Raw genomic sequence first — 72,089 nt, forward strand, 5'->3', positions numbered from 1 at the left:
TCTTGCTTGTTGAATTCATTTCAAGGTGATTGGGAGGCTTGGCCATTGCCTTGGTTGGGTTTTTTTAGGCTTTATAATCCATGACTTTACATACTTAATTTCAAAATTCTAGAATATACTCCAAATATAAAGCTGTGCAGGAGTAACAACCCCCAGTTGTGTAGTTCATTATTGCAGTATGAATTGTAAGGATTTGTAGCATTGCAGAATATCATACTAGAAATCATGAGGAATTACAAGAAGTTACCTGAGCACTGCTACTTCCAAATATATTTTTTACTCGTAAGAAGTGCACAGTTCAGGCTCTTGGGAAGCTCCAGCTAGATCAGATATCATAGATCACTCTGTCAAACAGAATGTCTTAGAAATTATAAAATGTATTCATATATGACATTTTATTTACACATTACAGAAGTATAGAAACAATTATTTACTTTACCTCTTGCCCCTTTAAAGAGATGGAAGTGTCTGGAGGTTCTTTTAGACAGGAATAACTTAAGAATTTTCCTTTTCTTTTTCAGTCCTAGTGGAGGGTGGTAGTCAAGGAAAGCCTCATTGCATGAGTTCTCAGGGAAGAAAACCTGAGAACTCTTGGAAAATAAAAGTAAGTTTCTGGTAAAAAAAGCCAGAAACACTCTTTAAAGACAATAAAATTATATTTTTTAGCAATTCAGCCACTTATCACTAAGCTCTGATGCTGTAAATACTTATGACTGCTCATTATTGCAAGCATGTAAGTAAAGTTGAGTTCAGATTCTAAGAGGACAAAGTTATACATGTGATGTATATACTAAGTGACCTTTAAAGGTTCCTTCCATCCCCAACAACTCTATGATTCTACATGAATAAGCATTTCAAGCACAAAAAGTGTCATTTCAAAAATATATGAAAGATCAAACATTTTTTGTCTGGAATAAATAACAAAACTTTTCCAAACAGTGCTAAGACAATAATATAAAAGCAAATCTTAAATTGAAAGCCTTCAAAGCCCGCAGTATGATGGTATGCACACATGATGCAGTATTTCTACAATTTTTATAAGGTTAGTTGATTAGTATATCTATCAAATATTGTCCAGTTAGATGAGCAGCTGGTTAGGTAATTTTCTCCCACATACTGCCCCACTGGAATTGCTCTAGGGGCTTCTTTGTCCCATTTCTTTTTGCGTCTTCTCAGATTCTGGCTGGAAAACAAAACACCCCTGAAGTAGGTTCTCTTCTTGAAAACAAAATTAAGCAACATTTCAGGAATGTATTAGAAGGTTAGTACATAGCTCTAAAATGTAGGGAAAAAACGGTAGGAAAAGTACTAGAAGCTACAGCCATGTATTAGCTGTCTACAAGGCTACAAACATATATATATATATATATATATATATATATATATATATATATATATATATATATATATAATATATATATATATATATAAAAACCTAAAAATCTTTGTTCATCCTGTTCTTTATAATTGTATTTATTCTTCAATTGAGAGGTTTTTTTTGCTACATAAATCTCTAGAAATGGGAAAGATTGACATTTTATAAAATACTGCAAATATGCAAAGTTTCCTAAGAAAGAGAACAGTAGCACAGGTTAGGTTCAGGCAACACTGCAAAATAGACAGGAGCACCACAACATGACTGGGAAAAAGTCTGCAATAAATACGATGTACCAAATCAAAACACCCATCCAAAAAGTAAAAGACTGAACAAATTGTACTTGGAGGACATTTTTTCTTCAGTAAAGAGGTTATCTGTTTGTTTTCCCTGTCTAATTTAATGTAAGGATATCATGAATGACCTTTCTTTCTTTCCTTTTTTGCTCCCCTGAAATGCTTTCTCTGAAATATAATATCAAAACATCTGGTTTACACTATAGCCTTTTTTATGTTTACTTTCTGCTCTAGGGAGATCTTTGTTATGTAATACAATCTTAATGTAGTAACCAATTCTTTTCATGTTAGCCCAACAACATAATACCATTCGTGACATTCAATAGATTTACCTTGGTAGTGATGGGAGTCAGATAAAGCAATAAAAACTCTAAATGCAATTGTAAATTTATTGTTTTACATATCGCCCATTTATTTTTGCAATTACATTGAAGTAACTAAGTGTAATCTTCTCTCATAAAAAGTCTTCTCAGCTGGTCTACATGTCAATGTAGAGATTTAGAATACCATTCTCTTTCTGCATGCTTTTGGAAAAGCTAAACATTAGCTAAATATTTTTCAATTCTTGAAATGTGATTTTCTGGGAGGATATCAAAATAAATATGCAGAGGAGTTAAATTCTCATATTTAAAGGTGCTATCTTTTGTTCTTTTGTGATTTTGAACTTCTCCCCTCAATACTGTTCAGTCTAAATCCCTGGAACCAAACTTTTATTGCTTTTAGCTTAAAAAAATTCTCTTATATTTGAGATTGTGACTTTTTCTTTAAAGACACTCAATTGCCTCAGCTTAACAAATCTGCAAAAAGTGACTCAGAGGCAGAGAGGAATACAATGGCTGACACCTTAAAACTGTTTTGGGAGCTCACCCTTGACACTGGGTTTTCTGTCCACAAGGCTGAGTATTATCAGTCTCAATGAGTGCCAGGAACTTATGTTAGATCTTAGTTTTCCTCTTATGAACATACAGCAGTAAGTACATATTGAAAACAAAGCAAGAAGAACAAGAACCTTACCAAACCAGAATATCACACCAAATGCCTTTCTTTGTCATGGCAAGGGAACAACAGGGAGAGTGACACTCACAGGCAGTACTGCCCTGGAATGCAATTCCTGCAAAGTGATAAAGCACTGTAATCACAGAATATTCTGAGTTGGATGGTGACACTCACAAGGATCATTGAATCCAACTCTGAAGTGAATGGCCCATACAGGGATTGAAGCCATAACTTCGGTGCTATTACCACCATGCTCTGACCAGCTGAGCTTATCTCAGCGCTATAATATTAAAACACACATGGAAAAAAGTGATTTCACTGAGTTTTTCATTGTAGCCATCATTTGGTCAACCACTACCTTAGGTGGTACAACTGAAACAAGCTGATAGACTTCACTGAGCATTGTTCTTATTCCAAGAGAGACATTAATTTCCTGAAAAATATTCCAGTATCTTCTGCTTTTAGCAGCCAAATGTGACAAACATTTTGTAATAACAGATTTTGCACAAAATCTATCATGTTTTTACAAACCACATAGATAATTTATGCATTATATAGCATAGTAGCATGTCACAAACATACCCTGCATGGTCTTCAGGAGGATTATAAGCATTGATAAATATTTATCTGCTACTACTTACTTTGAAGAAAACATCATAGGAAATTTCTTGCACAAACTTCTTTTCTTTCTTTGGCCTAACAAAACAAAATGCAAGCGGTGCATCTTGTATGTTATTAATATTTTTGGTCCTTCCTTCCTTCCTTCCTTCCTTCCTTCCTTCCTTCCTTCCTTCCTTCCTTCCTTCCTTCCTTCCTTCCTTTTCTTGATTTTTAAAACTGTAACCCAATTATCATGTTTTCTACTTATGGTACCAAAAAAGTAGCAAAACAAAAAGTGTCTCTTCAATGAAAATTTGTTTCTCTACCAACTTCTGCTATGAAGCCTGTAAAATTTTTTAAACCCATAAGCTGTTCCCATTTTTTTAAGAAAATGTTAAAGTGACATTTAATCAGTAATCAGTATGTTATGAAGATTTTGATATTTCAATCTTTTCTTACTCAACCAGAGCAGAATACATTTTTAGGACATTAGGACTGCTGGAGTGGAGTGCTGGTGTTGTCATGTGGCCTGTTAGGGTGACCCAATGACCTCACCTACAGCCTTACAAGCCTTGAAAATTCTCTGCCTTTGAGTTCCAAGGAGTTCTAGTAAGTCTGAGGGTCAAGCTCTATATTCTTTCCTAACAACAGATAGGAAAATGACCATATTTAGTTCTGCTTATTTGGGGATTGAGAAGGTAACAGCAAGATACAACTAACTTGTAGATGGTGTCAAGAAAGAAGGTGGAGAAGAAATTTCACTAGTATTTTGAAAGTAGGAGTATCTTGAATAAGATATTTGGAACAGAAAAAATAAGATTATTTGTAAGTTCCCTCTTGTGGAATAAAAATATTTTTTAAATTCAATCAGGAATCAAGAGACTGCATATTTGCCATGTTGAATTATTTTATTTCAGTAGTGTCAAAGAATTATAATGAAGTGAGAAAACTTAAATTATCTAGTTCAGCAGTCTCACATTGACATTTTTCCCTTCCAGTACTTTGATTTCAATGAAAGTACATTTTCATAGAAAAGGTACAGTTCCTCTCACCTTACTTTGTTCTAAAATAGCCCAGATTCGTACCCTTCCAGGTCATGCTGCGTAGTCTTTTTTTCCCTTGGGTGTTTGAAAATGAGTTGGAACTGAAAGGATAAGAAGTTATTGGAAAGAGAAGGAATTTGATGTATTAAATTGCCTGTGTTATCAGCAGTGGTGGTTATATTGAAATTGCATTTCTATAATTAGGCTTTATTTGTGATACATTTTAACTGAAATGTAATGTGCACAGTCATAGGAATTATGAATCCTTTCCAGTATAAATGTATAAGTATTTCCAAATGTATAACTATAATGTCTAAACTAACAGATAACACTTTTTGGTTGGAGTTACATACCACCTTCTGGATCTCTGTTGCACCATCTCAAAAAAACAGGGGTCAGGTGCTGAATTTCTGCAGCTTTATGCAACCCTGAAGCTGTGGATAGGTGGCCTAACACTTGGGCTGGCAGAAATGCAATTATTTTACCATGGTCCACAATTCCCTATGATTTTCTCTAACTCATTAAGCCAGCTTGTCGTTAGTTGTCAGGAAAGGCCTGGGGTACTTTGTAGCAGCAACAACGCCAGCCCAGATGCAAAACCAGAGCTTGCTCTCCCCAGTAGTAGCATGTGTTTCAAAGGTACGGGCCACATGGAGAGTATTCTTCACTAGGAAATTGTTTGATGGACCCAAGTGTGGTGAAATGAAAGCAGAAAAGCCAGGCCTGTGGTGGCAGCATGTTAAGAGTTGTTGTTGTACCTGTGGAGTGCCAGCTGCTGCTGAGCCAGAGCACTTCTCTGCCTTCTGATCTCATGGCCTGTGGCTCACAAACCACACAGAAGCCTCATGATCTTTACCTGGAAAGGCAGAAGTGTGAAACAGTCTATGTTTCTGTCAAAATATGCTCTGTTAAACATATTGACCGGGCTTGAAAAAAATAATCAAAGCTGTGAGTAATACCTATTAGGTGGTACCAGAATTTGAAGCTTTGCTAGAGCTTTCCAACAGCCAAGAGCATCATTACTAATAAATCACTGGAAGCACTTAAAGAGAAAATCAAAAAGATGAAAGCTCATTACAGAAAATGAAAAGTCATTTTCTACTGTTTCTGCAGCAGAACCTTGTTATCTATTTACATACTTTTCTAATATTAATATCACTGTGGTAAGATAAATCACTCTCCACACTTTTACATTTTTAATTACATTTTACTGCACTTGTTCTTTTGTTTACAGTTAGCCAATAAAATATTTATTTTATCTTATATATCGGATGAGGTTTTTGTATTTTAATCAGATTTTCCACATAATCTTCCCCCCCACATTTCTTTACTGTCTTTTTTATGACCCTAAACACCACAGGATGTTTTTTTGTAGAAAATCTCATTATTTTTTAATGCATGGCTATTTATTAATGTATTGTGTATATAACACACTATGCATTTCTTTGCATTGATGAATACATTTACATTCACTTGAGAATAAGAATTCCCTTAAGGGCCAATCTCACCATTTTCTGAGTGTGCTGCCAAAATATTGTGCGTCTGATGTTTTTCTGGTTTTTTTGTGGTTTTATTGTAGTTTTTTTTAAGAGACACAAAGGGGTCTGTTCTGATTTGCTGAGAAGATCTTTCTACCAGTAGACAACGATCATTATTCATTTTCTGAATGTTGACCTGCGTGTGCTGTGGCAAAGATTACCAAAAAAGGCGGTCATATCTCAGCTGTGTTCTAATAAAAAAGCTCTGACCTGTTCTTTCTTACTGTGAAAGGGGTAAACTGCTCCCACATCACTCTGATGCCAACAGTGTTGTTTTGCAGTGGCAAGTAAGCATAGTTTTTTGCTAATAGCTAACAAAATATTAAAGAAAATATTTGTCTGAAGGCACACCTTAATAGCAAAAGGCCTTAAAAAAATCCTACCAAAACCAACATGAAATCATATGAATTCATCATGTGGGAACCAAGTGGAAGACATCCGTTTGCTGGAATACAAAGAATTCAGTCATTTTCTGCATTTAAGATAACGTGCATTGGGTACAGTTGCTGGTGGGATTTTTTTGTACCTCAGTGACTTTAATCATATTTGGGAAAATTAATCTTGATTTTTTATTTTCATATTTGGACTTAGTTTTTTTTATTGAATTTCATTCTTCATCTTTGCTAAAAAAAATGATCTAACTACAATTTTTACAGCACTTATTTGTGCCAAAATATTATTTTAAAATAATATTTAAAATTTATTTTACAGTATTATTTACCAAACTCTGCAGACAATTCCTACTTCTTTTAATTTTCAGAAAGTGGTTTGGTGTGAATAGTTAATAGCTGAAATATATTAAGTCAGCTCCCTTAACAGTTAGCTGCAGGAATTTTTCACCCCAAGAGAGTCAAGCACAGACAGACCTGCATCTCATGGAACCTTTTGAACAGTACCTAATGAATCATCAGGTTTTCAACACTCACTGCAAAGTCTACAGAAATTCATACTTAAAGCTGGTGAGCAATAGCAGGTGCCAAAAGAAAGATAGTAGTTCTGGAGATTTTGTGTCTCTATGACTCAAAATGGTCTTTTATGTTTGGGGTATAAGTCTACAGTGTAAATGAAGAATAACATTTTCTCCACACTACATGTAGAACTCCCTTATGCATAAGGGAGTGGTGGGATAATTTAGCACAGTCTGTTCTGTTGTTTTGAGGTAGCTGTGAAGGGTAAGGAAAATGGTTCCCGTACTGCTGTTTAAAAACCAAACCAATGTGCGTGTGTAAATATTTTCTTTAATCATGTAATGCACTCAGATGACTCCAAACTAGATTTATCCAAGACATTATTATGTCCTGAATCTCTGTAACTGCTCTGCATGGAGCCTTTATGGTCTATTGGGTAAATAATACACATTTTTTAAATGATGCAAATACTTACATACTTGAGAAATCCTAATGTTTCCAATGGAGTAGTTATGTTGTGTAAATAACATGCAAACTTAAAATTGTCCTATTACAAATTTATGCATAGTGTATCATATGTTTTACAGTCCTGTAAAATGTAAGGCCATTAGTAACTTACCTAAACAATAACATTTTCTCAATTCCCCTTCGATATTCTTCATTCCCACTGCCAGTCCATTAGCTCTTTTTTGAGTTGTTTCCTTCGTTCATAATGTTATCTCATTGTCATTTGAGGTCTATTATCCTCTCTTGAATCTTTACTGCTCTAAATAAAGGTCATCAAATTCTTCCAGCTCTGGCAGCATTTTCTGTCATTGAAATCAAACAGGTTTGGTGAAGATGTGGGTCAAGTGAAGCCAAAATCCTTTATATGAAAGTATAGACTGTAATCCAACAAAAGAGGGATGGTAGCATCCCACCAGTCCAAAGTGAGTTTGTAAGATTGATTTAGCTCCCCCCTTACAGGTCTTTCTCTCTTTAAAGCTGTAACAGGAGAACAAGATGGTACAATATATGGGCATCACAGATCCATGAGTCTGCTCCCTTTTTTTTTCTTTCCCTTTTTTAAAATAAAAATAATGTGGGGGTTTTACAATTTGTTAATATGGTGGAGCTTTCCATTTATTATCAGGATGTCTCCTTTTAAGCCAGTATTTACTGCAGCTAATAACTCATTTATTAGAGCTTCTGTGAGCTAGATATTTTATCAGGATGATTAAATAACAAATAAGAAATTACACACCAGTAACACCCACCTTTTAAAGATTTGTAGAGATAATTGTTGGGTAAATAAACATTAACAACGACCACATCAATGTCTCCAAAGCATTTGGGGAAAGTTTATCTGAGATAAAAATACATTGTGACATAAACTATCTTCTTAGGAAGATTGCTTAGACTGTGATCTGAAAATTATTTTTATATTCAGGGCACTAAGCAGCAACAGACAGAAGAAAGAGACTAGGGAAGATGAACACATACATGAGTTTTCAAAATGAATGATCTGGAACCAACATTCTTCTTCCTGTCAACAGCACAGTTACTTCAGGAAATACAACTCACACATGTGTTTCTGTAATTAAATTTCTAATTTTTGCAGATTATTTTTTAATTATATGCTTATTCTGATTTCACAATTATTCTGCATGAACATTTCCTATTGAGTTCAATCAGAGTGTGTATGATGGGTCAATAAGAATATAGGGATTATTAGTCACTATTACACATACACATGGACACATTTGCCCATGCAAATAATTGGATATATCCAAATAACTAGTGAGGTTGAAAATTATTGCCATTTGCTTAGTCTGAATGTCATGACATTAGTGTGCATTGTTCCAAACTATATGTGAATTCTGCCAAATGAGTAGCAAAACCTTGCTCCAAGACAAATTGAAAGGCACAAGCAGGTAACTATAAAGTACGCTACAGAACAAAATAGCATGCAGAGAAAGAGAACTTTGCATACTTTAACCAAAAACCTGGTACATATATTCATACACATAATATTAATGAAGTAAGAGTTCTTCCAGAAAACTCTCATGATCATGGATGCAAGTTGAACAGAATAAAAACATTTCCTTAAAGATGTAACATCATCCCTTCTCCAAGGCAGCCTCACAAAGTTATAACAGCATTCTAACCATTATGGCCATGGTTACAGCACAGTCTTTAAACTGGAAGATGGATTGGATGTAACGAAGTAGACATAGCAAAAATATTGACATTTCATAAGCTGGCTGATCTAAAGTTATGCCTCTTGATGTGTATAGAGCCCAGTAAGACTTGACCGTTAGCATAAAAATTCACAGTCTAAGCAAAGCTGATTTAGAAAGACATAGTAACTGCAATTTATTACTTGAGATTCCATAATCCAGAGGTCCTCACTGGATTTGAATAGGATTCCATCTTGGCAACTCACTAGTGCCACATGGAAACTTATGGACCCAGAATATCTTCATAGGTGAAAGACAAAATAGTTTAAGGCATGGTTGCTTTCATCTACACAGAATGCCGAATTGAAGATTAAATAAATTACTCTGTAGATGAGCCCATTTTTCTACATTGTTGACAAAAGGAATCTGAAATGTCTGGAGTTATCCATGTCTATAGTTATGCCTTCATTTGGTCAGATAAATCCAGTCCTAAGTATTTTTTCTCATGATCCAGATGACTTATTTAGCCATTATTATTTCATCTAATTTACCCAGTCTTAACCATTTTTTCCTTTTAAAGAGTAGCTTACTCTGATTCATCAGTGGTAAAACAGTAACAGCCAGGGCAGAAGGAGTTGCCATGTTATTCTTGAAGACTTGAACCTACAAATTCTTTAGTGTAGGACAGTAGCAAAACAGTATTTAAGGAAATGAACAGACTTCCTTCTGTTGTTTTCAGTGATAATAAATTATTTAGGAATTTAATCTCAAATTTTTCAAGATTTCTTTCCATCTCCCACTGGAACCATTTAGAACCTGATCCTAAACTCTTCTAAAGTTTATGTTTCTAACGAGTTCAACACAAAGAGCGCTTTGGTTTTGCATACATAATTTCCTTTAAAAATTCAGAGGAATAAAAATGAATATTCCTACATAATGGTGAAAAGAAAAATGGGGATCAGATGACAAACTATGTAGCAACTTTAATTCAGCAAGTACACTTTGATAACTCTGGTCTTTCAACTGATAATTATAAAAGGTTATGGAGTATTCTTTAAGTATCTTAATCCAAATTGTAGATGGATAATTAGAGAAAAATTATTTATTTATATCAGATCTCATCTCTAAAGTCCAAATGTCAACCTTCAATTTTGATATGTGAAGGCAATGTTTATAAACCTAGTTTTTCATATATAAAACATGAGAAAATGTCTAAATTCCTTCCACAGACCAAGAAAAAAGTAAGTTTGCCTGCTTGTCCAGCTAGTAAAAGGATAGTAATTTCTGTCTTAAAAAGGGAGGATTTCATCTTAGCTGCACAAGCTGTAACAAAATACTGGATTATACCAAACTCAAGTAAAATACTAAGCATTACTAAATAAGCAGCAAATGTGTATGACCCACTGTACAAGGTGCACAGTGAAGGTACTGTGAAGTGCTTTGCATACAAAACGAAAAAGAAAGAGGCTTTCAGTTTTCAGGCAAGTGCCCATGTGCTCATGATTCACCATTTTAGGTGGCATTATCCTGCTAAAGATGTACCATGGGATATGTCACATGACTGAAAAATAGTGCCTCTTCCACCACACCATCCATATTTCATAAAACTTGCTATGATGTTACAAATCAACCGATTATCTCAAGGGCAGTTTTTCCCCAGACCCCAACCAAACTGAGGTCTGTCTAACACACTATTTGACACACACAGTATAATTACTTTTTGTGTCCATAATTATGTGTAAGGACTCACAATTATATTGCCACTTGAGCATAGTGACAAACTCTTGTGATCTACTGCATTTTGGCTGTATTGCATTGCTCTGTGTATTACTTCACGTTCTGAAATAGGGAATCTATCCCTACTCAAAGTTAAAAGGGAGAACTGAAAAGTGCTTTGTTATCAATGATATATGCTAAAACAACAGGTGGAGAGATATGAGGAAATTTTATTCTCATTAACTTTATGGTGCAGATGATTTTCTTGACAAAATCTTTTCATTTGATGCAAAATTTAAAATGTATAACCCTGTGAAACTTGTGAAGATTTTTCAGGAATAAAAATACCCACCACCAAACACTGAAGGGTATTTTATGTTACGTATATTTGGTCTTGTTTGTGCAGTTCTAGAAAAACAATAAAAAAAATCCCTTTCTAAAAATTCTTTGACCCTGCTTTTTGCCAACTGAATGCTCATGGTTGATTGGAAAATCAATGAAGTGCTGTGAGAATTGTACCTCACTGTTGCAGAAAAGCCACACAAAAATCCAACTTTTCACATGAGTTGAAGATTGCCTTTGGTTCATTTACTCTCTTAAGACACATTAAAATCAAATCTATCACCCCATTTGGCCATCTGTCAATTCTCACTACACAGTAAATGAGTAGACTTTGTTCCTTGATCACCAGAAATGGAGGATGTTTTGTTGTTGTAATAAATGGTCGTAGGCCTTGGAGACAGAAATAAATCAATGCAATTTATGAAGTTGGGGTGAAAATGTTAGATCCAGTTTTCTAAACTACAGAGAATTATGTATGGATGAATTGCAATAAATAAAGCACAGCTTTAGCAGCTTACAAAAATAAATAATAAAGATGAAAGAAATTAATGTGTAGTCCTTTATTTTGAAACCTTTTAAAGTGTAAAATAAATACAAGAATAAGTTGCACATCAAAGGTGCATCTATATACACATTTCATTTTATCTGGTCAGGCAATAAATAAGAGAGTTCATTTTCTTCTTATCTTAACATAAACTTAGTTTTCAAATTGCAAAATACACTGGTAACTAAAAGAAAGTCTCGTCCCTCTTGCTCAATAATTGTTAACATGCACAATAATTATATCCTAGGACAAAGTGTAAGTTTCACTGTAAATTTAACTTTTGAGGAGTAGTTTCTGTTGAACTGAAGTGCTTCTGGAATTGATGAGCTTTTGGTGTTAGAGGCTGATGCTCCAAGAGTCCAGGTGCTGCATTCACTAAAAGCTTGGTTTCAAGCTCCAATCAGCACAGTATCTTTTGGCATACCGTCATTTGCACTCTATTCTTTGTTGTCAGCAGTCTTGTAAAACTGAACTATCTTGTAAGTAATTAGCTCCAAAACAAAATGTATGAAAATACAGAGACTAAACATCTGGAGACAGCCATTAACAAAGCCATCAATTCCATATCCCAGCAGACTACATTAGTACAACAAAGTTATTTTCAGGAGACTAAACCATCAGTTCTCAAATGATGGTCTGTAACAACAAATGGTCTTCAGTGGTTTGCAGAAGAATACCACCTTTGTGTTGTTCAGAATTAAAAGTATGATGGCAAAAATGTATAGTTCAGAGATTGAGAATCACTGAAACAAACTATCAAAGTCACAGGTCCAAAACAAACTGCTTCAATGGCAGATGCAGAGCTTTTTTCTTTAATATGTGAATTTGCAGAAAAAAAGAAGTATAATTGTTTAATAATACATGTAAATATTTTGATGTATTTTTTTTTTATCTTTTAATATAAACAGAAATTCAGGAATTGGATGGAGCACTCAGTTTTTATTCTGTAACAGTACAGACTTTTGAATGTTGCTAAATATACAGATACTGATGAGTCCAGTGACTTCTTATTCTAAAATTTAATTATATTGCTTATATATACTTATCTTGTAAAATTATATCTGTGAAAGTTCTGACTCAAGATGCTTTCTGCAGAAGTTGCAGCAGTTGAAGTGTAATATAGAAGCTTATCACTTTCAGCTTTGTAGATAATTAACGATATAGCTCCTATCTAGTTGAGATAATCAGTGTTCAGCAGAGGCAGCTTTTCAAAGTATTTAAATCTTCTTGGAAAGATTTTGCACATGATACCAAGTTCCAGGTGGTCAGATTGTGGCTGGCCTGCCACCCATATGCAAGCTAGCAAGTTAAAAGCAAGCTGTGACTTGAGCGTAAGTCTTTACTACACAGTTAATCCAAATTGAATGGGATTTTCAGTCCAGCCCCATTTTACGTACACAGAGGAATGGCTATAGGTACTTAGTGTAGTTTTAAGCATGGTTTTATTTTCACATAGCTGAACTACATTCTAATCATGATTGTGACAATCCTCACAGTAAAAAAATTACTTAGGTGTCAGTAGTCTCCCAAAAATTGTGTTGTGTTTTTCATGGTAGGGGAGCAGCTTTGCAGAGTGAATTTATTATTAGGAATTCTTGAGCATCTCTGGCTAAGGAGCTGAGAAACATGTCCCCAGACACATGAGAAAATGTAAAAAAGACTGTACAACAATGTAGATTGAACTCCTTTGGAGACAATGTTCCTTAGAAAAGCTGCTGATTACTTGAGCTAGGCAGGTGGTCTGTAACTAGCTTTCAATGTGAGATTTAAAAATGAAAGGCAGCACTAGCCCTTGGTAAAAACCATTTTGAAAATCTTTATACCACCCTACTGTTCAGTACATCCACATGTGATAGAAAAGGGTCCTTGTACTGAAGAAGCAGAAATGTGACATCAAAACTAAAGGGCAACAGCTCAGAGCTTGTTTGGGAATTATGAACTTTATACTGTTTGCCAGCCTGCTATTGTATCACTTAAACTGTTTCTTTTATTCTTTTGAGATATCATATTAAAAAAAAAATAGTTTGACAAACATTCTTCAAGAAGTAGCTTTTGTTCAGAGTGCTCAGAGCCTTTTATTGACAATTCAGTCAAAAGGAAGACTGATAAAAGAAATAATAAAGTTCTGGCTTTATTTTATCAAACTATCAGCTCTTTTTCTTCTCTCACTTGAGCTCTCACTCTCACAGATTTTTAACATGGTCAGTCTTCCTATTAGTCTAGTGCAGATGTGGCTACTTTTTTCTATTGCTGCTCTGTCAGCCAGAGTAGGACAGGGCAGAAGCTATGACCTTATCACTGAACCTGCTTTTACTTTCTAGCCAAGCACGGTAAAACCTTCATTCTCTAATTTTTTGGTGCACCAAGGATAGCTAGGAATGGTAACAATTCATTGTGCTACAGATGACTCCCCTCCATTTTATTATAAAACTGGCATTTTTGTTTGTAATGAAGCTTCATTACAACACCAGAATGTAATGTAAACAAGAGTCTCTGATTGCTCCCAGCATTTCCCTTAGGCTTTTATTTTGTTCCTGATTTCTCTTTCTGTTGGTTCTGCTTTCGACATAGAGTCTGAAAATCCATATTGTGACAATACTCCCTGGGAGAAGGCAATGAGTTGCTCATGAGAACTTACTTTTAATGGTGTTAATGTCATGAGAGAGCCAAGCATTACATTTATCAATGCCATCCCCTGATGGTAGTCCAGGAAAACAAGGAAAGAAGCAGAAAATCAAAGCAGCCAGTAAAAGCAACACGGAAAGACACAGAGGAATCCTTTCTACTGAAAACTCTTGTTTAGCTGAAAATTGCAGGATGTTTTTCAAGGCAGCATTAAAAAAAATTTACACTGAAAGCTTAGCAAGAGTGAGCATTATGTGCAGTAAGAAACTCAACTGTGAAGCCAAAACACCCAGTTTTGTATTTCATGGTAGGAAACTCCGCTTGCGTCAGTACTTGTATTAACTTATTCCTATGGTTGCAGACCCACAGATGTGAAGAAGTACAATCCATTGTGAAGAGCTAGCATGGGTACAAATGGATTAAAGCTATCAGAAGAACTAAATAGCTAAAGGCTTGCAACAGCATTAAATAGCACTTTTGTGAAAGCAGCATGCCATTGTGCTCATGAGCACGTGGACTTTTAAAATGGGACTTTACGGACAAACTGATTGTCTTGGAAGAATAAAAATATTCAGTGCAAAGTGAGGTGATGAAGTGCAAGCAGAACAGCAAAGCTTTGATGGTTAATGCCAACACCATCAAACATTAAGAGATAACAGTCATTCATATATGCTTATATGCCCTGACATTCTCAGAGGTTTCCAATGACTCTCATTCATACAGAAGGACTACTGGAAGCCACACAGAGCCTTTATAAATCCTTAGGCCTATTTTAAATTCTTATTCTAACCCATGACAGTGACAATTGCAGGAGACTGTAAAGAAGCCATGCCGTAGTTTTTCCTTTTGTCAGAGTACCTGGAGACTGTTCTTTGTCTGTGCTGTGAACAGACCAGTGTAAACACACACAGGCCCATTGCTGCTATTATAAAAGCAGGAGTCAGAATAAACATTACAGTACCTCTGCTACAATTCTGCTTGCTCAGATTACCTTGGCAATGTTTTCAAAATACAGTTTTTTGCTTTCTTTTTGCATACTGAGGAGGAAAAGTGATGTTAAGGGACCATTTTTACATCACTAACATATTCCACAGGAAATGTGTGGATCCCAGCTGAATACTAAAACACCATTAGATTTACTTTTTCTCTTCTATGTGTTATGGATATGCTATTTCAGACTTATGTTTCTGCGCCACTTCCTCGGTTGGTGTCAAAATCTCCACAAATTAGGTATGGCAATGCATGCATTCAACACAGAAAATCCTCAGTTATGTATTGGTTTCAATATCACAGTGATAGATTTCTCACTTGAAATCTGTTTGTAAAAGGATTGCTTTAACTTTGGCAGAAAATTTCCTTTAGGTGACTGGCTAAGGCTAATCATCAAGTTATTAACTGGATGAGACAGCTTTACAGGGATTATTTGTAATAATCATTGGTGTTTTTCAACCTAAGTTATTATATGATCGTAATTGTGTCACAGAACAATATGGCATAGAGCTGAGACATTGGTGTGCATTTTCCCATAATCCTCTGATAAAAAAAGTTATGTTGGCAGGATACTTCTTCCACAAACCACAGATGGGCTTCATCCAGAACACAGGCATTGAAATCTGCCCTAAATGCTGAGTTGTTCTTCCCAGGGGAATCTGGCAAATTGCTACTATATCAGTATGAACCAATTTTTTTAAAAGAAACTTAGAAATATTGAAAACCAACAATATTAAGTATTAGCTATGATTGTGGTAATGGAACTAACTAAGATTGTTTAATTTGAAAGTCACCAAGGCATGATGTGTTAAACCAACATAGTGAAAACCAGAACTGTCTGTAATAAGTTCTCACTTTAAAATCAAAGCCAAATGATGGAGATGGAAAGTAAAAAAGTAATTGTAGTGGCTACTGAAAAGATGTTTGTGTTTCAATATTATGTCATTACATATAATAAATTGTTGAGCACTATGAGAGAATGGTACAGAAACAGTTGTCATAAAATTGTTATTTTCCACTTGACACAACCGCTTGGTTACATATTGGGCATTTAATCCAACATGGCTTTCCAGAAGAAACACTTTTTCCTCATTTAGCCAAAAGTTTGGGTTAGCTGCCTGGAGTACCAGGTGGCTGAAGTGATAAACAAAAAGAACTGAAATGTTCACAGTACTTATTTCTGGGTTTATGAAGTCATTCTATATCTTTATGCCTTAGTTTTCCTCCATGTGTAATGGAGTAATATAATCACATCTGCCCTTTTCCAAGCATATTAAACCAATTCATATATTTTTGAGCACTGGTGCCCAGCCTTTCACAGACTAAAATCCTCTGAGAATTTCCTTTCAAGCAGCAAATACAAAATATGCTCTTCTTACTGGCCAAATGGCTAAGCAGCGTGGTGATTTGATTCTTTGCAGCTATTAGTACTGATACAGGAAGAGGAGAATGGAGTTTTTGAAAAAGTGTCATTGAGCTCCAGGCCTTGCAAATCTGTGCTGAGCATCAGAATTGAGCACCAAGCATGGAACTCAACACAACTAGAAATCATATAATCATAGAATATCTCGAGTTGGAAGGCACCCATAAATCATGTCGCAGGCATGATATGAACATAACACAGGCTGTGTCTAATTGTCTACACAACAACTTTTAACTGAATATGTGAGCTGCAGTAGTTTCTCTCATTCACTGTGTGATTTGAGAATATATAGTGTTTTAGTGTTTGTACTTGTGTGAAGGTTGATGTTACTTTTCATTCTTACCAGATCTGGACTGACACATTTATATATATATATATGTATGTATGCAATTAGGTATTTTGCATTTAAAAAAGCCTTTTTACTGGAAATTAATAATGGACAAAATCTGGCATTTTGAGTATCCAATTTTAGAAATTTTATTAATTTTTCCAGGTTTCTGGTCACTAAAATCAGGTGAGGAAAAAGCTTCTTCTAACTACTGCAACATAAATTTTAACTAACTATAGGATTGATAGGTGACAGGGTCTTTGACAGGTCTGTTGGAAGGAAGCGCCTTGAATTCCGAAGGAAATATTCCTTAATTTTTTTCATCCACTTTCCTGTAACTTTTATTGGATTATGAGTGTGTCTTCCTGACTTACTTTTATTATTACATCTGACATTCAACATTTTTGTAGGACTACAGGGAAGATCTTTGCCTGGAATTTCCTACATGGCTCAATTACAAGCACATTTAAATGGCAGGGGACACGAACTCACCCTTGGTAAGTAGCCTTATTTGAAAAAGATTATCGGCAGCCAAAATCCCAACAATTAAATAAACAAAAGTATTGTACTTCTGAGCTGGTTACCACAATGTTACTGTGTATGTAGGAACTGTATGTGTCATATTTAAAAACTGCTACAGGGGTGGACAAGCTGACATGGTTTTATTTCTCAAAATTAAAATAAACACAGGACTCTGGTGTCAATTTTTAATTTTTTTTTCATCTTCTTATATTATTATTTTGAGTGTATTGGTAACCCTAAAAAAATTAAAATGTGCTGAAAAATCATTTGCAGGGCTGTCAGCATAAAAATAATTATTGTTTTTGGAATGTGGAAATATTTTCAGTTGATTCAGAGGTAATGCAGCTGCCAGGGTGCTACACAGCAGCTGTGTGACAAAAACTGCCTTCCCCTTTGTTGCGCTGTGGCCTGGGCTCTACCTATAATAAGGGCACCATCAGTACAAGCTGATGGGAGACAGCAGTAACCCTTGAGGGACAGAGTCTTCCCGCAGGAGACAGGTGGGTAAGATACAAGTCACAATTTCCCTGTAAGAAAACACTTCCAGTTTGTTTCACTTTGGGCAAAATACATCTTTTATTGTGGCAAACATTTTTATTGTGGAAATTCCAATTTCCACAGAACACTTTGAGAGAGGATTTCCATCCAGCTTCACCAGGATGAAAGTTTTCACCTGGTGAACCAGTATGTGTGAGGACAACAGTCTGTGTGAGTGGGAACCACTGTAATAACCTGACCATTCATAGAATCACAAAATCATTAAGATGGAAAAGATTTCCAAGATCATTAATTCCAACTGTTAACCCAGCACCACCATGTTAACCACTGCACCATCTCCCCAAGGGCCACATCCACACACCTTTTGGCCACTTCCAGGGGTGGCAATTCCACGGAGGGACACCCAAGCTGCAAATGGGGCCCCAACAAGGCAGTGATGGTGTGTCAGCCAGCTGGTGACTACAGACATAAGTGACAGATATGCAGTGACAGACAGACATAAGAATCTTTATTTTCAAGGTGAGATAAGATTATTAAAAAAGGGAGAGCTAGTTGTTCTCTAAACAGGTCTGGAAAAATCCCACTTTAGGAGCAGCAGAAAGGGATAGTAGAGTTCCTACTGGTGACACCATGGGGCCATTACATTTTTTGAGGTTGGCAGTGCTAAGGAAGTGGCAGCCTTCTTCCCTCTCACACGTTAGTGAGGCTGAAGTAGCAGCTTTCATTCCTCCCTCTGTAACTTGGCAAGCTGGCATTACAGCTGATGAAAAATGAACCAGGTCCTGGGGATGAGATGAGAATTGTCAGTGCTGCACACTTGTTAGTGTTTGTGCTTTGCTGCTTGGATACTTTTATTGATGAAGTGAAGTACTGCATACTATTAAATTATCATTTCATGCTACTTATGATAATAGGCAGAAGAGCATGGCAGATTATTATTACTTTCATTTGTAACTGATTAATGTGTATTGTTGATAGCATGCATTCCTTCCTTAAGGAGGGTGGAGAGGTGTGAGATTTCAATTTGAAAGATTTTGTTATGCTCCTTTATAGAGTCAGATTCTGTAAAAAGAAAAAAGGAGGAAAGCAGAGAATAGAGGACAGAGTGAAAAGACAGGGATAGCTGTGTTAAACAAGCTGAGATGATGTTGTAATAATAACTGTTCTATGTCTCTGTGCATATGGTGCTGAGCAGAATGCATTGATTTCCCTTAACAGTTATGTCTTTATGTGTGCAGTCCCCCTACAGTTAATAATCTATTGTACCTGCTCTTCAAGACACCTTGCTATTGAATGAATTACTAAATAGCACAATGTGTAGCCATTTAATGAGGCTGAGTAATTCTATTATCTCTTCATACTATTTATTCACCAGCTGCATATTTTCCACCTCCACCACAGATAAAGTTAACAAAATTAATTCTGCCATCAGTTTGATAATCCTGTCATCTGTGTGTGTGTGTGTGACATGCATGTGCTGGAGATCCACCATCCTGTGGTTTGTCTGTGTCCTACTGTACTTGAGGTAATCAGAAGACAAAATAATTACTATAGGAGTACTATACATAACAGCCACAGAATGTCATTTTACTTGCCATAATACTGATTTTCACAAAGAGTGAAAGGAGTTTCTCTCCTTTTGAACACATGCCAAAGGAGAAGTTAGGGCCTGTAGTACACAAAGTGAAAGCTGTTGTATCATGGTAGAAAGTGAGAAGCACCAAAGACAGACCAAGTGAATTGCACAGGTGCTGCAGCCATGCCATAGGTCCACACTGAATGAACCTGCTGATTGTTGAAACTAGTGTGTTACACTAAATGAAGCATATAAATCCTCTTTGAACCCTTCCAGTGTCATTGTTCCCCACCAGCCATTGACACTCAAATTCCAAAACTGAATTTATGGGGTTTTTTTGCATTGTGTTGAGTAACTAGGGCAGACATATTCAACTGTCACATGAACAGCATAAACACACACATCACTACACAAACAGTGCCTCAATGTTATCCTCATATATGGACTGAACACACATGATAAAAGAGGAAAGCTGAAGGTCTGTTGAGGATGGAAATGAGAATGGCAGTCTGATAGTCTCTCTAGATTTGGCATGGAGATCTCTGCTATACCAAGGTGTTGCTCAAGGGAATTGAATTTAGTAAACCCACAGCAGGATAAAAAATTAAGATAAAGTATAAATTATTGTTGATATTTTTACGGTGTTACACTGAACTGGCCCTTTGCCATCAGGTCTTCACAGTGGGCACAAAGGATACTGTGAATGGAAAGAAAAGTAGGAAATTATACATAATTTGTGAAAGAGACAGAGAAAAATTTGATGCAAAACCCTGTTGTTTGCTCTGCTAAAATTCAGACTTCTGCTACTGATTTGCCATCCTAGCCATAGCTTTAATACAATTTAAGTTGCTCATCACACAGATATGGTACTGTCCCTTGTCTCCTTCCTCATGTGGATTCAGTTTGGGTGCAAACAAATTGCTGTGTGTAGTCTTAAGATTTACTTAGGGTTTTGCTCAATAGGATGCAACACTGGCATCCTTTGACCTCTGCCACACATTTATGAGCACAGATTGTCCTCCTAAATTCTGTTATAAAATGAGGAACTCAGCTGCTTCAGGCCCACAGAACAGTGCTGATGGACCAGAGTTTAAAACCTATTCCACCCTGCCGCCACACCCCTGCCAAAAAAAAAAGTACACAAACCTACAAGCATCACTCATGACATCAAGATTATTGTCAGTCCCATAGAGATACACTCTGTTGCTCAGTGATAAATAAAAATCAGGGGCACTGAAGCTTTAAAAGTATCATTGAAAAGTATTCTTCCGCTTTAGCTAACTGAAAAGTTACACTGAGGCAGAAAAACAAAAAACCTGCAAATCCAACCTGAGTTCCTTTTTTCTTCTCCACTTCTCAGTCTGTCTTTTGATCTTACAGTTTTAATTTTTCTTGACCAGTCTTTAAATTTAAATTAGATATTCAGCTCAAAAATCATCTGTCTCTATCTCTCCTCTTGCTGTCCCTAAGAGACATGTTCTCCTTTCCGGTATGTGAGAAGCCAAGAGTTGGATTCATTCATAACTCAAAGAGCAGGTCAGTGCTGCCCGTGGAGGAGCTGCCAAGCTTGGCTGCAGCAGAAGGGAAGGAATGGATGGAAACCATCCTTAGAAATGTGCGTTTCTACCAGGGAGCACCTTTCTAACAGCAAAACAATTGCACCAAAGCACTAGGTTCAGCTGGGTGTCAGACCCCAGACCATGGTGGCACGTGGTGCTGTAGACCAAAAGAGATTTCTGTTATAGTGCTATAGATGAATGACAGATCTGTATACTAGAGGGGAAAATGTGAGGACTTGCTCTGTCTTATAAAACCTTAATTAATTAGTACATGTTAATCTAATCCTCCTGATAAAAGAATTGTCAGTTCCCCACAGAAATATTTGGAGAATTTGGTCTTACTTCTCATATGACCATCCCACATTCACACTCAGGTAGAAACCCTCATGATATAATGGCCTTCTGTTTTCTCTGACCTAGCATAAGGGAGGTACAGGCATGGGAAGACATGTGCTCCATGACACCATTTTGGTTGAATTTAATAGGATTCATATATTGTCCTATGAGAAATTTTGGAAGTCAAGAAGTAGATGCTGTTGTTTCCCTCTCCCTACACCCATAGTAATTATTTTATCAAGTCTGCTCATTTGTGACAAGCCTCTAGCTATCCATAAACCATTGCAGCTAAATCCTAATTCAGCTTATTCATGCTCCTTTTACACTACATGTTTTAATGTTTTGGAAATTAAAGTAGGAAATTATATTGTAAAGGCAAGAAATGGAGCATACCAAACCTAATACTGCCCAACAGTTTAATATTATTTATGCAAGTGGCTAACCTCAGTTCCTGTTAGAGGTTTCACCGTTTTGGTTCTCTCACGTAAAACAGCACCACCAGAAAAACAATCTTGGCACCCTGTGAAACAGGGGGCCAAATGTTTCAGTACCACAAATAATGTGAAAGTACACTGAGAAAAAAAAATTCACTTGATCAAATTATGGACATATAGACATAAGCAATCTTAAATTGTTCATTGTGACATCTGTCCAGTTACAACATTTTCAAGGAAATGAGCCCAAATTTACTGAGTTATCTAAATATTAGGCATAATTTTAGGTGCATTTTTAATCATTGTGGTCTTGCTGAGTTGTGAATGAATTTGAATTGAGGAACAAATTAAAGTTAATTTTAAAAACTTGTTTTTTTTTCTTCTCTCAAATGCTACTCATCCAACCATAACTGTCCTTAGAAAGATAAAGCAGCCATTGTAAAGTACTGAAAAAGACTCTTTACTAGTCCTTAACTAGAAAGATGATGGTGTAAAGAAGTTAAAAAGGAACAGCTTCTGGACTGAGTCAGAGATCAGGAGGACTCTGTGAAATAGTGTTTCTCACCATGGTAACTTTGAGAAAATTGCACTAAAAGAAGAGCACATGGTTTTCCTTTAAGCTAAAGAGACAATTATCATGTCTCTCTTGTTTAAATTAAGTGAAAATCTGAGATATGCGCAGCATAAATGAGGAAAGCATATGGCCCTTGCTTGGTAATTTAAAGGGTAATTTGGTTAAGAAATTGAGAGTAGTTCAGACCAGAGTACTATTATGTAATATCAATGCAAAGCAGAAGCCTCCCCAGATAATCAGGTCCTATTTTTCTGACACATTTTTCTACTTCATGATTCATTTCCCTTATTTCTCACACTTCTTATTTGTGGTTTTAAAATATGTTCAACTTTTTTAACATAGGAAACAGTGCTTTATTTAAAAAAAAGAGTTGTTAGAGTTAGCCTACACAAATGAAAGATAGGGAGGATTTTTCTCTTCATTTTCAATCAAGCAAGGAAGAAACAGTCATCCTATTCTGAAAAATATTTTGAGTTTTATTATTTTTAATATACCTACAAGAGAAAAAGCTTTTACAACATAGAATATTTTTCCTGTGAAAAGCTAGAGTTGGAACCCCTCATCATCAGACAATAAGAGTGCACTGGGATATATTTAAAAATCTTTTCCAAAATGGGCAGAGCAAGGACTTTTTGATAGTAAATTAAAATTTGTGCAGGTTAATTCTGCTTTGAGCCAGCCTTCTCTAAGTGTTTAATGAGAAATATATACTTGACTTCCCACTAAAAATTTAGTCAAAATTGGTAAGAATCTTTGTGTTTCCCCATGAGCAATTGTTTAACAACACTTTAACCTCAGAGATAACCATAGTCCACCCATGAAGATATTACCTTCTTGCTTGGGTCGGTATAATTTGTATTTTATTTTTCATTATATGCTTACAACCAGTGTAAGCAAAAGGAAATTCGTGTCTACTGGTATTGTAGACATAAGGATATGCATCTGATTCCACAAAATTTCTAATTACTTCCCTAATTGCAAGATCCCAAGTGTTTCCAAGGGAATCGAGTATACAAATGTTGAATTAAGTCAGGAACCTTGTATCACCTAAAAGTTCTTTGTACTCTGCTAGATAATCCATGATTTAGTAAATTATATGTGTGCCTATAAATATTTCTTTTTGTGCAAATGTACTTAATTTAAGAACATATATTAGTGACTTACTGAATGTAGGCCCAAAATTTGCAGGTTTATGCAGGAACTATTGACTTCTGACAATAAGAAGCAACCTTAAGAGAAAGCCAGAGCTTTATGGAAGCTGAATTTATGCTTCACTTATGTGACTAGGCCCTCCTGGAGAAATCAGTAATTTTACTTCAGTGATATGCTGCCATTAAGTCAGAATCAGCCCAAAAAGATTTTTGAAAGCCATGTATGTATAAGCACATGAACATGCAGAGAAGCAAATACCTGCAGTAGGAACCCCACGAGATATTCCCTTAAGGGGAATATTTCCTGTCCAGAAATAGGAAGAATATTTTTCATATGCAGATATAATGCAAATTCCCTTTCATTTTTTAAAGAAAAACAAAAAAAAAGTCAATTTTATTACTTGAGAAAGAAAACCATCCAGAGTTTTTTCACTGCAAAAATTGTAAGCTAGTTAAGAGTTAAAAGGCATGGATCGTAACCTTTGAAACTTTCCCCAAAGCTGTGCAACTACTGATGGGGTGACATGAAAAGCCATTTCCCTTATAATGAGATACCAAGCAGATCTGTCTTCTTTTAAAACCTGGCATTTAAAAATACATTTACCTCTATTATGTACTGGCCTAACCTGCACAGGCTATTTCTTGTGACATATTACCAGAGCAGATGTTTTAGACAACCTGCTGGCCTAACTGCAAAGAATGAACAATGTTTTTTCTTTTTTGTTTTTTAATTTTGACAAACTCTTGCAAAAGTTTATTTTCCAGTATTTTAACACAGGTTTATCCAAGGATTTCTTATGTAAATTGCCTATTATTTTTCCCCTACTGTGCAACTGAGTAGTGTAATATGAAGAAATGGGAAAAAATGGACACCCTGATGACTTTTTTTCACAGGACATCTGCTCACCTTACCCAGATCTTTTGCAGCCAATTTGTCTAAGACCATATGGATGAGATCAAATTGAAGAGAACTGGGGGGAGGGGAGAATGCAGAGGAAAAACAGGGGCTAGAAAGGAATAAAGGAAAATATAAGAAAGAGATGAGTTTGATAAAATAATATTTTAAAGAAACGACACCCCCCCACACACATTCCCCCACTGAGAAAAACATCTCTGACAGAAAATAGGAAAGAAGACAGTTATGATTTTATGATTTTTAGTTACTGCGTATCAGCTCTAGGTTAAAACTTCATGTTATTATTGAATAACAAGATACTTTGTTCAGAGCAGCTATTGCAGTCTTTCTACTGTCATGACCTTTCCTATAGCTTAACAACAGGATCTCAAACTGAATCTGTTTAATATTTCATTAAATTGTTTAAAATATAAATACAGAGCATTATGCTACAGAATATATTTGTACTTTTTACCAAGAGACAGTATATTTCTGTATTCATGAAGAAATGACCTTCAGGATTTGGAAGAAGGTCTTCTCTGTTTCATAGCTCCCTATTCCATTTTATTAGTTTTTTTTCAGGCTGTACAGAAATATGAAATTCATCTCATCATCTCTAACAAATGTATGATCAATCAGGGAGATGCAAAATCATCTAATGTTTATATTAGGTTCCTGGCACAAGCAATCACCCCTAATGACTTAGTAATGCCACAGTAAGCTGTGCATATGCTCAAGTATTTACATTTGTGTTTCTGATATTTATCTTTACGTGGTTATGGACCCAATCCTTGGGATAGTTATGCAGGTTCCTAAACTGAAACAACTTTGAATTCTGTGGCCAGCTTGCAAACTTAAAGTTAAGTGTGTGCTTCACTGTTTATAGAACAGTAGCATGCCTTTGTTTAAGATGCATAATAGATAGAGCAGCTGTGTAAAAGAAAAAGAATCAAGCAATATTATGACAGAAGATGAAGGGGTTACCAGGCAAGAATAATGAAAAAAATCAATGCAGAGGTTTCAGATTCCCATTGAAATCAGGTTTCAGTTCTTGGTAGGACATGAAAAATTATTTTAACATTATTTTGCAGATAATTAAGGAGTGCAAAGATGTGTTACATCAGTTTGCTTTTTTTTTTTTTTTTTTTTTTTGTTAAAACTGATCAAACAGTTAACTACACTCCGATGCTGCACATTCCTGTGTTCAGCTGCAATAATGTCTTTGTGTGCCTAATGCCTGAAATACCACTCTTGGGTTTTGAAGGAAGTAGAGTTCTCAAAGGAGAAACTACCTAGCAAAGCATTCAGCTTTATTATGTAAGCACACTCTTGCCACTAGCAGTTTTCACCTATTACATCAGTTGGGCTACTGGAAAATGTTGAAAGACTGGCCAAAAGAACTACCCAGTATGCTGTATAATTAAATTAATCCCCTGGAAGATTTCTCATAAGCAAGTGTGATGGTGTCCTGGCCTACTAAGCAAGATGGGTAAGGAGCACTGTTTTCAATTGCATAATTTGCTTATCTCGTATTTTGATTCATGCTACTTAATCAAGAAAAGCAGAAGAATGGACAAAGTGATTTTTCAGGCTTCTAAATTTTGTACTTATTTCAACTGTTTCCCAGCCATTTTCACCAGTTTGTGTTTTCATTTATTAAAACCATCAGAAACTGATAGCTGAGGGAAGTATCTCCAATGCATGTCTGCTTCTTTGCAAAAGTGACTGAAGACATGACTCTGTTGACAAAGAAAAACTCCTTTTCCAGGTTTTGTACTCAGGCTTCTTTTGGCCAATACCTTCTTTTTGTTGGAAGTTCAGTGGTATAACACCATCTATATCGGGGCTGGACAAACTTGCACAGACTTCAGCAGCAGCACCAGCTTAAGCTCTTTCTGTCCACATTTGTCCTCCTTTCTCTCATCGTCTGTTCCTGCACTGCCCCCTCTCTAAGGGGACCATGGCTGGGAGGCCACATAGCGAGATGATCGCATGATGAAAAAGGTGAAAATAACCTGTTAATTTTAACAGACACCAGTTCTCTGGTCTGGTTCACTGTGGAAACTTGAGATGGGGGTCTGTGTCTTCTCCTAAGTACGAGCAATAGGACAAAAGGAAAAGGGTTCAAGTTGGGGACACTTAGATTGCATAGTAGTAAAAATTTCTTCCCCAAAAGGATTTTTAATCATTGTAACAGGCTTCACAGGGAAAGTGTTGAGTCACTGTCCCCAGAAGTATTTAAAGGACACTTAAATGTGGCAATTAGGCACATGTTTTAGTGGTGGACCTGGCAGCATTTGGTTAATGCTTGAACTGTTATCATCTTACAGGTCTTTTCCAACCCAAGTAATTCTATGATTCAATGAACAGAGGAGGCATCTGGGAGGAGAAAAAAACAGCTGAAAGTGGGGAGAGAACCAGGATCCACTGAGCAGGTGTTGATGCTAATAGAAATGACCCTTGAAAAAGGCTTTCTTCTCTCCCTGTCTCTCCACCCTAGTTCTCATAGGCAAAACAGTACTCGGGCAAAAAAACCTTCACAGGGCATTTGCCTTTGTTCTTTAGTAAAAACATCTGCTTAACTGCCTTTTAGAGCTATCTGGAAAGGGCTGTGAAGAAATCTTCTAAATTAATCTTATATGAGAATGCTTCAAGAGAATCAAATAACAATTAGAAATATGTTAGAGCTGTCTTTGAGTTTCTGATTAGCTTAATATCATTCTGTAAAGTAGATGTAGACCAGAAAAGAAAAAAAAGAGAACAGTTTCTTACCTAAGCTCCATAAATGTTCATGATATATATTGCAAACATAGTTTTAGATTACTGTATAATCAATACATTTGAAAGAGAATGATACAAGAAATTGTGTTTTTTCTAATAGCAAATAGGTTTCCTTAGCCAAATACAGTATGTCATATAGACCGTACATGATCAAATAGGAAATATGATCCAAAAAGTGGGATGCCTGGTAGAAAAACAATCAGACATGAGAATAACACAAGGAACCAGTCTATCTGTAGGGAAAATAGGCTAAACAGTGTTTTGGGCAACAGTGACAGCTGAGGGAATTTTTACAGCTCTGTTCAGATTGGAAAAGTGTTATTTATCCCATGATAAATTCACAGAGAGTGTACAAATAAAATGTACTAAACCTTATGGCAGCTTTAACTCCTTTTCATAAATGCACACTAACCATTAAAGGAGAATTTAGGGAACAAAATAGCACATTGGATAATTAGGTGGGGGTCTTTTTCCCATCTTCCACAAGGAGTAATTTCTGAGAGTTGCAAACTTCATTATTGCTTGCTGTATTCACATTCCTAAAAGAGGATGGTAGTGAATGCAAAATACTTATATAGTACAAATAGATTGATAGAAAATCACCTACAGACATTCTGTGCAAAATAAATACACTGGTGGACTGGTGTGTTCAATAGGTCTTTTGAACACAGAATTAATTTCACTGCATAACTGGGTATGATGGTACAAAATAGAAACTCATTTTGTCAGCCCAAATACTTATTTAATAGTCCCAAAATAGCCTAATGAGAAGTTTTTGAGTCAAATATTTCTTTCTTTCGATCTTCAGCACTAAATAATTATACATTTTAGAAATACCAAAGGAAGATAGTAGTAAAAACTTGCTGATGTGAATGGGAGCTCCCCTATTTGTTTGAAAGAACACAAGACAAATGGATACTTAACATTTTCAAAGTGCAAAATGCAGCTCTCAAACACCTTCACTCTTTTGTGGACAGCACGCTTTTGAAGAACATCACCTTCTTTCATCTTACAGATGCCAGTTTTGTCTCCTCCACCCCCTCGACCCCACCTGCCATCTTCAATTTTTTGGACTTGTTTAGACCAATATATTCTGAAATGTGTTTAAAGCTGTCAAAACCAAAATGCCCTAGTTCACTCCATGGCTCACTAGTCATGCTTTTTATACTGTTAAGGTGAATCCACGGATGCAACTCCTGAAAGAGGTTGGAATAGTTCAAAATATCATTATTGGAAAGGCATTTCTGTCAAGAATTCACTTCATCGACCAAAATGTGGACAGAGTTTGATAGATCTGAATAAAATTACTTTGGAAAGTATCTGCCCATTCTGTGCTGGAAGGAACTGCAACTCGAAAAGATGTTAGGGAAAAACACGTCTGCCAACAAAATAGCTGCTGCTGTTGGACACCAAGAAAGCATAAAGCAGAATGACAAGAGCTGTTGATGAAATCCAATTGACTGAAATATTCTGAAATTCAGTATAAATTGTATGTAAATTAAAGACATAATTTGACTGTACAGGGAAGAGAGGAGGTCAAGCACTACTTTCTGAGTATTTGTGAGGGTTTAGATCAGTGTTTTTCCATAATGGTAACTTTTTGCCCTCTCATACCGTTTTAGGAAATAATTCAAACTACAAAATGGCTCTGAAACTGGCATCCAGATTTCATGGCTAGAAATATATAGCCAGCTAACATCTATCAGGTCCTTCCAAGCTTTTTGTCTCTGTTAGTATTGGAATGTTTTTCATTAAATGATTTTTCATAACAGTAGGAATTATTACTGTGTTTATTAGCTGGAAGATAGGTAGGTAGATAGTAATGCTATTAGGTAAGCATATAAGTGTTTGTGTCATCTCTTGGTTCCTCTTCTCTACAGCCAGAAACTAATTATTAATATGGCACAGGGAAAAGCTGCTGAATGTTTAAATCTACCCTATCTGATATGGAGAGACTTTAAAATTGGACTGTTGAAACTCCAACTGAGTAGCAGTAAGCTGCCTTAACTGTACAGTGGTACAACCAGGTAAAAATCAGAAGGCTTAAGCTCTTGTAGTCTTTTCTACACCTGTACCTAAGTATGTATTAGGCTTCCTCAGCTGTTTTGGGTCTTTTTTTTTAGCTTTGAGTTGATTTTTTTGCTTGGTGTTTGCTTGTATTCCTTTTTTTCTGGTTTTTTAGGTGGGTTTTTTTTGTTGGTTTTTTTTTTTTGGTGAATTTTTGTGTGTTTTTTGTTGTTTTTGTTGTGGTTGGTTGGTTGGTTGGTTGGTTGGTTGGTTGGTTGGTTGGTTGGTTGGTTTTTTGGACTTTTTTGGGAGTGGTGTTGGTGGTGGGAGAAATGTCTGGCCTCTGTAGAATTTGTTGAAACAGAAATGGCATGATAAAATTTCCTCTTGTTTTCTGTAGTCAGGAGAGCTGCCAAAATGAGCTGACACAAATACAGCACTGTCTTCTCCCTACATATGTCTTGGGTCATGAGGCATAGCAGCATTTGAGCTTCAGAATGGTGCTTGAAGAGCATGCTTCATGGGGACATGAGCATGTAAGTAGGATGACTCAATTTTAGTGCACATGCATGCGTATCTTTCCTCCCTTGCGAGCAGTTTTTCATTAAAGGAAATGATTAGGTTTTTATTATTTATGCATTGTTTTCCATTGCTTAGGGAGATTTTTCTGTAATCTGCCTCACACTCTGAAGGATTGTAAAATAACTTTCTGTCCATTAAGTAATTGGCTTAATGCAAGAAATAGAGAATGAAAGAAATCATGTGTGCAGGAGGCTCTCTGTTGACTTCTACTCTTTAAATTCAGACAACAATCTCTTCTGGCCTCATTGTTGTTTAAAAGCTTTTGGAGATTTTTGGCTGGAAAACAAAAGAAAAGCAGGAGCAGTAAAAAAAAAGAGCCACGCAGTATGTTTTAAGCTAATGGAGCACCCCAGGGAGCTTGTTCTAGAGAGACTCTCCATAAAGGCAGCAGCAGGGATGGGGAGATTCTCTGTCCATCTCCCCATATCCATGATAGGTGGCTTGATGATAAGCTAAAGAAGGATGCTTCTGACCAATTATGTAATATTAATTCTACATATGACCGTAAGGACTCAGATTTTGTCTAAAGTAAATGGCTGAGCATAGAATTTTTTTTTCAAAATTCATAGCAGACACAATCTTACCACTTAATTTGTGTTCAGTGGCACTCAACTCCTGCAAACCAGCGGAATTTTGTGTTAAGTGAGATAATAGTTGAAAGATTGCAAAATAGGAAACCAGCTCTTACTGAAAGAGGCATTTCTGCCATCACCCTATCCTAATGTATCTCCCTTACTGTCCAAAGTGTAACTGAAGGCTGAGAAAATCCTACACAGGGGAGGTGTTATGCCACAGACAGCTCATGCCTTTGTGCAACTGTCTAGTTTCCACATTACTCGGCATCTGCCTAGTCATGACATGAGTTCAACTCCTCAACAATCACTTGCAGGAACACATATTCAGTGTTTTCAATCAAGTCATTACGTCCAAATTGTATTAGAACCATTGATGCAATAAAATTTCTTGCAGAATTTTACCACAGTATGTTCAATCTGGATGCTATATTTGAAGGCTATTCTATATAATAGTTATTAAAATGCCTGTACTACAGATGAAAAGACATGAAAATATTGGCTCATGAACACTGGGATAGACCTCTTGAGTGTGCAAAATACAGAGTGCAATGTGTTGGTTTTTTAGGTGTTCTAAAATAAAACAGGAAAACAGGATGTATTGACAATAAAAGTCATTTTGGAATCTTCCAATGGAATATTTTTATCTGCAAATGCAGATTTAATGGGGTTGAGGAACATGCCGTTTCAATGATAATTTCATCAAATAGATGCTCTCATTTAGATTTAAAATGAATGTAATGTTAAGAAACAGCAACAAAGATAGTAATTTAGTCTTAGGAGCCTGCTTTCCATAAAATGTCATTAGAAATGGACTTTTAAAAAGGGTAAGTCAGAGCAACAACTCAACACGTGTGCTTTGAAGACCTCAGCATCTTTTTCCCATGTACACAATAGTCAATAAACTAGAGAACAAGGCAAAGATGGAATCATAGTCAGAAGCCTCCAGTCATCCTGTCTTATGGGCTTGGTTCCATTCTGTTAGCTAGTTAGCTATTCAAATTATTACTGGATTAAATTGGTAGACAACCATTTCCAGAACAGTTCAAAAGGTTATGGTTAAGTCAGTTATTTGTGAAATGAAAGGCTAAAGATCAAGACTTTAGTTTCAACAAGGAAAAACCAACTTACTGTGAATCAGTAATTTTGGCTGGTTGTTTGAGCCTTTCACCTCCTGAAATGACTTCTGAAACCCTTTTTTTTTTTTTTCTGCTCAAGAGGAAAATATTGAAATCTGTAGAAAATCCTTTTTTGTTCCCTTTCTCACTTCTCTTCCCTACCCTTAGTTTTCACTAAGAAACAGCACCTTAACACCTCTATGTAGGGATAGAGCAGATTTATGAAAGTTTTGGGTTTTTTTTAGCTTGATAACTGCAAGTACAATGCATGTCTGTGTATTTATGTGTGTGCGTGTATCTGTAGAGCTGAAGCACGTAGGAACTGAAAAGATTATTTTAATGAACAGTTTCTCACATTTACCATTCCTCACAAAACAACCACACAATGCAATACTATGGAAAGAGAGAGTGGACTGAATAAAGCTTCCATTGTGTTCAATAACAAAAAGTTTAGAGTAAGAATAGTTGCAGTAGAAAGTCATGTCAAAGACTACAAGAGACACAATAGGTAAAATAGTGAATTGTGCTGATAAGAAAAGCTGAAATATTATTTTTCTTGTAGTAAGCAGGAAGAGAGACTGAGACCAAAATCTTGCATGTATTAAGACTCTGGAATAGATATTTCCAGCTTTTGGAGACTAATTCTACCATGTACAAGTCTAATTAAATTCTGAAATCCATAAAATACTAGAAAGTTAAAACCGGTAGCAAATTTTGCTCCAGCAAAAGAGCCTGGAAAGTCTTCCAGAAGGGATTTGTGTGCTTTACAATAATAATAATAATAACAAAAAAAAAAAAAAAAAAAAAAAAAAAAAAAAAAAAAAAAGTTACGCAGTGTAACATGTAAATCTTTGATCTCTGGATACAATGAGTGCAAGACACTGCCAGTGGACCATCTAGTCAATACTATGAAACTGCACAATTGTGGTCACAGTGTCTGACTGGCTGTGGGCACTACAAAATTATCTGTGAAATACAGAGACGCTCTCTAAAAGATCTTTCCAGACAAAAATTATTTCGATCCCTTAGATGAAAATTGGTTAATGTGCTGAAAGCTAGCATCTTGTTCAAATTAATATTTTTTTAACGTAGTAACTGTGGATGTTTTCATTATTCAGATAAAATGTCATCTCTTTTTCAAAAGCTCTTAAACTCCTGAGTGCACAGATATTTCATGACAGCCAGTTCCACAGGTTAATTGCAAACGGTGCAAAAGTGTATTACTTTTCTAGTCCATCAGAACTTTTTTTTCTTGTATTGTTAGAGGATGAAAAGAAGCTTCTTATTTACTTTCTGAACAACATTTGTTGTTTTAGCTGAATCAAATATATTTCCTCTGATTTGTTTGTTTGGGTAGTTTTTTTCTGGTTGTTGTTTTTGTTGTTGTTTTTGTTGTTGTTGTGGTGGTGGTTTTTAATTAAGCAGATCAAATATCTTGATTTCTTCAGTTACTTAGAAATTGCATGTAGTCCGTAACCATTTTCATCACCTGCCTTTGAACTATTTATTTCTTCTAGCAACATAACACAATGACCAAGATTCTGATACCATCAAACCAACATAAGTTCTTGATACTTCATTTTTAAGGCCAGATTTTTGCCAGTGGTACCAATAAGGAGACACCATTGATGGTAAAACATCTTCTAGTACTTACTTTTGTCTCATCTCTTATGAACCCATCAGTGAGTACAAATAAGGTAAGGAATTCCTTCCACTAAACATTATTTTGCATTTCTCAGAGTTTGCGTGAGTTAATACTCACTGCCACAATGTTAGTATATTTTTCTGAAGTTTTATGTGTTTATCTGGGCACTGTGATCCCAGCTTTTTTTTTTTCTTTCTCTTTTCACTCAGAAATGTATTTAAAATCTTCCAAATATATTATTTATGCCAACTTTTGTGGTACATCCTTTAGCCAAAGCAAAATTTGCCTAATTAACTAATGGTTGTTTTCATTAAAAACCTAAGTCATGCTTAGAAGTCTACACTTTAACAAGCAGGCATTTTTAAAATAATAATTTAATAATACAATAATCTGTATAGTCAACTTTAAGTGAAAATTCATGATGTTTATTTGCAAATACTGCATGGGTTTGTGCTCAGAAAACCATACAAGTATGTGGGATTTAATTCTTTTTGGATAAATGTACTAGCTTCATCTGTGGTAGAGATAATTTTCTTTATTTTAGCTCCTACCATGAGGAGAAGCTTTGCCAGATTGCTGTTGCTCAGAATGGATGTTCATCTACCAGTAGTGAGCAATAGATTTTTGTGCCCCTTGTTTCTTTCTGTTTTGTTTTGTCTTTTTTGAGTATTAAAACACCTTAACACAACCCATGGGTTTTCTCACTTTTGCCCTTCCTATTCTCCAACATCCCACTGCAGAGGGAGAGAGATAAAAGCTGTGTGGTGTTTGGCTGCCTACAGGGTTAATCCACAGCAGAAAGCATTTCAGAAAACCCTATGATCATCAGACTTGTAAACAATAAGTTACAGGTATAAAATGTGGGTGCACTGCCTGTCACTTGTCATGCAGGGTAGCTTCTTGTTTATGGGATTTTTAGAACCTTCAAGGCATTAAGCAATCTTCAGAATAACCTGATCAAATAAATGCTGGTTTTGTTTTACAGAAGTAAAGGAGAAGACATGTTACAGCCAAGATTTTCAAGGGTGAGCCAAAGCATCAATTATTACTATATCTGAGTGTTTATTCTCTCTGAAATCTACTTTCTCTAAAGGATGGAGCTTAAGATCTGTCCTCAAAGCCTAAGCCATCCAATATTCACTAATAACTGGAAATTTGGGGCAATTGGCTGGCAGACCTGTCACAGGAGTTCTGATCTCCTTGTCCTTGGCTGCGTGATACTGCATGTTATCACAGCGATGTGGCTGCCATTTTATCAAAATATTTCCCAATTTCAAGTGGCTCTTCAGAGAGCTCCTGACTCACTCAGAAAGCAGTGAGTGTTACCCGGCCAGCTCACAACACTTCCTTCATCTTCACACCCACACCTCCTCCCACCCTTTTTTTCCCTTCTCTTTTTGTGTCTTTCCTTCTCTTAGTCTTACTGAATCAAGATGAACAGGTCATCAAAGCACATGCAACAACAGCTGCATGTGATCTATTTAGAAAAGTGTTTAAAAAGCAGGGTCATCCCATGGGTTCTTTCTGTCTGTTTATAATGTATATAGGGGCAAAATGTAAGAGTATTTTGAATAGCATAAGGTATAATTTCATATGAAAGCTAATAGCCAAAACTGAACTGAGCGTACTGTGCTTATTTTTTTCACAAGACAACCAGTTTGCTCAACACCACCAAGCTGCCAATTGCACTTTAAAGATTAAACTGTATAAGACAATCAGATATTTCAGAAAATATCCTCTGAAATCAATAAATGGTTCCTGAAAAGCAAAGGCAGCATATTGCCCTCAGGGTAAATCTTCACCTGATGACAATGGTCCCATTATCACTGGGTGCAGCTCTGCTCAAGAGTGATGGGGTAGCTCCTATGTCAATGAAATGAATTCCACATATTTTCATAACTTTCAGGAAGGTATTTCACATATAACTGAGCCCTCTCCTAGAATTGTAGACAACACATACTGTATTGCAAACGTAACATAGCCTTCACATTCCAGCAGAAAATGTAGTAATGAAGTTTTCAGGAAAAAACTTAATTTATTTTGTGTACTATAATGTATTCTGAGAACAAGAGATTTCCTGAGTAATTCATTATATAAGGAGCAGTCACCCAGAACAATTTGCAGACAATTGGTTATGGATTTCTGGTAGCTGAATTGCAATCTCAAAATTTTAAAAGTGCCTATAACACTAAAGTTATAGATTAGTCTGATCATATAAATTACTTGCATAGTATTTTAACAACATAAACCAAATTCTCAAATGGTTGCAAAGAGCTTACATTATTAAATTTTAAAGAATTGTATGGATTTAATGAAAAAGGAGAAGCTAGAAAAAAAATTTGAGTTACTGCATTTAATTTAAAGCAAAATCACAGGTAGGTTATGCATCTGAAACTTCTATTAGTTGAATATGTTGAATAATAGTACCATAAAGCCTATGCAACTGCAATGCAAACAATAAAATATGAGCAATAGTTTAGTGTTCACTGTTCTGTAGTTAAAATTATTGTTAGCCAAATACACACACGGTGGAAGGAGAGGAGTTCACTCTTCCAAAAATGCCTTTTGCTTGTTCTCTAAAGCTGCTCATACTTCATAATGTCAAAGTTTATATATATTGCACAGTTAGAACAGAGGATTGAGGGCAAAATGGCCCCAGCTCAGCTTTGCGATTGGTATACTTCTCCAAATCAAGTAAAGGTTTCTACAACCTGTAAGTGACAATGATTTTTGGTGGCAAATATACTAGACAGAGGGGTGGAAAAAATTTTTAAAAGGGCAACTTGAATTCTAGGGTCATTTGTTAAGTTTTGAACTTGTTTTTGTAACTCAGCAAGAAACACTTAAATACTGTGAAAGGCAAGAGGGCTTATGTTGCACTCTTGCCACTACAGTTTAAATATCTGAATTTGAACATATTTCAGGACTACAAAAGAAGGCAGATGGCTTAACGTGTGGCTTGATATGTACATCTTGATCATTCAGGAGCTGGACTTGTAGGATCATCTAGACTGAGAATTTGACTGGACTGTATCAAAACACTTCTACTGCCTGCATACCCATCTTCCCTATACAGACAATCAGAGCTCAGGGAAAGGGTGATGTATGGGACTCCACCACAAAATGGAGAGGGATTTGAGCTGAAGCTCAAATATGTAGAGACCCAAAAGACGGTAAGCAGTTCTGGGTCCTTCAGCTAACGTGTGTGCATTATGTATTTAAATGTGGCAAGTAAAAAAAGAACGGATTTCAGTTATTGGACCATCCTCTTCAGTAGGTGATGAAGAAATAGGATGGTCATATTCCCATGTTGTCCCATATAAAATATATGTGAAGAAACCAGTCCTCTTCTGTGGGTTGTATGTCTCTCTTATGACCATGGCAATTTTATTTAGGGAGTTCCAACTAGACCTTAGGCTGATGAAAAAAATCTGGAGAAAAAAGTATGTCTTCAGAAAATGACTCATCTGATCCTTGACAGTCATACAACAGAGACATACCATGTGCAGTGATGGAGAACAATACAAAATCAGATATGCTGATGTTCTTACAATTTCCTTGAAGAGGGTTAAGATAATTATCTGTGAAGCCAAGAAGTGACTGTGAGGTTGAGTCATCGGTGCCAGCTCCTGAATAGAAAGTGTGCCAAGACAGAATTCACCAGAATTATGTTATGCCATATTTACTTGAAAGCAGATCAGACAGGCTTATTGCCTTTGAGGGTGATGATGAATCTACTGTATCTAGAAAAGGTATGCTCCTGAGGACCATTCTCAGAACTATTGAAGTAGAAATGGAAAGACAAGAGTTAAAACAGACTTGATTATTTTTTGAATAATTCTTATCATAAGGCTGAAAAACAGAATAATATGATTAAGACAACTAATTTGGTATATAAGTTTTTTAGGGAAACTACAGTGTGTTCGAGCAAGATGGTAAACAGCGCCTACTATTCCTAAACAACTGTCATTCTCTGAATCTTTGTGAAGCAGATTCAGCCGAAAATGGTACCAAAGCTGTTGCTTGTGCTGGCATAGTGAAGACTGTTTACAGTTTGCTTTGTAGCATTCCAAAAAGCCAAGACACCCTGCAGCGTCACACTGGAAATTCCCTGCAAGGGCTCTCTGGTGCAGGATAGACAGATTGTGTTAATGGTGACTGATCCTTCACAGCTTGTTTACCAGGCATCAACACAAATTTAGAAAAGCATTTAGAAAAATCTAAAATTAAAAATGACTAGGACATGGAAGGAAGTAAATGAAGCTATAACACAATACTCTTGTGTGTACATCACACTGGTAGCCATTAACTGAAGGAACTGAATGATTCAAGAAATACTCATGATGCAGAAGTGGAAAGTCTGCAAAACTTGATATTTGAACTGGAAATCATATGCAACAGTCCTGTGGGGGTATTCTGTGCAACGATCAACCAAAAAAAAAGAGGAAATAAGTTTCAGATTAACATTATAGCTAACAGAGGAATCACAGTTTATTTCATTCACACATTAATTACACAGTATATTAATTAATACACAGTTTATTTCAGTCCTTCTTAGACTGTCAGCCAACTTTTCAGCTGTTTGTGGAAACATTTTGGGGTTTTCAGACTATATATTTATGGCCTGTATAGAAATTTTACTTCTCCAGAACAATTTCTATATGTTTGAGCTGAGTCAGGAAATTTTTTGCCTTAAGACAAACAAAGTAAATTTTGGAGTGTACTATCATGTCTTTTCACATAGTTAGACCGTGTGGGATTTTAAAAAATAATTTATACAGATATCAGTTATTTTTTCATACATTGACAGCCACAGCTGCATCTCCTTACTGCCACTGAGCAAATTCATCATCAAAAGCTCTTACACTTCCAAGTTAGTTCAGGACAGAATGCATTATACTAATAAAACATTTTTCCTCAAGAGTGACATGAGACTGAAGTAAAAGATCAAATAGAGGGCCTGAACATTTCCCTTTCTCAGGCAGCCATGGAGACCAAAAAAGTGATGGTGATAGTAGAGCACAAAGGCAGATGGGATCATTTGGGTTTTATCATGCTAAATATGCTATTATTAGTTGAACTTAGGGTGTGCAATGTTGAAACTTTGAGACAAATTACAAACATAGATGGGCCCAAACATGACCCTGTCCTCAAAAATCTACTAAAGATTGTCATAAAGAAAAGAGACGAAGTTGGTTCACACAGGAAATAAATAATTTTTGGTGGTTTTTGTTAGTGGGGAGCCAGAATGTAGAGAAGGCAGAGAAGGGAAGTTTTTTGTGCATATACAATGGTGAAAATTCATGAGGACGGCTCTGCCATGCCAGAAAAGCTAAAGAGCTTGGAAATATAACCAAGACATTTGTCTACTCTTTTTTTTTTTTTTTTAGTTCCTTAAATTAGGATTCTAAGTACTTTTTGATTCCTTCTTTGTTACACTATTTCTTTTTACCTCCCATCATGCGTTTTTCAATAATTTTACTTTTTAACTGGCTTATTTCAATACTTTGGTCTCTGGACTAGGTTCAAGTCTTCTGGACATTTCATTTGACCTGAACCTACTTCCATCTGTGGAATACTTGAACTTGTCTTGGCCAACCTGCGTGCACACAGTGTAAAACCTGTGCATCTCTGTGGGCATCCCAGATCTGGGGCTGGGAGGTATCAGGCATGCTCTTCCTCTTGCAATGCTTGCAAATTGTTGTTTCCATGGCTCACATCCCTCATGTATCATTTAAAAAACCCAATTGGCTGATTTGCTTGTAATATTCAGCAGCAGTGGCCTAACTTCCTTCTTGATTCTGTCTGTAGGTTTCGGTGTTTGCCTGGTTATTTTTCCCATTTCTACTTTTTTTTTTTTTTCTTTCCTCAAAACTTCAAATAAATGCAATCTCCATGCTTTTTGATTGAGAAATACATGACTTATATGTCTTTTCATCCAACAAGATGTTACTGCTATGATGACCAATAGCACCCACAAGCCCACTTGCATTGTATTTGGGACAGAAAAAAACTTTTATTTGTCTTTTTTATAAGTAGATGCATCTTTGACACATGAGTTCATTCTAATTATAGCTTCCTAGTCTTTGTGATATTTTCATTACTCCTAGTTTCTTTGTAATAAGGATATATCAGAAAAAAACATACTTGTCCTCCAGGAAACATATTTCTGATTGACTGAGCTACAACAGTAAGGTCTTTCATTTGGTGAGCATTTTGATCTGCACACTTCCCATTCCACTTGAGTAGAGATAGCCTTGAAGGTAAACAAAGATTCCCCTAGTAGATGGTGGCAGATGCAATTTCCAACTGGCTTTCAAAGACACTTTACACTCTGGATCCTATTTAAACATCAACCAGTGAATCTTCTGTGGCAAAATCTGGGGTTCAGTCTTTTCCTCTACTAGTAAAGATACTCATAATAAGTAAGGTAAAGACCGCTGTCCTTTAGCTTGGTCTACTGCCTCATTCAAAGGCTTCCCTCAATTATCTCAGCCATGACCCGGCTTCCTGCTCGGAAGTCAGAAAACCACATCCTCACTGCAGGCTCTACTAGTTCTGCACCGAAATATTGTGTAACACAGAATAGATTACAGTAAGGACTCATAGTCCTGTTTGTTATTAGATCACTCCATACAGTCATAAGACATTGTTGCTTACTTATTTGACATCTTCTATGAATTCTGGTTAATATTCTTCATGACAGGTATCAGGCCCTTATGTGCTATTCTTAATCTGCAGCCAAAAGTACTGTTTCATCACCAAAGCTGTGAGTGGGGAAAAGACATTGCTTTTCACTGCTGTCAAGGCTTTCTCTGGTGATTGAGAGCCTGGGACAGTGCTGGAGATGGCAACAGAGCCACACATTGAAAAAAAGGCAAAGAGAGTTGAATAGCTCCTTAGTCAGACAGCATCTATTCTGTGAGAAATATCACAGGTGATCTTGTAATTAAATACTATGTCATAGACACAAGGGAACTAATTGAAAGTTTTGTAGTTTTGTCAGCTAACTTAGAGCTCTTACTTACCTTAGTTTGAAAAACTATTTTTTTAATATAGTTGTGTGTAATACATCTTCAGTGAGTGGCACATGCAATTAATTTAATAAATCATCATTAATTCTTTAAAATGGATATTTTAAAATATCCATTCTTTAAAATGGATATACTGAAGAAAATAAAATATTTAGTTTAGACTTGGAAAAATTTACTGGCCTAGTTTTAAAAGCCACTAAAGGCTTGTATTTCTCTGTTAATGGGAAAGATGAACAGTCAATGCCCATCAGCTTTTCTTGTTTTCTATTAAAAAGGCTATGTTTACATGGATAAGAAACACCATAGTTATTGGATGCTTCTAACTGACTAGCCTAGAGCACTAGAGGAAATTACTCTGCCTGGAGATGAGTTAAAGTTTGCTTTGAAGCCTAATCTAAATTTCACAACTGAATCGTCCATGGAATTGGTTAAACAAAATCTCAGCCCAAAAACCTATTTATTTAGCTAAAGTTATTGTGAGGCACAGAGAAATACAACTTGTGGTCTTCTCCACTTCTATTTGTCCAGATACAAAAGGGCCTTGTATTGCGTGGAAAACCCCACTTGAAGTCTTACCAAATAGTTAATTAAACTATATAAACTTCATAACTTACATATTTTATATATATTTTACTGCGCAGTGGTTTCAATTGTCAATTAAATTAAAGGATATTAAAAAATTCAATAATATATTCAAATCTCAGATAACTGAGATTTGTGCAGACTACCCAAATCTGCAGCTTCCAATCTTTGTAAGTTTGGCTGAAGACTAGTTAGGTTTATTATTCACAGCACATGTATCTTTATGAGTCCTCAGTCATCAAAAATGCAATGATGGCAGAAGCCTGGAACCCAACCCGTTAATGATGGTGAATATTCTTTCAGAGATGAGGTGCTATTAATATGAGAACTATCATGGGTTACAACTTGATTATAAGAAATGCCTCAGGTCCTTTTGTGCTTAGGTATAGTGATTTCCAGAAGAAATTATTTAGATTACAACATCTAATTGTAATGTATTTGATTTTGTGAATCTGAGAATCTTTTTTTGCAGTGCATGAAGGGTGCTGTGTTTTAGAGAATACAGCTCAACATTTCACATCAAGGTTAACACCTTTTTTACCTTAAACACCGACCTAAAATGGTCTCTCAGGGTTTGCTTAGCAATGATGACAGAAAGCCAGTAGTTAGGCTGGTGATTTTCTGCTTGAGGCAGTGCAAGCACTCGTCAGTGAAATGTTCTAAGGGGACCTTTTCACAACCTGACTCCACTGGTTCACAGGCTCTCACAGGCACAAGGCCAACTCCACACCATTTGATCATGAGCGCACAGTTCATGTGACTGGGGAAGAAATTCAAAGAGCTCTTTCAGTGAACATTTGGGTCAGAACTTTTATTATATAAATAGGCACCTGCTGCACAGAGCTGTGGCAGTGAGCATGTAGGCATATGCTGCTATTCCAGCATATCTTCTAGGGGAATCTCTGATCTGGCCCCATACCTGGCTGCTTCTAGCATGTGTCTTCATGGAAGACGCTGGCACTGTTTTAAATTTTACATGCTTCTTTCTTCCTTCCTTCTAAACAAGTTTAGTCAACGTTTTCTTCCTAGAGCTGGAACATCTAATACAAATTATAAAGACAAAGATCCTTCAAACCCCTTGGTGAAAATTATGGCAGCATTCCAGGTAATTATTTAAAAACCAGAAATATAATGAAAAACTTCAGACATTTCTATTCACACTTGAGTAATTTCTTGTGCTGTGGATATGATCTTGCTACATTGCAGCTTGTGTTGGTGTTTACCGCCTACCCTATCAGGGCGTATTTTAATTCTCCATAATTCGTGGACAATTGACCAGACAGGTCATAATGTGACCTTGATTATTTAACGAATAGTACTGAGAAATACTTCAACTTCTATATTATTGACTCAATCAAAAATTTTGACTCTTTATAATCACAATGGTCAGTAGAATCAACATTGCTAGTGGGAAAATAAATGACCATTTATATCCAAAAATGTCTGCAGAATATTTTAAAGTATTTTACCATACATATAAAGTAACCATTATTCTAAAATAATTAACTTGGTCCTGAACCATTGAACAACAATCAGAGATGGAAAACAGGCAAACCAAAGGGTCATTTGGCAAATTAATCTTTCCTGCTTCTCTTCAGGATTTAACTCCCTGAAATCCAGTCCATGTGAAGAATCTAGCAGAAAAATCAGTTTGTCCATGCCCCATCACTAAGAGAGATCTGCCTCAGGGACATTTTTCATCTTGGGTATGTTTCTCTATTGTGTCCTCATCATGTCCAGGTGATGGCATGAGCAGACTTTAATTCAGAATTAGCTTTGCAAGATGCAGACATGGCCACATATTGTACTTTGCAATGCTGTACATCTTTTGGCTCGTCACATCCATGGGAAAGAGTAACATTCAATACAAACATATCTCTGGATTTGAAGATAGAGTTCACAACTTAATCATTGCCTGCTCATCCTTTGATCATTTTAGGGGCTGGTTTTTGGGTTTTTTTGGGATAGCTTCCGTTTAATGAAATGAAAAAGGGGAGTCATGGGTTCATATTTTTCAGTTCATATTTTTCAGTTCATATTTTTCAGTTTTTTCATAAAAAACTTCCTGGAGTTTTTTATGACACAAACTCCCAAAGCCTCAGTTTGCTGTATCCACCCCCTTACTAAGTAAACAAGTGTCTCCCACTCCCAGTCCTATCTGCCCTCTACTCAGCAGGCAGATAGGACTAAAGACATATTCTTTCTAATATTGAATCAGGTTAGCAGGAAAAAGTTATAATATAATAATAAAATATAATATAATAATAAAAAACCTATTCGTTAGCAAAGAGGTAGCAAAAACTACCTACCACAGATACACCAGAAGCAACCAAAGTTCTAAGAAGGAAATCTATTTTATTAATTGCCATCAGGCTAAATCAATTTCATTACGTCTCAGTAAGACCTTCAAATGTAGCAATAGGAAAGAGATGTACAGAAATAACAATATATATATATTATCTAAGAAAATAATAAATTCAGGAGAAATCAACATATCATACGTGCTCAGCTAACCATTTTCTCCTCCAGAACAATCACCAATAAGTACAGAAAAACATCACATGATGAAATACATTAGTAAAATTTATAACTGGCTTCTTCAGTAAAGTGCAGCTTGACCTTGCACTAACCTTGAAATTTTGTGAGCAGGAGCAAACAGTCATTAAACTATGAACAGCTTGCATAATATTTAAGTAGCAAATTTTCCCATGAAAATTAATTGAAGTATGAGAATTATGAACACAATCACATATTTTGAGTTTTGTCAAAGGTAAATTAGATGCTGTTTTTCTGACTATTCACACAGGAGGCAGCAGGAAAAGAACAATGACCTCCCTAACTTACATTTTCCTAAAGCTTTTTAAAAGAGAGACCATCTTAGTAGGTCAGTTTTCCAGGAATGTGAGCACCTGTGTGTACCAGTATCAAGTTCCTAGTGTGGATTTATTTTTGCACCTTGGTATTTTTGTACACGTATGCTGATCTAGACCTGTTGTGCATGCTGCCTTCACAACAGCATGCTAAGATACTGAAATGCTGACTAGCCATGAGCCCTAGATGATGTTCATGCAGCTCATTGGCACTAGATAGCAGCACCTTTGGAAAGAGAGTCTGATGATTCTGAGGTTCTTGACAGACTAGCTAGTAAATACTAAATCACTGTGTGATTTTTAGTAATCTCATATAAACCAAATAATATTACATCAATATAAAACTGCAGTGATACACTAGCTAATTAAGCCCTTTGAACAATTAAAACATAGTTATAGATCTTCTAATTCAAAGAGATCATACCTGGCAGATCAATGTAAGTGTTAAATTAGTTATTAGCCTCTTCAGAGATTGCACACAAGGTCAATGAATTGTGATGGTGGAACATTTTAATGAGCTGAACACTTGACCTATGGGAAGAGAGCTGACAATTCACTTGGGTGGAGAAGCTCTGCATGTCTGAAAAGCATCATATTTTCTCTCTAGACCTTGATTTCTCCATCAATAAAATGCACACAATAATTCTGCAACACAAAAAAAAACCCACTGAAGTTAAGTAATAGCACATGTAGAAGGTTTTTAATGTTGTTATAGCACATAAAAATGTGTTATTAGGGTTACATTTTGTTCTCACATTATTATACCAAGAATTTATTTTACAACTATTCTCACCTTGCAATATACTATGGTTTAAAGAAATACTAGAAAACCAAAAGAATTGTGTTACTGCTGAAGTGAATCTGGCACACTTCCAAAGGTCAATGAGGATTTTTTTCAGGTTTCCTGAAAACTTCCTGGAGTTTTTTATGACCTCAAATCGTACTTTCCTTTCCTACCTGTTTGGCACTAAACATGACAGTATTGTTTATCATCTATTTAGCATCGACAGTGAATGATAAATCTCTGTGACAATATATATGTTCTTTTATTCATACAAAAAAGCAAATCTAACTCTGAAAAAAGAAACAGAATTTTTTGCCAGCCCGGACAGAATCATCAGTGGGAATGTTCCACTAATATTTCAGCCTGAATTGGAGTTACCTTCTCCAGTTCATTGGTTCTAGCATATCTGTCATCTATCTTGTAAAACTTATAAGAAAAAATCTAATTGCATTTTCAACTTCATTATTGGACCCCGACTTTAAGTTATAGAGGTGGAACCATTCCTCACTACACACATTGTATGTAACATCTGTTAGAAGATGACATCAAGCATGCCTTCTGTATCATGGATTAGGCTTGATCAGCTCTTTGATTTTCTTATTTCAAACCCTAGAGCTATTATATTAACAAAATCTAGCTTTTGTGCTTTTCTGTCACTGTCTGATTTTTCCTAAATTTTCTATAATATGGTTTGTTGAGAGAAAAGCTTAGCTAACCATTCATACTTGAATTGAGAATTCAGCATGATTGCCCTGTGAGTGTGTGCCTGGAGGGAAGCAAAAATAGGGTTGCAACATGGAAAGATGAAGTGATTGAATTCAGTGCCTGAGGCCACAAACCTCATTTTCATGACTGTTAATATGTAGAACTAACTGAAAGTGAACTTGTGAGCTAGTGCATGCTTTTATTCTTGTTCCATAAAAACTAACATTATGTGTTCTACCTGGGAGATTTATTTTCACTCTTGCAAAAAAGAATGTCACTGATCTAAGCCTACAGTCTGGAACATGATCAAATGGTCTACTGCTACAAGAAGCTACTGAACCAATAGTTTGAAATATTATCAAATGTACTTCTCAATGCCATGGATATCCATTAAAGGCACATTGTTCAAACCCTTGAAATACTATTTGGGATCTCAGCACTAATGGCACAATGGCTGAAGATGTTCACAGAACTGAAGAGTAATTGTACACGGTCTCATCATGAACATAGCTCAAAATTGTGTTCTGCCTTGATACCATCACAGTAACTCCTGTTATGGATGAACCTCTGTAAATATTAGTTGAGAGATAAGTATAGTCAGGGCATTCAAGCAGCATTGAGTAGTACAGAGTTATCATTTATAGACATTGCTTGTGTGGTATTTCTAATAAGTAATGTAAACTCCAAGCTCCTGCTAGTGATACTTATCACATACAGAAAACTTCACCACATGTTGTTTGATGATGCATCAGTGCTTTGTTAAAAAATTAAATCTACCTCTGATTTTCAAAATAGCTTGGCAACATCACAACAGTGATGTCTGGCCATTTTGCCAGACTTCAGTATGCTACCAGTGACTGCTGGGATCAAGTTTCTTTAATGTGTCTGTTTGACAATGGGCTCTTAACAACCCAGTGGGAAGTCTTCAATGAGACAGTCTCCTAGACTTTCCTAGATCAATAGGTGTCATCTTCTCAAGCCCTGACTATAAAACATGATAGATGGCATGAGCAATAATAGATCAAGCAGGCCTGGGCCATGGCAGCATGTCAAGTGACTTGAACAAGGGATACAGCTAAGACTAAATGTGTGCTCAACAATACTCAGAAGCTTTCTTGTTTTGTCACTTTCTAAGAATTGTTGGAAAGAAAAAAGCCTGTATCTACTTGTCCAAATGAGCTGAGAACTAGTAGAGCACAACTTAGCTATTTTGATTTGGTTTTGGAAATGTCAAGGACTGTTGGTTTCAGGGAGATCAGTTTGTCATGTCTAGAGGCACAGGAGAGCTATGATTCATTTAGAATAGGAAACATTGGCTAGTTTTGAAATATCTCTTAAGCATCACCTCATTACCACAGAACTCTGCCAATGGAAAAGATGGTTTTGCCTTGTTTGGTTTTGGCCTTCTGGGTTGCTGCAGTGATAGGGTAGTCCAGAAGTTAACAAAAGTTAATTTCTCTGCGTCCAGGGAGGTTGTGGGCTCACCATTTCTGGAAGCGTTCAAGAGGTATCTAGATGTTGCACTTGGGGTTATAGTTAAGGGGTGCTAATGTTGACACTGGTTGGAGTAAATGATCGTGAAGGTCTCTTCCAAACTTGCTGATTCTTTGGTTAGTACCTACAAAAGAAGAAAATTTGAATGATAATCTAGGGTCAGTTCCATAATGATACCTGTTTGTGCCAATGTATTCCAACCCTGATTCTACAATACTATTTTAAACTTTTCCATCTGTTGTGGAACTGTTGGATTTACAAACTAGTGGAGAGGTGGTAATTTTATGTCAGCGAGTAATATGAGTCTATGTTGGTGCACACAGCAGATCATAGGTAGGAAGCACCACCGGAAGAACAGAGTTGTTCTGCAGCAATGCACTTTCACTTTACTCAGATGGAAAGCAGAAGAAATTTTGTACTTTAAAAAAAAAAAACTTCAAAAACAACTTATCATACTATTGGTTCTGTTTGCTTCTATCTGAAAACAAATACATAGTTTATCAAAACTAGGATCTTACCTTGTTGCTCTAAGTGTAAATTCTCTCATATGATCGTGGCGGCTGTTTTACCATCCCTATGGAGAAGTCTCATCTAGTTTAGCAGCTGATTTTTATCTCAACAGGAAGTATGGATTAATAAGTGAATTATGGAATGGAATGATTGACACAGGAAGCAATATGGTATTAGAAAGTGGTATTTGAAAGTATTATTAAAGAATGCAATGAGCAAGTGTGAGCATGATGATTAATAGTATAATGTAGCAGAGGAGAAAAAAATTGTTAGCGTAGAATGAAGGGAAAACCTTGACCAGATTGTCAGCCTGTGTACATTGCTTAAACCCAAAGGAAATTAGGGAAGCTCTGACAGTTTATGGCAGCCAGGAATCTGGCCCCAGGAGAAACAGACTGAAATTGGGAAAAAATTAAACTTTAGCTAAATATATGAATAAGAATCCTGACAGCACAATCCCTTTAACTGAGACACAATCTCCAATGGGAAATGCTGAATATTTGGAATTAGATTAGGCAAAGCATTGAAAAAATGTACTGTGGGGACAAATTTGTACTGGAGGGGAGATGAATTAGACAGCCAATAGGTCATTTTCACACATTCTATTAATTACTTAAAACTGACTGTATAAAGAAAAGAAAGAGCTTGGTAGTGTTTTTGCTAGTGTAGTTGTCCACTGGCCCTGAGAAAGTGTTCAGTGAGTGTCATACCCGGATGGAAACATTCCATTGCTTAGGAGATGGCATTTATCATCTTCAGCTGGATGTAATATTTATTATGAATAGCTTTTTTTCCCCCTGCATATAATGGGAAATAATGAGAATTCAAAGCCATTAAATGGAGATGTTTCTGTGGGTGTCAATGGGATTTGAAAGTTGGCCCTGAAATAGATATTTTTTTGTTTCCCTATGATGATGTTGTTGTGCTGGAGTCATGGCATAAGAAACAGAAGGCATGCTCATCTTAAGTTGTAACTGAGAATGTCCCTTCTTTAAATTAAAAAGGGTAGTCTAGGCTGTAAATGAGAAAAATATAACATCAGGCTCCAAAAGCCACTTTCATTTTCATATAAATATGTAACCATCATTTGTTTAACTCACACCAAGCTATCAAATTTTGTGGTGGGCTATAAACTTGTTGAGTCATTAGCCTGGCTGCTTAATGGAGGAAAACTAAATTTCTGTTCCTGCATAATGACACTTATTCACTGTAGACATTTGCATCACTTGGAAACGATAAAACCTCATCCTTCATAATGAAGTTCTGAGCTGACAAAGAGGAAAATATAGTGTTGTGGGACAACTATGAATATAAAACAAGCTTAATAAAGAAGTAGTGACAAATTATATTATGCAAAATGCAATGCAATAAAAAAATGTTACTGACTCATTGGAAATGTCATAAATAATCTAAATAGTTTTTAACTGTCAAAGCCTTGAAAAATATATTCCTTAAAAAAAATGAGGTACAGAATAGATGCCAGTTTAATTGCCACCATATTTTGACAAGCATGGAGAACCTTGTATCCAGTTTATTTGCTGAATTTAGCTCACTTGCCTATGATGAAATTATGAGGGGTGCAATACTGCTCTGCTTTTTCAACTAAGTGATGCCCCATCAAAAACAAACTACTTCAGCCATTTCTAAATATTGATGTTTTCCAATTCAGATCAACATTTACAGTTTGCATTACAATCTCAGGAAAACTGATCCTTATAAAGCAAAGAGAATTTCTAATGTGGATGTTCATTAAATTCATGTACTGCCTTCTTAAATCAACATTCTTTTTGAACAAGTAAATACACTGTCAGCTGTATCTGTGTGGGTCAGCAAGTGCATGAAATTCCACTAGGACATCTTCTTGTAATATAAAAATCATTGTCCAGTTTGTGTGCCCAAATTACTGATTTTTCACTCTTCCAAAAATTTAATTTTACAGAAAGGAAAAGGACACTAGCATTTCAAGAATTGCTGGAGGCTCAAATAATGACTTAGGTTCTATTTCTGCTGAAGTTTCATTGATTCCAATAGTCCCAGTGACTTGAATAGAAGCGGCTTTGAGGCTTGCATAACCAGAAGCATTTCTATTCATGAAAACAGTTGCAAAATTAACTGCTAGTATGATCAGATCCTCACTTCAATGGAGATTTCCCTGCTGACAGAAGCACTTGTTTAATTATATGCTGCTCATACTTTTAAATGTAAAATGTTCAAGATTCTTGATACCAGCTATTATGTATTCTGGAGTATGAGGCTGGTAGGGACAAATGATAGATTTAATGTACTGCTAAGAGATATGCTGAAAATCCTATTGCCTTGAAAATAAAAAATTTGACATGTTTAGTTAATTATTTTGATGTATTTCATTTTTATATGAATGACAGACATCAAATTTGGAAATCCTACTTTGTCTTTTAAAAGTGAGACATCTTCTCCTGGGGAAAATGTATTTTGAATTTGCCCTCTGTTTTTCAGAGAAAATATACTCATGCCTTCACACAAACACAGAGGAATTTCATCCTAGATCAAGTACACATAAAAATTTGAGCTATTTTCAAAGTATTTTCAAAGGAACATGGGGATTTTTACCCTTTGGTTTTTATTATAGTGCTTCATTTCAGAAACACAAAACTCAAAGTGAGCAAGTTTTCACATGCTTGTGAGGCTAGTGGGACTTTTACCCTTTCACATTTGGAACTGGATATAAAATATTTTCCATTATGCAAGAGGATTTGGAGTCACTCCGACGGCTGTGCTCTCTTTGGTCATGACCAATAAGTGATGTGTCCAATAACTCATTTGAATTTCCAGCTCTCCTGGGCAAGGCACCAGTCATTGTGATTATCTCTAAGGCTCGTAAATCTTCTCTTATTTTGGAAGTGCTTCATTTAGCACATTTAAGGCACAAAATAAGCATTTACAAAACAAAAATTAAGTGATTTTTAGAGCCTGAAATGTGACTGCAGAGATTCTATCAAAGAAGAGGATCCAAATTGGCCACAGTTTGGCTGCTGGCAAATGAGGAAAACTTTCCTGCCCTGCTGTTTTTGTCTCTTAATAATATGGATGTGAACCTAGTGTTAGATTTTTCTAAGTCATTTTATAACACTAACTTTCACTTCTATCTAGGGACTCTCCATCCGTCCAATGCCAAAAAAGCAAACAACTCCAATCTGATAAGAACTATGCTAGAGAACAGAAGGATTAATTACATTTTTCTCAGATCATATTCCTTGGACCTTTTGTGGAGGCCATAATCAGCTCAGTCTGCAGATGCACTCCATGGCCAAATAGGATACATGGCAGTATTTAGATGGCTGTAAAATCATCTTTCATAGCTGTTGCCTGGTCAAAGATCTATCATAAAACTTGAAATGAGAAAAAAATACTTGAAGATACTTCCCAAAATGCCAAATGAAGGGGAAGGAGATTAGCTGTGCCAAGCTATCCTGTAATTTACTAGACATGCAGGACAAGACCTGCTTGGTCTAAGTCAAAAGCTTGAGACTGGTTGCCTACAAGCACAAAAGACTTCTGTCATTGTTTGCAGGTCTCAGTTTTTACTCTTGTTTTTTGATGTTGTATAATTAATTCACTGGTGGAAAAAGCAACAGATTGTGAGAGTGTCAAGCCATTTAGTTAAGAGTGCTCAGACATTGCAGGTTAGAGCTGATTCAGCAGATAGTTCCAGTACAGGTTCCTCACTGACCCTCAGAAGCTTTTCCTTACTCAATTCTGATTCTGTTCCCACAAAGAGATTTTAATCTGCTGAATGGATATTTTTTGGCAGAAATAAATTAAATTTTTTAGATGCTAGAAGTGGCAGTTACAAAAACATAGTTAAGACGAGGTCTGGTTTACTGTTGCTTAGCTCACTCTGCTCTTGCCTGTGCTACAGTGGTCTCCCAGTCTGGCCTATTTCAGGGCTTCAGGGCAGTGAACCACAGTTGTTGACACTGATGCCAATCTTCTTGTGCCAGAAATTTCAGTATGTTTTTACTATTTTTATTTCCTAATTTTTGTGCATCATAGAGGTTATTGATTAGAAACTGAAATATTTGGGGTTCTCCTCTTTGCTGGGAATATTTTGTGCTCATGGGTTCTGTGGGACCTGTCTCAAATTTCCTTCTCAGCCCTGAAGTTGCATTGGATCCCTTTACAATGGCAACAAGAGTAAAAATATTAGTGTGACTGCCAGACTTTCTCAATATTCAGCAAGAAATTAATTTTTGGAAACCAGTCATCTGAAGAGGTCTTATTTTTGCCTGCATTAACCTTTATGTCATATTAATATTACAGCATTATGTTATATAATATGTTTCTGTTTCAGTCATCTGGAAAGGCCTATGGTGATGTTTCTCTATCCCAGAGTGACAGAAGTACAAACTGTACCAACTGTACTGGCAAGAAGGTGTCATTTTTGTGTTTTTAGGAACACTCTGGACTTAAGCCTTTACATCTGCTGATCATCCTCATCTCCCATTTCATTTTGTAATTTACTGTCTCTTTACAGAATGTTTAATCTATATAAAGACACAGATTTTATGCCAGCATTTGACATGTCAGTCGTTTTTGTATGCCTCTGCTTTTCTCTCAGTCTAAAATCTACTTGATTTGGCTTTTCTCTGTACAAGTGAATATTTTTTCACAAATAGAAAAATTAGCCCACTAAAAAGACTAATTTCTGAATAAATCCTGCTGTGAGAAGGAAGTTATATTCATTTGAGCATTACTTGGTGATAGCCATCAGTTTGGTTGTAAGAGCACTCAGCGTACAACACCAATTCAAGGTTGTTTTTCTTGGAATAAGCCCTGAAGTAGATCTCACTGGGTTCTATACATTGCTTCTACCCTTCAGTTATGATTAGAAAGACAGTAGTAATTTACTCTGCTGTGACTGCTGTTCAAGCACACAGATTATCTTCACTTCCCTCTGGATCAATGCACATAATGGCTCTTCTCTCTGTGCTTCTGGACTGCAGCTCTGTTGCCCACATGTCATACTAAAAGAGTAAACCCATAACATGTCTGTGGCTCCATTTCATCCAGCCAAAGGAAGGTACCTAGAAAAAACCCAAAGGAATTCTCTAGGTTAAGCTTGTAATTCCATGTCCTCAAAATAATGAATTTGTAGGAGAAAATAAATAATGAGGAAACCTCTCTGCACGTACACACTGTAGTACTTCTCCCTGGCCTGATAAGTAGCCTTTGCTTAGCTCAAGCACCCTTAAGTCTGTTGTTGAGTGAGAGAAGACAGCAGCACCTCCTTCACTTAGGGCTTGCCTTTTCAGGAGCTGTGGATAATACATTTGGGCTGTTCCCATGAGACTGGCATAGCTTGAGCCTACCCTCCACTGGCACTAGACTGATGAACGTCACAGGATTAAGTATGTAAAATGTAAATATGAACTACACAAGTGAGGCTTCAATGAGCAACACACACACACTCCTTTAGGAAAAGCTTGTATAAACAATGCCTTCATAGGCTTATGGAACCAGATGATGCGCAAAAAGAAGCAAAAAACTTGACTTTTAGTTAGTTTAAAGGAAAAACAAGGAAAAAAAGCAGAAATTATATTTTCTTCCTTTTTCCTCAGACTATATGCCAGTGGATACTTTCATCCCTCTCTGTCTTAAAGCAATCTGGCATAGTATGTTCTGGTATTATTGCTAATTTTTATACACTGTATAGGTGATGTTTTACTATTTCTGTTCATGTTCATAACTTCAGACATAACCTGTGAAATGCAAGGTTAGTCAGCATATTACAATTCAGGTGCTACAGTATTTGCAAAAGAATATGCAATCAAAGAACATCAACAAAACATAATTGACATCACCCACTGCATCTCATTGAGTCGAGAATTATCCTCTGATTGATGCACAGTAATATGCAATCACTTGTAATTGATTGAAATTCACTCAGTATAGAATGACATGTTGAGTAATTGCTACTGAGAAATAATGACTGGTTAAAGCAAAGAGGACGGGCTTCAGCCAGGCCATATAGTCTAGATTTGTCTCCTTCAAAAATTTATGAACATCTTAGTTTGCAGCTTACTGTTTCTGTGTACTGGACTTCAGAAATTGTGTACTAGCCTTGCTTTCAGAATTCATTACACAGAAGTTTATTATATCTTGAGGTTAATAAATGAAAAAGCTAGATGAGATGCTCTAAATGCCTTGAATCTTGAACAGATATGCACAGAGAGCATAAAATATTAATGCCTGTCCTTAGAAAAACCTTTTGTATGTGTGTGTGTGTGTGTGTGTGTGTGTGTGTGTGTTCAAAATGAATAAGGCAGGATTTTCTAACAGGTAGAGTATAATTAATACAATAATTTTTATTCTTGGTTTTAGGAGAAAAATATTAATTCACTGAAATCAATGAGTTTGCTCTTTCTTAATGTAATGTTTTGAATCACCTGAGGTTTCATAGAAAGTTTAGGAGAGCTAGATACTGTAGCTAAGCAATACAGGGCCAAACCATTTGTTAGTGTCTCTGGAGAATTAATTTTCTCTTCATTTCACTTATAACAGACAAATCTCAAATCTCAACAGGTTTCAGACAACATATGGCAAATTACTGCGCCAAAAGATAGAAATTTAATTTGTTTTTACTTCATTTTGCATAATATGACATATATACAATCATATTTACTTCTTTTATTTTTTACCATAATCACTTTGTAGCAAATATTAATTTAAGATACCCTTACTATATGTGTACATGAGGCAATTTTACCACAAAATCTCACATAATTTTACTGCAGTTTTCTAATGCATATTTAGCCCACACGACATAAATCAATCCAATACTCTCTTACACAGAGTCCTAATATATTCAGCACCCTATAATAACCTAAATAGGCATAAAAATTTTCACAAGAGAGAGATTTCCTTTTTGCAGTTAAAAAAAAAAAAAAAGCTTTTAGAAACAACACCTGACCAAACGGTAAAAATCCCACAATTTTTGTACTAAAAAACACTGCATGCACTCTTTTTCAACTGCCTCACCTTCTATGTTTTGAGATTAAACCTTACGAAGAGAGCTGTTTGTCCAAAATACAGAATTTCCTGACCAGAAACCCCCAACAAATCCACAAATAGCTTGCCTTTTTGTCATGTTCCCCATTGCAAGGCCAACATTCTCCTTTTTTGTGTAGCAGCAATGAACACTTGGAATCTAAAAATCTCTCAAGTTTCTATGAAAATGTCAGCAGAAAAATTACACTCTTCTGAAGTTGGAGACAATACAGGGGCTGTGATCAAGAGATAATACTGAGAACGAGGTCAGGCTGTGTTGCAGTTGCATTCTGAATAGGTTTGGCCCATGTGAACCACTTTAAATTCTTGCCTGAAACAGACGGCTTGAATGGAGCAGAAGAGGAATGCAAAGCTGAATGCCCAGACAACACAATTCACTTCTTTGACTATCTTCTTTTTCCCTCAGTTCTGCCTCAAAAAGCAAAATTCTAAGGTTTCTAGGAAAGGGACTCATTTCTTACATGTAGGACAAGAGTGGCTGGTGCACCAAGGAACAAAGAGGAGGTGAAGGGGACACACAGAAGTCACCTCTGGAAGGTGGTTTTGAGGAGGATCTTTAGTCCTTTGAAGGCTAGTGTAAGAAAATAGCTTGCCAATATTTCCTGCTCTTAACTAAGTTATGGACTATCCAGCAGTACTGAGATGCAATTTATTGCAGTGTAACAATTTTTTACCCTCTTTGTACGAAGAAAAATTCTTCAAAGAGCTGAAAGACATTTTCACTGATATTTTTTTCTGTATTTCTTAGAGTATATGGGTCCTGTGGTTTATCCTTACCAGTGATTCGATCACCTGCATGTGCTTAAACTTTTCTGTTTCCTAACAACACATTCAGATATTTTTGGCTACTACTGTAATTTTGAGTCAACTCACTCATGCAAATTTTTTATCCATAGTTTCAGGCTTTTGTTTTTAAACTGAAGGGTTAATGCTACTTGCTTTGAAAACTTGTGGAATAAGGATAAAGTAGTGGAGCCTTATATTATGGAATGATATATAACGTCATGTGGAAAACTGGAATCATGGTGATACCAGGCCTCAGTAATTTGCGAAAACAACAACAACAACTACCATTTGTACTAGCATGTAAGTACATAAATTTATTTTCAAGCTGATAGTGTACTTTAAACAACACCATGGACAATAAAATAGTTGTTGCTACTTTATGAAGCAGATAAAAAGGTACAGTAAAATTTGTCTTTGTGAAGAGCTCCTTGTGTTCCTGACTGCTGGGATGTAGGGCAATGTTTTATGTGCTGTCCCGAAGGGGGATGCACTAATTGAACCAAATGACTGTGACAGCTGAGGGGAGTTCAAAAGTTTTATAACTGGAGAGAAACAAGAGTTTTTAAGGAGCTGAGATTTTCAGTTATCTGTGAATCGACTCTTTAAGATTTTAACATGAATTGTTCATTGGCACCCTTATAATCAGATATTTTCTCGTGTTATGAGTAGCATTATTGGATCTCTAACATCCTATTCTTGTAGAGCAGGCCCTGGCCCTTACCTTGTTTCTCATGAATGCCAGATCCATGCAGCACAGGCTCTGAATGCATTGTGCTTGCAATTCTATATACTACATCTGCAAATATCTCTGAGATATAAATCTCTGAAAATGCTAGGACAAGGCATGTATTGGGTTTTATTTGTTAACCGTAAGTATTAAGTGGTGCTAATTTCAGATTACAGGACGATTTCTGTGGAAGCATCAGAGCCAAAAGAGCATCATATAAAACAAATTCACTGGTGATATTTATCAATATTTTCTAAATTGATTTTATAAAAAAGCTATGACTTATTTTCAAATTGTATATGACTATATATTGTATATTTTATAAGTGTAATTAAATATTTATTTATATTTCCCACTTGGTTGCTGCCTTCTTTGTACACTTGGACATTGGAGCATATAAAAAATTCTCTCCGTTGATTTGATTTAGAAGCTTCTTACATGGCTTCAAAAAGAGAATGGATGAATTTAGGGTTATTAGACATATGTTATAGGTAACATTGAGCTTTGAAAGCCCTAAGTTTAAGAATGAAGTGTGTTAATGAATTATATCTGTCTACACCAATCTCATTCTCCTTCCTAAACTGGAACAGCATGTGGGACTAAATGTACTTGTGACCTGATCTAGTCTGACCCATCCCATTTGTATTTAGATCATCTTCTGATCTCCAACAACTCACTAATTTTATAGACCACAGAAACACTGTTCATTTTACTTTTCGTACTACACCAAAATTTTGAGATGTAAAGCAAGAAAAAGCTGTAGAGGAATGAGTCATGAAATATGAGGGCAGCATGGTCATAGAAGAATTTGTGTACATAAAAATATTTGTAAGTAAAGAAGTATTTTTTCCTAAAAATCTATGAAATTGGCAATGCAAAGAGAAGAAATGAGAAGGAAGGAGAAAGAATCATAATAAATTAGTAGTAGTAAATGCAAAGCTTGACCTTCGTTTCCTTCATTCTCTACAAATCATTGAGAAATCTTCAGGTTTTCTAAATTCTAAATAAATTTATAGTTCAGGTATGTAGGAAAAGATTATGTAATGTGGAATAATTGCACCTTGTTACCACCCTATACATCACCTTTTTAGGATCAAGATAGCGCAATGCAGAAGGTATCTGAACAATATATAAAGTATGCTAACATTAGCAAAATGGTATTAATTCAATGCACTATACCAAAAAGAAACCCCCAAATCTGAATTTAGTCAGCAGATGTTGTTACTTCCTGTGATGTTATTTCTCCCTTTGCACATTATCACCAGCATTTTGAAGGACTGTCCAAACATGCAATTCCCATAGATCCAGACTACCCTACAAGTCTCCCTCCCACCCTTCAGGTTCTCCCACACTGAAGAGCTAATTCCAGTTGCAACAGAAATAATTTTATTGTGAGAGCTCAAGATGACTGTGGAGGTTGGAGGCAAGGAAACTGAGCCTTTTCTACAAATAAATGGAGGACCCACATATAGCAATTGTAGGTGCCTTGTGATGGTTTAGGACCTTTCATTACTAGACCTGCTTACTGAATCAGCCTTCGTGGGATGGAGCCTGCCCTGAAAACATTGTCCTCAGATACATGATCTCTACTGCTCCTGCCCAGCTTCAGTCAACTGGATTAATTTCAGATGGGTTACAAATACAGTAGCAGTAGACAAAATTTGCCTTGGCTGCAATTGCTGAGGTCACAGCTTCTGTACCGCTTTTCAGGAAGGAGGCCAGAGGATGAGAGAACAGAGAGTGGCAACTGCTACTTGGGCTTAGGTACAGAAAAAGTCAAAGAGACTGATACAAGGCTGCATTCTCAGCAAGGCCGCTGGTGACATATGAAAACAATCTAAATTAGAAGGGAATAAACCAGTTTAAAATATGTCCATTTTTGGAGGAATGACACACACAGACACCTGAGATCATATGGAAACTAGAGACAAGGAGACACTGGCACATGTACAAGGCAAACAGGAGGTCATGGGCATGCCAGCAGGAGGGGAGATGGTTCTGCTCCTGCGCTTGTCTAAACTGGGCAGAGGGAGGGGCTGGTTTATTGTGGGCATGTAGGATATGTTGTAGGATAAAAATTGCCACTTGTCTGCTCTGCCTATCCTGCTAAGTAAACACATTCTCAATAATATCCCTGGGTGATGTGGGTGCACTCTTGAAGCCATCTCACCCCCCGAATTTCCTGGTGGTTCTGCCAAATGAATTGAATCACTGCCTGCTTATTGGAAATGTGGAATACTGTTTGATGCTTCTCTCAGCTTCTTCTGTTTGGGCTCTGTGTGTGCTGGTTTTTTTGTTTGGTTGGTTGATTGTTTTGCCCTGGTTTGGTTTGTTTTTTCATTACTTTAGCAGTTTACTACCTATGCATTAACTCTATTTGCTTCCACATGTTCTTCCTGATGTGCAGTTGGCCTTGCCAAGACATATGTATATGTTTGGTACTATGGAGAATGCATCCTAGTTTTAGATTAAAACTTTATATCAAGCAGCATTTTTATATCAACAAGCTAGTTCCATATTTTGGATTTTTTATATTTAATTTAAAAAAAAAAAGATTTTACATCTGCAACTCTCAGGAAAGAAATACAGTTTATGCTATAGAAGGATGAGTGATGAGGAAATCTTTTTTTGTTAGTTGGTGAGATGGTACTTCCTGAAGCATTAAAACTGGATACAGCTTTCAAGCTTCAAGTTGGAAAAAGAAGAGAGACAGAAATAACAGAAATGGGGGAGGGAAGAACCTCTGAGCTGCAAATGTGATTCCTTGCTTCTCAACAAAAAAAAAATCTAGAATTGTTTTTTCTTTATTTTTATGTTCCTAAAGCATGAATAATGATATAACAATTTCATGTGGACAGACTAAACAGTAATCATTATGGACTAGGTTAAAGGAAAGTACCATATTAAAGAAAAAAAAAATCTCATTTTATATTACCAGAGAAGTTTCATCACCTAGAGACAGTTTACACACTTAAACATTTCTAAATGTAATGCTCATTTCTAATCTTAAACTCAATTACTAGATTTTCTTCTCACTCAGATCAAGGATGAAAACAGACTTTCTTCAAAGTGTGTTTGAAGTTCCCAGAAAAGTTGACTCTGCTGACTTTTTCTGTTCAGATTTTCATAGTAATTATCATAAGATATCTGAAGTTTTTTCTAGTTGTAACTTCTCTATTTTCTGACAAAACCAGATGTTTAGCATTTCAATTATTTTCCCTCATCTTGGTTAGCTGTTATTATTTTTAATTCATTGTTCCTCAACTTTCTAAAGATTTTAAGTTCAAAGTAAAAAGTTTTTCCCCAGGAATGTGCAAAATATCTAATCTTTCATTTATCAGATATAATAGAAGAAAAGATCTTAGAAAATAACTCCAATTATGAGCTGCTTGGAGGTGCAGTCTCTGAAATACATGTACAATAAGCTTGTGTATCGTTTGAGAGGTAGTCAAGATTTATAAGCCTGCAAGTCTAGTGCAATTTAGTTTAGTGAAACATTGTGCCAAAAATGAAGTAGAAAAAATCTACCCGTTTCTCAAGTTTGTAACATGAATGCTCACCAGGAAGGACAGCACTTTGCAGTCCAGTTGCACTACTTCATATGCAAAATTATTTAGCTCCAGAAAAGTATTTTTCTTAGCTGGCATTTCTGATGTTCCAGTGGACAATCATATATTTTAAAAGATTTTTCTGAAGACAAAAGCAAGAGTGCAGCTATGAAATATTAGTTACTCTAGAATTTTGCCAATTATATCACTGGTTTTAGTCCATGTTTTGTGGTCTTTTCCACAGTTCTAAAGCAAAGGGAGTGCTGGGAAAATATCTAACCTTCAAACTACATGATAACAAAACACCTTTATTCTCATCACTGTATTGGCCATTAAATATATCAATATCCTCTGACAAAAGGCCACATATGGCTGTTCATTCCACAAGTGAATTAAATAATCCCAAGGGAGCAGAGGGAGCTGACCTGCACAAAGCTTCAAGGCTTACCTAGCTGCCATGTTTCCTGGTTCAGAGTTTGCCTGACATATGATGTGTAACATCGTAATCAAAAGGCAAATTCCGCTCTCTCAGGAAAGGGAAATTATAATGGAGACATATGACAGCAGGGTTTAACAGTGTCATCCACTACAATGTATTGACAGGTATTGCTCTAAGTTATTCCTTGGAGAGGGAGCTTTCTTCCAAGAACCATACACTTGTGAACATGTAGATGAAGAAGAGGCGGTGCAACCAGGGGCAAGGCAAGAGACTTTGCTGTGGTTCTCCCTGTCTCACTAAAACATGTGCAGTAAAGTTGTAAGGGAGGCGTAATTTAACAAAGTTTGCATGTTTACAGGAAATGGATTATACCTGATGAAGTATGCTTAGAGCATCTTAGTGGCACACTTCTCTATAGATTAACTCAGCACTGCCCACTGTTAATGCCCCATGAGCAAGCAATAAATCTGTTGGAATGCTCAGCTAAAACAATATAAAAAAGCTATTTTCTGAGTTTACACTGTGTAGGAAGCAAGAGTAGCTGTACCAAATTCTTCTCTTGTGTTTCTCATAGTTTCTTGCCATACCTCCAACTTTCTAAATAACAAAAAGTTAGGTTTTGCTTAATAGTGTTTCTCAGTATACAACCTCATTTACACGTGTGCCACTGGTGCAGCACAGTTCAGTCCAGATCAGTCAAACAAAATGGAAAATATCCTCCACCAAATATGCTGCTGTCTGGAAGGTGGCACACAGGGGCTGGGTCTTTGCCACTCTGCATTATCATAACACTAACAGATGCTCTGTTGAAACTGGGATGATTTACAGCAGACCTGCAGCAGCCTGGGGTAAGCAGCAAACAAAGAACAGCTCCAGATTGCCTTTACTTTGATGTAACTACTTATATCCTACTTTTCCAATGCAGGAAGTTCAAGGCAAGCTCCTTGTACACCCATGAAGGTCCACTGACAAATTCATTAATGTCAACTTGATATCAAGGATAGTCTGGAGCCTCTACTAGCCAGTGCTATTCTGCCAATGGGTGTAATTATATGTAAGGAACATTGAACTTTACTGCATGTGCTTATCCGTATTTTTTCTCTGTTTCTGGCAATTTTGTGTAGCATAAATTATTTTATCCACATGTTCACTACAACGTAATTCTGCAAGGCATGGATTATATGCACATGCACATGATGTGCATGTTTGTTGCACATCATTGAGTTTAGTAAAGCCCTCCCTTGGTCCCTCTGTAGGTTTCTTAGACAACAATAATAATTGTCATCGATCGCTATAAAGAGTGTTTGAAAGTCATCATTCTAACATAAGCAGTATGGAGAAAAAAAAAAAAAGGCAACCGAAACCAAAACCCAAACAACAACAACAACAGCAAACCACAAACAACACCATCACTCCTCCCCCGCACAAAAACCCAAACAAAAGGGAAAAAAAGAAACCCAAACACACACAAAAAACCTCCAAACAAACAAAAAAAAAATGCCCAACAAGTGTGCAACAAGGAAGCTTTAAGATGACCTTGAAATACCCTACTCCAAAGTTCATGCTCTATCCCTTCAATCCAAGGTCTTCCACTGGGAAGAGTGAGTAGCATCTAATCAGAAAGCTAACATCACTGCAAGTTCAAAGTGAACATCAGCCTCACATGTCCTGTCTGTGGTGCTTTATTTAATACTTTATTTAACCTCTAGCAAAACACTGTTTTTGGCTGAAAATCTTGAAAATAGTACTAGGCATAGAGGCCATTTCTTTCCCATTTTGTGTGAAGGTAGCAATAAGACAGGGATAAGGATATTTTCATAAAAGGCTAGTTTTAGAGGCCCTTGAAAGGAGTTTGATACATGAAATAGGTACATGGCATACAGTTATCAGAGTTACAGACTAATCTCTGGCTCCCCTGTGGGCATTATAATTTGGTTTTATTTTGGGCACCATCAAAGAACTATGTAAATTCTGAGCTTCACATTATAAACACAAAAGTAGCCATAATTCTTCATTTATTACAACTCCTAAAATTTGTTTATAGGGACAGAATGGAAAGTTTATTAAAAATGTCCTTTTGATGCAATGCCTGGCATGTTGGAAATGCTATTAGTAATAATGAATAATGATCAGTGAAAGTATTGCTCAAGAGTAATGGAAACATAGTCCATGCAATAATATTTATACTTAGCATTATACTGACTGTCACTTGTATAGAAACGGCTGTGGTTAAGAGTTACTTTCAGAATGAACTTTATTCCTTTCTCAAGACAGATAAAATGTAGATATGACATGAGCTTAAAAGTCCCCATTGGATAACTGACTTAAGCAAACCTTCAGATGTTCACATACAGGATATTTTTTTATTAAATCTGCTGCTCTGGAACATTTGAGAGAAAGTTACTTAAGCTCCCTGTGGGAGAAGGAAGCTGGGAGTTTTTTCTTGCTCCCAGGTGTGCATATATGCATGGGATTGTGGACCTTGACAGTATTTTGATTTCATGTTGAAATGAAATTTAGGAGTACAGCATAGCTCCCTTCTCCCTGTCCACATACCAAATCATACTCCAAGCCCTGAAGCTGTGGTCTATTACTTTTCCTACTTCACTTTTGATCACAATGGCACTCTCTGTTTCCACATTGTTCTCTAGTAGTAAATTCCAACTTGCCTGCGAAAGGAAGCTCTTTTATGAACTGATTTAAATAGATGTTCTGATGGTTTAATCATCTTCTCTTGTTCTCATGTTGCAGGCCTGCAAAATAAGTTCCAAGTTCATCTTAACCCCTGCTTTCAGGATTTTGTAAACCTCTTACCCATCCCTCTTGTCTTCAAACTGAAGAGCCCTGGCCTTTTGAGCAAGGGGAGCTGCTCTTCATCCTTGGTCATTTTATCTGACACCTTCTCTACCTTCTTAAAGTCATCTTCCTTCCCAAGATGCAAGAGCAAGAACCTGAAGTGCACATTGAACTCAAGATATGAGTTCATCAGATTTTTATGCAGTAGTAAAATTATGTTCTTTCTTCTCAAGATTCTTCTGGATGATGCAAAACATCTTGTCTCCTCTGGCTACTCCTGCCCATTTAGCCAATGATTTCAGCCAGTGCATGTCCTGAATGACTATAAGATCTCCTTCCCGTTTGCCGTTCTACTACAATGTGCTAGAAAGGGTTTGGAGTATTTTTCCTAAGTATTTTTATCTGTATTGAAGCTCATCTCTCATGTTTTATCTCACCCAGTCTTATGAAGTCCTGGAATTTATTGCCATTGCCACAGCACCTTACTTCCCAGAAGAATTTAAACTCATCTGGAATCTTGTCACATTCACATCCCCTTTCTTTTAGGTCCCTTGGGGAAAATTAAGAAATATCCATATGGATCTATGATACATCAGGTAGATATGACTTTCCTACACAGAAGCTACACTAATTCTTGCTCAGGTAACCATATCTGGCACCATATCAGTGCTCCTGTTTTTCAATATAGACTGAAAAGTCCTTGATCCCATTCTTTGGCATATACTCCACCACCTTTCCTAGTACAGATAGCACTGCAATTTGTAGTTTTCAGGTTACCCTTCTGGGCCCTCATTCTATAAGGAACTCATGGTGGTAATTCATCTGCTACCCATCTCAGGGGCTCTTTGTAGCCCCATGGCCACATGCCTGGGTGGTAATTCTGCAGTTTCACATGAAGGTCAGCCTTGGATGATGCTGCCCGGACTGGGTGACCTACTGACTTCCAGCTAATCCATTTGGTCTTGTACTTGTGTTATAATTATTTCAAATCTATCTATCTTCTCTCACTGCTCTGCAGCAAAGACCATTTCCCACAAAGTGTTGCCTTCTACAAGGAATTCACTGAGCTTTTCTGCTGTGGCCTTTGTCAGATGAGTGCTGCTTTTACACACTTGTCATCAGTATTCCCACCAGTTCCACTCTGAAGTATTTAAGGAACTTTTGTTATCAGTTTGAAAATCCTTTATAAGGTATACTTGAAATTATTTTTAGAGCTCTCAATTTCCTGCTTGTGTTTAACCTATAATTTTCTTAGGGGTTTCTCCTTGTTTTGGCAATCCCTCATTTTCTTAAACACTTTTCCCTGTGATTGCCTTTGAAGCTTTCCCACTGATCCTGTGGCAGCTTTTTCTGTGGTGCATTTTTTTCTCTTTAAATGGTGGTTGTGTATTTCACCCTTCTCTCAATACACTATTTCTTACATACTCCAGGCTGTTTAAAGTGTCTTATTCTTTGGAATGTCCCCTTTTGGATTTTGGGGTTCTACTCTTTCTTTTTGGTTGTTTCTTTTGTTGTTTGTTTGTTACTGATCTTGTCTTATTTTTTTCATCTTTTTTTAAATATAACATTTTTTCTTGACATCTCAGAGCCACATAGTGTATTGAGAATACTTCTACACATAGTGTTAAAGCTACTTGTATTATGGTTCCTATTATAGAAAGGCTATCCCACTAGCAGTTTTTGAGGTGTTGTGTGCACTACTACTATTACTACCAAATTCAGAACCGGATCTTTTCCATGATCCTAAGACTCAATTTTCTGAGTAGTAGTAGCCACTCACTACATTAAAAAATATTATCTCTGCGTTATCTCTATATTATTCAGTTATCTCTGCATTTTCTCCTAATGAGGCATTGATCCAATCAATTTGAGTAATTGTTTTTCGATAATTAATACCTGATCTGATACATGTTCCAGTACTTAAGATATTCCATGTAGGCCATAGTGCCAATTGTTATTCAACTCAACACGAAAAGGGTGACATCCACACTTCCAGACAGGTAGAAATGTAAGTGCTTTTCTGTGCTGAGGCCAAGGACAGCCCATTACATCCCTAAAGATTTTAATCAAAGAAAAATTATTCCTTTCTTTAAACACATCAGTCTGGGATTTTCTGTAGTTGATATATGTTCTGGTTGTAGACCAGGTTTTGGGGTATTATTAATTATGCATTTTCTGTGACGGATAAAGTCTTGCACATTGTTTGAAATTGCCAAACTATGTTGACATTTTTTTTACTTCCTTAGCATATAGAAACAATTCATTATTTATAGCTCTGAGATGGCATGCTTTCAAAATACTTCCAAGACAGAATTCTCCATTTCTTTTGTGTTACAGTAAACCTTTTGTCATAAGGGTTGTAAAGAGGATTTATTCCATTTCACCATTTAAACTCAAATTCTCACTTTGCCCTTTGTATTTCCTAATTACACAAGGAGGATGGCTTTTTATCAAAGTGTTTTATTTCAGAATAAAGTTCTTTGCGTGGCATCAATGGGTAAGTTATATTTTTCCTGATGTCAGGCAGCAATAAATTAGCTTCCCATTTGGTCTCATTCTTGTCAACATGAGATTTATTTAGCCAACATGTCGAAAATCAGCACAAAAATAAGTCTCTGTGGGCTTGAGTAATTTATTATCAAACACAAGATTGAGCTGTTAGTGATACTTAACTTCCTGAAGCTGTTATTTACCTGTTCAGGATATAGAGGAGGCCACTAGAGAAGATGGAGAGGAGGCAATTCTAGAATCTGTAGTGCTGAATGCAACCACTTCTACCCTTATTTCCTCGCATCTTCTGGGTGCTATTACTAGATTTACTTTTACCCTGAGTGAGAATAGTGGAGGATTTGGATTTAGGTGAACTACCTGAAAAGAGTGGTGTCTCTCAGGGCTCTGTTCTGGGACTGGTGTTCTTCAATATCTTTACTGATGACATAGGCAATGAGAGCAAGTGCACCCTCAGCAAGTTTGCAGATGATGCTGAGCAGTGCAGCTGACAAAACAGAGGGGCAGGATGCCATCCAGGGAGACCTGGACAAACTTAACGTGTGGGCCCATGATAACCTCATGAAGCTGGATAAGTCCAAGTGCAAGATGCTGCACCTAGGTCCAGGCAATCCCAAGCAAGAATACTGTCATGGGTAACTGAAAGGTTATTGTATTCCACATTTACCTCTGCCCCAAAAATTGTTACTGTCTCTTTAAGACCCAGCGCCATGGCCAGAAATGGCATTTCAGGCTGTACATGGGATTAGTCACTGTTATTTTTTGCCTGGTGCTCTTTCACTTGTTGGAAAACTTATTTTTTTCAGTCATATCCGTACATATCCTTCATTTCTCTTTATTGGTGGAAAAGGATTGGTTGAAACTAAGGGGATGTAGATAATTTTAAAGTGTCTACCTCTTTAAATTGTCCTAAACCAAGACAAGTACATTTTGGGAGAAGTACTCAGAATCACAGAATCACAGGTTAAGCTGAGTTGGAAAGGACTACAAGATCATCAAGTCTGACTCCTGGCCCTGCACAGGACACTCCAAGAGTCACATCATGTGCCTGAGAGCATTGTCCAAATGCTTCTTGAGCTCTCTCAGGCTTGGTGCTGTGACCACTTCCCTGGGTGCTGTGACCACTTCCCTGTTCCAGTGCTCAGCCACCCTCTGGGTGAAGAACCTTTTTCTTAAACCAGCCTGAACCTCCTCTTACACAACTTCAGGCCATTCCCTCAGGTCCTGTCCCTGGGCATCTTGAAGAAGAGTGGCGTGCCAGGCTGCACCAAAAGAAGTGTGACCAGCAGGTCAAGGGAGGTGATTCTGCTCCTCTACTCTGCCCTCATGTGACACCCCCTGGAATACTGCATCCAGGTCTGGGGTCCTCAGCACAGGAAAGACTAGACCTGTCTGTTAGAGTAATCCAGAGGAGAGCCATGTAGATGTTCAGAGGTATGGAGAACCTAACCTGTGAAGAAAGACTGAGAGAGCTGGGCTGCTCAGCCTGGGAAAAAGGTAGCTCTGGAGACATCTCATTGAGGCCTTCCAATAACTTGTGTGCTTATAAAAAATGGAGATATTTATTACAGTGATAGTGATAGGAAAGGGGGAATGACTTTAAATGACAAGAGGAGAGATTTACATTAGATGTTAGGAATATTTTCTTTACACAGAGGGTGGTGAGGCACTGGAACAAGTTGCCCAGTGAAGCTGTGAATGCCCCATCCCTGGAAGTGCTCAAGGCCGGGTTGAATGGGTCTTTGAGCAATCTGGTCTAGTGGAAAGAGTCTCTGCCCATGGCAGGGGTTTGAAATGAGATGAATTTTAAGGTCCCTTGCAATCTAAACCATTCTATGATTCTACAATTCCATTATATTCTACACATATCTAAGATGGGTTTGATAAGATGGTTGTGAAATCAGAGGATATCTCTCTCACATGATTTGAAGAAGCTTGTCTATCTGCATCTTTTTTACTTCCTGCGGTGTAACATCTCTGTGTCTTTCTGATTGTCCATGTGGTGGCAGCCTCAAAGTATATTTCATCTCCTCTTGGCAGGAGAACTTTAATTAATTCTTTAATAGGTATTTGATTCCTTATCAGTTTAGGAATGAGCAAAATAACCCACCGTGGAAAGAAGTGATTCTTTGTTAAACCAAGAGAATACTTTGTTATGTGTGACTTGACCACAGTTGCTCAGTAATCTAGATGATGTCCGCTCCCTTGCTGCACAGCTGTGTGATGTGGCACCACATGCTTCCTCGTGCTTACTTCTCCTCCTTCCTAACCAGGGCAGCCTCATACAAAGACTCTGCACAGCCATTTGCAGACCTGAGACATTGTAATATTTTGAGAAGTAGGAGTTGGCACAGTCCAAGGGATGTGAAGGGGTATGCTAATGATTAAATGCTTCAGAAACCTGTGGCTAAAACAGAGGCCACTTTGCTGTGACTGAACAGTCTTCATCATCCTTTAGCTATGGATATTGGCCTTGTTTAGTGGTACATGGAAGAAGAAAATCCCATTTTGCTTGCGAGGCACAAGAATTCCTCATTAAACTCTAACAGGTGGGATCCAGTTGTTTTGTCCTTCACATCCTTTATGCATCCTTGTTCCTTGAGTCATATTCCTAGTGTGACAAGAGATTATGCTGTGGTGGTTGGAGTAGTTAAAGCTTCCAGTCCTTCAATGAAGATGTGAAAGGGAAACAGCTGCAATGGCATTTTCTCAACCATCGTGCTGAGTTCATGTCTTTGGAACTCAATTTTCTGCTCAATTGTCTGAGTCCTACAGTGCTGTGAGAGTCCTCTGGCTTTGTAGGCCTAACACATAGACATAACATAGCTTGAATTGGAGCATGGGATGGGTGAGAGAGAATAAGTGGATTCTTCAATTTGAGATTTTCTATGTAAGTGTTTTCTAGAAAATGATGCAAGATAGGTATTTTAAGTACAGGTGTGGTTCCTACAATAGTAAATGTATGCCATTTATAAAGGAAATAACAAAATAATTTAAAAAAATTTAGGAGGTGAAACATTTCTGTATATTTCTCTCTGTGTCTGAAAGACTGTTTTCACTTCATTCAGGCAGATGTAAATAAATCTTTTGTCTGTTCACTCAGCTGTATTTGACCACTAAGAGTTTTAAGTGATTTTCTGGACAACTCAAAATGTTCTAGTGCAGATTGGAAGCTGAGAAAAACCAATCACACATCCTAATGTAAGTGGAAAAATAACCATAGAAACAAAGCAAACAAATATAAAACCCTATGAATAGTATTACTACACAGGGAAGAATCTTGATGAAGTGTGAAGTATGATACAGGGCAGCTTGCTTGGGGTTTTACTGGTATGAGTGGTATGCCTCTTAGTTTATTAGCCAGGAGTAAAAATAAAAAACCTCTGAGGTGAACTACAGGGAATTCAAGTCACACTTTAAATACAGCCACTGAAATAGGAATTTAATTTAAAAGTTTTAAAAGCGATCAGGTTTTAGAAAAAACAGATTGTTTCTAGAATGCCTCTATTGAAATTCATCAGCTACTTAATTAGATACCTAGACATACAGTAAATATTCACTGAAACCCAGTGTACATGTAATTTGACAAACAATATTTTGTATAACTAAATATATCACCATATGTTTAATTACTTGGTAAGTCCAGATTACTACATGTGATAAGAAAAGATGTTCGAGAACATTATTAGGGAAAGTCAGAGAAAATTAAAACTTTTGCAATAACATACTTTTACATGCTGATAAACGTGTACATATGACCAAAATTTACAGAAGTGTTCAATGATTTTGTGTGTCTCAGCTTTTGAAAGACCCTAAAAATGGACCCCATTTCACAGGATATATATTTAGTCTATTCAAAATCTCTTGCAGAAGTCTCAGAATGGGCATCTTGAAATGTGTATGGCCATCATAGCGTGCCATTTGTTTTTAATCCTGGTAATAATCTATGTATTTTGCAGAACACTCAGTTCATGGTCAAGCCAGAAGTAAAAGAAATAAACAATAGAATACTTTAAGAAAGACAAGTACAGAAAGTAAACGATACAGTTTTCCTGAAGTGAATCTGGTACTTGAAAAGTGACAGAAAAATGCCCTAAAACCCCGCATTATCAGTAAAAAAACAAATTTGGGATATATATAACTATTTCACACTTTCCTCTCTTTTGAAGACTCAGCCTTGATCATTAATATCTTCAGCTCTGCATATTTAATCATCTTCTGGTTTTCTTGTGCAATTGTAGCAAAGGTATCACATTTAAAGTAGGAACTGACCCACTGGGAACTAGACCAGAAACTTGTCAAAATTAAAGTGACAAAAAGATATGACCATTGCCTGGGATAAATACTTTTAAAGTATTTTTACTTTAAGCTGCTGATGGAAAAAAAAAATCCTAATTATGAAAATCTTCAGTTCTTTCTGGTTTGGATTTTATCAGTTTATAATAAAACAGAAAGAAGTTCCTGCTATCTGTTCTGTCAGTGTCAATATTAGGTATAGGAGCACAATAAGCATGCTTTAATGGAAGGCTACTAAAATGGTAAATTCCAATCCAGACATGCATCACTATGAAATTTGATCTTAACTTTCTCATTGTCCTAGCCTGTCTTTATTAAGGAATTTAGGAGCTATTCCCCTGCCCCCTCTTCTAGTCAGCTGTACATATGGCATACAGTGCTTGTCTGCCTGGGCAAGAAGAATAAGCATATTCTTCCAACTCTTTCTGCTCAACAAAACTTGACCAAAAAAATTACTGATTTACTCTGCTTCTGAGAAATGTGACCCATTTATAATGCCCTCTCAAGGGCTAGGTGCCCACCAAACTCAACCCTCTACACTGGTAGGCTTGACTGTGAATTGCACTGGAGGTAGGTGCCAAAGTACTTAATAAGCTTGTCTCCCATTGCTTTAGGCCACATGCAACTAGTAAAACATTCAAATTTTTAGTCCTTTCTTTCTGTGTCTTAACTTTTTGCCAGCATTGAAGAGAGATGAGCAAAAGATCACTGTAGAGGAACAGATCCTTAAGAACAGCTGCAATTTAGAAGTGTCATGTAGTCCACAGAAACCTACGCTGCTCAAAAGAATTCACAGATATTATGGAAAACACAGCATCTGTCTTATTGCTCTTTGGGGAAAAAGAAGCTCCTACAAATATTACAGCAATATTTAGAGAAATAAAACGGACCTGGACAGTCATTCTTCACAGCATGGGAGAGACTTAAATGAAAGGGAGATGCAATGGATGCTAAATTGGATAAATTAACCAAACGTGTGCATGCAACAGGGGAAGGAATAAGCAACATTGAAGAAAGGGAAGATGAAACAAAGAGATCTATGAACTGAGACAGAGTGTTGATTTTTAATGTTGAACAAAGCAGGAAAATTAGAAAACAGAAGCCATTGTACTCTTGCTGAAATTGAAAGTATAGAATTGGACATTTGTGATGCTTTTTGTTCAAATCTTGTTCAATTACCTTTTTGAGCATAATAAAAAAGCTTCATCACATAGTCTAAAGGACCAAATCTGAGCTCTTCTGAGACCTGTCAATAGTGTTGAGATTCCAAGAAAAAGACTATATTAGTCAAATCAGGTAATACTTACATGGGGCAAGAATCTCCGGCAATCAAGACAAGCAATTGCTCTGTATCTGAATCTGAGTATCAATATCCAATAAACGCAGAAAGAATAAAACTCTTTCAGAAGTTCATTGTTAGAAAGAAGACTAGAGCATGCAGAGAGGTATTAAACTATTCAAACACCAAAGAAGCTCTTCCAATTCTCAAAATTTTTGAAATTCTGCAGAATATTAATCTCTTTCAGATTGTCAAATCAATTTGATGCCTTCCAAATAAACACTGAAATTTAAGACAATGTTTAAGAAAAAATTTGTATATTCAGTGTATATCTCAATGTATATTGAGATAGGTGATTACATTTTCTCTTTTTTAGGAGTTGTGTTTCTGATGAAAGTATATTTTTAAGGCAAGCATAGCTGGTTGACATAATTATACATAGCCTCCTCATTCGTTTTGTTTATTTGTTGTTTTGATTTGGTTTTGATTTTGTTTAGTTTTGTTTGTTTGTTTGTTTTTCTTGCTGTGAATAGCATATTGACTTTGAGAAAATACTTCACTGCTCACAGGATTGAGGGCTGAGTTGGGGGAGAGGCAGGATTTAAGGTAATTTTTGAGAAAGAATTTTTTGGAAAAAAAGATTTTCTTAGACAGTTCTCTTTATAAAGACATTGCTTGAAGAAAAGTTACTTTCTAGACACCTGGCATTATCATTCTGAAATGATAGTACTACTTTCTTGTGTCATGTTGCTGTTATACTTGGTTTAATGACTTTCATGTAACTAAAAGAAAGCAAGGTATATGAAATAAATACTGGTCCTGCAGTTCTGATTCGTCCTCTGGTGGGAATCTTCTCTGTAAGATCCCAGCACTGACAACTACTCAGGTGATGGGAGAGTCAAATAAAGACTTTGAAATGAAGATAAGTCATTTACTGAGGAAGTATTTGCTGTCTCACAGAGCATGGCTTGAAGACAAATCATCCACACAGGTGTGGAGCAGTAAAGGACCACATTTCAGATCCCCTTATGTGCTCAGTACAACCTACCTGAATACAGTCTCCTCAGTGCCTACATCAGTGAACCCTTGGGTCTGCTGCAACATAGCTCTGTTTGGTTCTCTCCGGTCTTGACTTCAGGATTGTTGCCTTGCTTATTATTATCTCTTCTTGTCCAAAGCCCATTCTTAGAATTTCCTCTTTCCCCATGTCTCATCAATTGGTATTTTCAAGTTTCTAATGGCTATGCATTTGATAAGATAGTCAGCCTCTACTAGCAATTGTTAGACTCCTTCATGGTCTTGGGTTTTTTTTGTTTTGTTTTGGTTTTTTTTGTTTGTTTGTTTGTTTGTTTTTGTCTTTTTTGGTCTTCAATTTCTGTGTCTGGCTGCAGACCATCTAAAATCCTCAAATACTCAATGGACAAAAACCACTCTTTAATGTTCACCTGTTTGCCATACTATTGATGCAAAGGAGTCATCACAATTTTGTACTTTCCCCATTTGTCTTCTCCTCTACTTCTTATGCTGCAAAACCAAACCTAGTCAATGACT

General features: G+C 36.5%; 2 long non-coding RNA genes across 2 annotated transcripts; both read left to right on the forward strand.

Moving 5' to 3' along the window:
* The first annotated feature begins 29,095 nt into the window (after positions 1-29,095).
* LOC119698012 lies at positions 29,096-34,159 on the forward strand. The gene is made up of 4 exons (XR_005256029.1): positions 29,096-29,236; positions 29,617-29,752; positions 33,006-33,185; positions 34,119-34,159. It is a non-coding gene; the product is annotated as an uncharacterized LOC119698012 (long non-coding RNA).
* A 7,364-nt stretch (positions 34,160-41,523) lies between these two features.
* On the forward strand, positions 41,524-51,581 carry LOC119698011. Its single transcript, XR_005256028.1, has 3 exons — positions 41,524-41,854; positions 42,348-42,455; positions 51,443-51,581. It is a non-coding gene; the product is annotated as an uncharacterized LOC119698011 (long non-coding RNA).
* The last annotated feature ends 20,508 nt before the right edge of the window (positions 51,582-72,089 follow it).

The sequence above is a fragment of the Motacilla alba genome, chromosome 2, assembly GCF_015832195.1.
Source record: "Motacilla alba alba isolate MOTALB_02 chromosome 2, Motacilla_alba_V1.0_pri, whole genome shotgun sequence".
Classification (NCBI taxonomy): Eukaryota; Metazoa; Chordata; class Aves; order Passeriformes; family Motacillidae; genus Motacilla; species Motacilla alba.